At 45.8% G+C, this 72,089-nt stretch overlaps 1 protein-coding gene across 7 annotated transcripts; it reads left to right on the top strand.

Moving 5' to 3' along the window:
- The first annotated feature begins 19,575 nt into the window (after positions 1-19,575).
- On the top strand, positions 19,576-54,044 carry GATA3 (GATA binding protein 3). Of its 7 annotated transcripts, none has more exons than XM_039519544.1 (6): positions 19,576-19,683; positions 29,945-30,435; positions 33,010-33,549; positions 37,722-37,867; positions 45,334-45,459; positions 51,435-54,044. In XM_039519544.1, the coding sequence occupies exons 2-6, from the start codon at positions 30,195-30,197 to the stop codon at positions 51,717-51,719; spliced, it is 1,338 nt and encodes a 445-aa protein (XP_039375478.1). In that variant the 5' UTR covers positions 19,576-19,683; positions 29,945-30,194; the 3' UTR covers positions 51,720-54,044. The 7 variants fall into 7 exon arrangements, with proteins under 7 accessions (XP_039375478.1, XP_039375481.1, XP_039375479.1 ...); XM_039519547.1 differs by lacking the exon at positions 19,576-19,683 and adding an exon at positions 29,371-29,457 and having other exon boundaries at positions 33,013-33,549; positions 37,725-37,867; XM_039519545.1 differs by lacking the exon at positions 19,576-19,683 and adding an exon at positions 29,371-29,457 and having other exon boundaries at positions 33,013-33,549.
- Positions 54,045-72,089: the final 18,045 nt, after the last annotated feature.

Below are 72,089 nucleotides of genomic sequence, written 5' to 3'. Positions count from 1 at the left end.
TAAGAACAGGTTAGACAGACACCTGTCGGGGTGGTCTAGGTTTACTGGGTCCTGCCTCAGCATATGCGGCTGGACTAAATGACCTCTCAAGGTCCCTCCCAGCTCCTACATTTCTATGATTTGATGTTAAAAAGCACTTAATTGAAATGTTAGCGAACAAGGTTTTTTTAAAAAGCAACACTTAGTCTTGACAAGGCCAAGTGGAGGTAATGGGAGGAGGGAGCCTTTGTTGAATGACAATAGCAGCCAAGAAGCCAAGACGAGACTCTGGAACCTGCTTAGACCTTTCAGAAATGGAGTGAGATCCTCTGCTGAGCTTTTAGAGGTTGGACCAGAATGGGTATAGGCACACAGCAGCTCCTAAGCTGATCCCCTCCAATAGGCCTTAGAGGAGTGGGGAGGGACGGTAGGTGGCCAAATAAGCAGCAGTACCGGTGGTTCAGGGACTGCTCGCAGAACCCAGTGAATGACCTGAAAAGATTCTAGGCCTCGCTGGATTAAAGTATCATCAAGCCAAATAGTTCCAGGGCATGAAACTTACAAGTTTCATGACTTACCCCATCTTTTCCTGATTTTATTTTGAAAGTAAACTCCCGGGGAGGGGGGAAATCAAGCACTCAGAAGTCAGGAAATGCAGAATTGAAAGGTCAACCTTAACACTTTTCCCTCATGTGCTTTAGCATATGAAATCTTTATCATTATTGTGTGTTGTCAGCGCAAGAGAGAATAGGATTTTTATTTTCTATCCCTTAAAATACAGTAGGGCACATACAGTCCTCGAGCGTGGTTGGGTTTTTAAAAAGTCTCCATGAGATCTATAAAACAAGCCAAAATTTGAAGGGGGTAGAGGGGAAAAGACCATTTCAGTGGTTTTCAAGTTTTGAGTTTAAATTTGAATGGCCCAGAGTCTGGATTAGTATGTGATCTCCTCTCTTAATCTCTCTAGTATGAGAGAAGCCAGAGATTGAAATAAGCTTAAATTTAAGGCCCTGATTATGGTATGGGGACTATAGTGGCATAGCTATGACCCTGTAGTTATCCCGGCATAAACCCATAGTGTAGACACAATGTACAGTGACCGAAAGAGTTTTTCCATCACTGTAGGAACTCCTCCCCCACCTCCCCACGTGGTCAGTGGAAACATTCTGCCATCCACCTCGCTGTGTCTACATTGGAGATTAGTTCAGCTAGTTATGGCACTCAAGGGCATGGATTTTTCACATCCTGAGGGCCATAGTTATGTTGACCAAAATTTGAAGTGTACAGCAGACCCAGAGATAGTGTCCAGATAGCCAAGAGATTTAAGGCATCAATACAAGGGGAAGGTTCATTCTTAGTCCTACAACTGCACTTCCTGACTTCTAAGTGGAGTTGGTCAGAAGATGAGGGCATTCTTCCACAATTATGTTCTGACCAACTGATCAGAAAACATTCAATTTCTTTCTTTTTTTTTGTTTACATTGCAGACACCTGTGTTTAGAAATTTCCCTGCTTCTTTAACTCCAAATTTTCCAAACAACTTCACTTTGAAGAACTTGTTTTCTCAACACCGGTGGTTGCACGAATACTATTTTACTTTTGCATGGAAGCGTGCGTGTGTGTGTAAAAAAAAAATATACACACAGACTCAGGATGTAAAATACTCTGATATAACACCTTTCATCCAGGTGGATCCCAGTGTGAGATCTTTATCGTTATTACACACTGAATGAGCTTTGCCCAACTGGCTTGAGGGGTTGGCAGAGTGCTTTATGTTTAATGCCTTGGCTATATATGAAGAGGAATGCTTCAATAATGAGGTGAGAGCTGACAGGGTGCATCTTTCCTTCAGCATCTCCTTGGGGAGAGGGGAGCAGTGATAACCCCTGTGCTTAAAGCAAACAATTCAGAACCCAGGGGTTTGGGTGTCTTTGCTGTCATTTTCTGCTCTTTTCTCTCCCACTGAGAGACCTGGCTCTTCACTCCTCTGTAAAAAGAAAAAAAATAGACTAACTGGTGTAAAAACCCTAGAGGACCCAGTTTGTCTTAGGGTGAGGCCTCTTTTACATGAAATGTGGAAATCTTAACTTTAGCCACTGCCAGTAATTCAGCAGCTGGAACATAAAGTCAGCTCAGGCCGCCAGTTCTCTTGCAAACAGAGCAAAGGAACACTTTGGATGCAGCCACTTTTTTTTTTTGCCACCTGAAAAGGGAAAAAACAAAGAGTCCCATAGTCAAAGTGGGTTTCCTTCTAGCAGAGTCTGTTGGGGGCTGGGCCAAACACTGACACGGCCGACCCTATGGTACTTAAGTAGGAGCAGAACCGAAATCTAATGTCCCGCTCCAGCTTTCTCATGATCCAACCCCGGGTACCCAAATAGGAGGGGCTGCTTTGACTTACGGGGGGGCTGGCAATCTAAGGACTTACTTAAACCAAGAAACTGACAAAATGAAATTACTAATCCCCTCCAACCTTGGTGCTGGAAAAGAAAGGTGATGAAGGCACATTTTAACCCATGCTATTTGCCACTAGTTATTGACCCCTTTTTTAGCGCATAAACCTCCTGTCATTCTCTGCCTGGGAATTTGCTAGCCCCTGGCTTGCTAGGGCCTTTAATATCCCTCCTGGTGGCAGTTGGGGTGGAGGGTAAGTCTGAGTGCCCTGGATGGAGTCAACTGTCCCCTTCCACTCATTCAACAGATCAAAAATAAACACACAAAAGAAATGCAAGTGACTGATTGGTTGGAAAAGATCCCAGTGTCATGTGTCATAATTACAACCCCCTGCAACAACTGAAAGGAGTTTTGTTGCTTCATAGCCTGACTCTGGAAGCTGGCTGTGTTTGCAACCCTGGGGGCTCGGGACAGGTCTTTTCTGGGCCTGCCTCCCCCTGCTGGTGGCTTGTAATCAGCTCTTCCCCCCCTCCCCCCTCTGTTTAGTTCCAATCAAGTCAGAGAAGAGCTGCTCGTTTACCCTGCAGAAAGGAGATGGTGGAAGTGTTTGAAGGTAAAACAGAGACATTCAGAAAAACCTGCAACTCCCCAGCCTTGCACTGGAAATGAGTCAGGGAACAGTTTGACCCTTTAAATAATAACACTCAGTTGGTAACAGGTCCCATACAACAGACCTGGCAATTAGCAAATTGTGGTTTGAGAAATAATAAGCACCCTAGCTAAAGAAAGTCAGAGAAGGGAGTTTCAGCTATTCATTGACTCAGCTTTCTCCCTTTAGGGGGAAACATTAATGTTTAGACTTGTCTGCCTGCAAGGAGGTAAACGATCTTCCTTGCTTCTGTGTGTTTGGGGAGACACTTTCTCTAGTTTAAAGCTTTACATTACTTCTCCTGGTGTATTAGTGGAGAGTCATTTATAAAAGGCAGTAAAATATTCGTGACAGGTTTCTCCCCCCTCCCCCACAAACACACACCAGTAACCACTGGATTATTAAAATCTTAGGCTGTAAATGGATAAATATGCCACGTGTATAGTATATTTGAAATGCAGTGTGTATACTACATAAAATGTGTCTGTATGTAAAATCTTTATAAGATCAGTATGGGTGTAGAAACTTTGGCTTATTATATATATTATAAAATCACTAGCCTTCAATCTAAAGAATCAAAAACTCTCGGCCCCCCAATCCCATGCACTAAAAGGTCAGGTCTCTGGCTGGACACTGTTATTTATTATTTGTATTGCAGTAGTGCCCAATCAGGATCTGGGGTATTATTTATCGCATTTAGTGCTTGCCATCAGTCATGAAAACTTAACAAAGACGCTATTGGGTTTATCTATAGGCAGCTAAACAAACGTATCTTGCTCTTCTGTTATCTTCTTGTTAACAAAACACTATCAGGATGTTCTAAACATCAGCATTTACTGCACAAGAGCCGTTTATCTAGGATGATATATAGAGAACCCATCAATTAGTGCAAAGGGTTTGTAGATACCTGCCATTTATTCTCTCCAAACCCACAGTCGCTTCCCTGGCTTATTTCACGAATGATATCACTGCATTTTATGGGCCTCGGCTACTTGTGTTTGGAGCGAGAAGATCCTGTTTTAATCATCATAAAGAATGTCAGGAATGACGAATACGTGTTAATAAAACCCAAACTGAGAAAATGTTCCCAGTTTTGAACTAGTAGCTCAGGTAAGCGTGTCCTGGGGTGTGGGCTTGTTCTGAGTACTGGGACAGAGTAACACATGAGTGTTATGAGGTGAGGACCAAACTGGCCCATGACGACACTTACTAAGGAGTAGACCCCCCAACACACCTGGAAATCTCAAGTCATCAGCATGCACCAATGATACAGCAGAGTTGACACCCGCAGTGAAATGCCAGCCCCAGTGAGGTCAATGGGAATTTTGCTAATGACCTTCATTGGGCCTGGATTTTGCCCTCTCTTCCCCGTCTCCCCTCTGGTGGGCCCTATAACTACTAGATACCTGCTGCCTTGGATTTCTCCCCAAGCACAGTCACCTCCCCTAGATTCAGAAGGGGCAATTTTCATTCCTTGTTCTCCCCACCCGCCTGCTCATGCTCTCTTTATTCCCAGCTCTCAGTGTCTCCAGGGCTCCCTGGCTCTCGGCTATCCAGTGACTGCTCCACCATCAAGAAACTTTCTCTTTCTAATGACTCAAGATCTTAGCAGGAATGTCCCCCGCTTCCCCCTTTGGAGCCTAGGTCTCTGCACGCAGGGGCGGCTCCAGGCCCCAGCATGCCAAGCGCGTGCTTGGGGCGGCATGCCGCGGGGGGCGCTCTGCCTGTCGCCGGGAGGGCGGCAGGCGGCTCCGGTGGACCTCCCGCAGACATGCCTGCGGAGGGTCCGCAGGTCCCGCGGCTTCGGTGGAGCATCCGCAGGCACGCCTGCAGGAGGTCCACCGGAGCCGCAGGACCGGCGACCGGCAGAACGCCCCCGGCAGCGTGCCGCCCTGCTTGGGGAGGCGAAATGGCTAGAGCCGCCCCTGTCTGCACGCCTGACAATCAAGCCCGAGGGGGAGGGAGTCAGGCCCAAATTTTTGTTTTCAAGCCCTGAGACATTGCTGTGGGGCTACAGCTAGACTCCCCAGTGAACGGCTGCATTTTTCCTGCTGTTCTGTGCAGAGGCATCATTTGCAGACAATTTTTACTAGCCAGCGAAGCAGCACAATTTCCCCAGGGTCGCCCCCACAGTTTAAAATAACAGGCTTTCCCCCACCTTCCACGGTGGGTGCACGTTGCCAGCAGCGATTCTCACTTTCACTAGTGTCACCTCGGCCCGAGAAGGGCTGAGATGCCAACTCTTTAGCAGCGGCATCTGGAATCCTGGGAAGCTGCTTTTTCAGACAACTGGATCGATCGCAGAGCAGGCCCCATCTGATCCCAAGTGGTAAAGTGGGATGCAAGGTCCCACCTATAAAATGGATCAACCCACTCCCCCTCTCCAGCAGAAAGTGGGGGAATCCTAAATTAGCCTTAGTGGGATGGAAATTCTTCAGGTACGTGGCAAATCTTAAGGTTTAACCCAAACTTCTGGTTGTCTCGGGGGATTTCTTTACCCCAGGGGGCGATTTAGATCGTGCAAAACAGACTCTCCTTTGCAAATAAATATGTTGCCTGTTTTAAACCTGTTTCACCTCACTCTTGAAGTGACGTTCCTCTGACAGGCCCGGGTTCAGGAAAGTACTTTAAGCCCTTACATAATGTGAAGTCAATGGGACATAAGCACATGCTTAAAGTTAAGCGCTTTGTTTTAGTGCTTTGCTGAGTCAGGACCTACGGTGGCAGCAGAAAAAGCAGACGTTGCTGTTATTAAGCTGTCGATTTTCTGGATTAAAAATTCCAAAGCAAACTAAAAGCAAGAAGAGGAGAAAGAAATGGGGTTGTGTTTCATGGTTGGCATGGAAGGAAAATGCATTATGAGTCATCATTTTTCTTTTATTGTTTCATTCTATTTACAAACCAAACCAGTTGGACGCCGACAACCCCTGATGATCGTGATCCTCAAGTCATCTGGGTTTAGGATTTGGATTCGCTGTAGGTGCTGGGGAAGCTAGAAACTGCTTTCCAAACCATATGGGTGTCTTCCTGGTAGCTGCTCCCAATAGAATGTGATGTTACAGGCCAGATTTGACTCTCCCGGGAGACAATGGGAAAAAACAATGACTTCAATGGGAACAGGGTCCTCCTCTCTGATGACGTGCGGGCCTGGGAGCAGCAAGTTATAATACGTGAGTGGCTTCCACACCCACATGCTTCAGGATCCGTGTCTAAGATACCTAGTGATATATGAAGAGTCGGGGAGGTGGCTACAACCAGATGCACTCACTTGTAGGAATGTACCCGTATACCTTTGCCTTTCTGATCATGATAAACAGACAAATTAACTCATCCCGCCGGCCCCTCAAGCCACCATTAATTGGCTGCTTTCTCATAGGAAGCTCAGCAGAGACTGGGAGGAGAAGGTAGTGACCGTTCACAGCGGCCCAGGGAAGAAAGCACAGAGGTGTTTGTATGAGACGTTGACGCACAGGTCCATGAGAGCGTCATCACTGCTGGCGAGTGGGCAGGACAAGACGAGTGGGGCCACACTGTGCAGGGCTTTGAAGATGAGGACCAAAGTCTCGGTCTGGATGCGGTGAAACCTTGTGACCTTGGGGGAGTTTTGTCTTCCTCTGCAGCATGGGGTGTGGGCCACTTGCTGGGTCAGCTGGGTATATCTCCCGTAACCAATTTCTTTGTCGTTGAGGGGGCCTCAGACACTGGTGCACCTCGGTCCTGCCTAGTCACTGCCTGCGGCACACCGGAGCTTGGGCTCTTGTGCGCTGTAGTGCTTTGGTCTCGTTTTGTTGGCTGGGGTATAGGGGAGTTGAGGGAGAATTGGTGGCCTGTGCTTGACAGGAAGTCAGATTAGATGATCTGGTCATTCCTTCTGGCCTGTGAAACCCGGGCAGCTAGCGGAGGGATTTGAATAGGGGAGTGTTGTGCTCAGAGTGATGGGCCAGACAGATGGCCTTAGCAGCTGTGTATGAAGCTGAGTGGGAGGGAGGCCAGAGAGGTGCAGGAATCAGAATGAGAAAGGAGAAGGTCCTGGACTGGTATTGTGGCCATCTGGACAGAAAGAAGAGGAGTTATCACAGGAATTCCGCGGGGAGTGCAAATGGGGTGATTGTTCTTCCTGTTCAGTGCGTGATGTGTGTTGTGCACATCCTCACACTTACATCCCGCCTTTGAACTGGGGCCCATTTCAAGGCAACTATTGAAATGACCATGTTGTCTTCCTAAGCCACGAAAAGTTTTAGTGGATTATTTCAAGGATGGCGCTACATAGAAAACTACTGAAGCCATAAAGAGCCCTTTGTTCTGGTGGAAAAAGGTCATGAGATTGATAAAATCTTTGTAGGTCTAATTTTATAATAATCTTAAAACAGAGCCAGAGAGAGATGGTATATACCTGCCATCTGAGGCCTTACGGTCACTGATACGTAAAGCTGATGGCTAGTGATTATAGAAATCAGCCTGACATTTTTAGATGTTGGTCTCTTGATAAACCTTGATGAATATCCAATGAGATAAAGGAGACAGAGGTGAAGACGTCACATCAGGTGCATGGGGATGCAGAAGTATGTCCAGAAAGCCAATACGAGCAGGCAGAGAACTTTCACCAACTTGTTCGAACAAAGCCATCAATTTTGTGAACTACAGAAAAATCTGCCTGAATGATACGCTATGGACTACATTACATCTTGCTCCTTCTATTTGCTGAATTTGAGATTAGGGTCAAGACTCTCTTGGAAGAAAGACATAAAAACAATGACATTATATGTGTACATGAAAGCACCACTTCCACATTTCCAAACTAGGGTTTTCAACAGCGTCCCTTCCTGTTGGCAGCATGGGCAAGTGGCTAAGGCAGCTAGCTTGAGACTCAGAAGATCTAGGGTCTTTTCCTGGCCCTACCACTTTGGTAACTCTCCATCCCTCTGTTTCCCCATCTGGGAAACAGGACTAATAATTTTAACTTGCTTTTATTAAGTGCTTTGAGATCTATGGTGCGAAAGAGCTGTATAAGAGCTAAGGAACATCTTTCTAAGTTGAACTGAAAAGCTGCAAAGAACTAGCAAGCAATAGAAGAGAATAGCTTGACAGCATATGTAAAATGGAAATACCTGAATGCCTTGCTGGACAAAAGTGAAGTGCATCAGCTCCCAGTGGGCCTCTCTCAGGTACTATATTAACATACTGTTCTATTATAAGCAGGGGACACTTTACCACTGTTATGCAATTAGTAAGACTGAGAGAAGAAGCCTCCCCAGTTATTTATATCCAGCTCCAGTGAGCGCAGGTATGGAGCCAAGGTGGAATTTGTATTTAATTAAAAGACAAACAGGTTGCAGGAAAGATGATTGTAGAAAGAGCGATAGGTAGATAGAGTGAGCTCTTTCTATGATATATACACGATGTATAGAGAGGAAGATAGTTAACAAACAGCTCGAGAGGTTTGAATCTCCATGTGGCTTTTATATTAAACATTCACATCCAGCTCTCCCAGGTGTGTGTGTTTTCTCCAACAGCTATAAAAGTTGCTATTTGAGAGGAGAACAAAAGACAAATAGAAATCGTTGATGCAAAACCTACCCATCTAAACATGATCTTTCTGGAGCAGGAACTCTAAGCTCCTGATTTGTATGATATTCCAGCGTGGATACAATAATATCTGCTCCAGTTATTATTAGCTATATTACAATGATTTACCCCTCCCCGCCCACAAAATGTACACGTGCCGATGAGTTTCCCTGTTGGGGGGAGGGAAAAAAAGAATAAAAGTTTAATAAACGTGTGCTGGGTTGTGGATGACTTTGTGGCGACCTTTGTTGCAAATGGCCTATGCATGCGGAATAATGGTCTCCTTGCAGAGAGGGAAATGGCTTAGTGCTATCATCGTTGCCTCGGTAACCATCAGAGTCTCCATCTAGCAGAGAGAAATGAGTTATGAAAAGGCTTGAGTGAAGAAGGGATTAACACATGATCCCAGGGACAGCATGTCAATCAAAAGCAGCGGAGAAATTACACTGCTCTATTTGAGAATTTCTCCGGAAACACGGCCTTAGTGGAGATATAGAGAGAGACACACACACGCGAAAATATAGCTACGTAATATATACGTAGGTATAGATTGAAACACGGAAATGTGCATACACACCTATATGTTCACACACATATATACACACGTACACATCAGTTTATTAATTCACACACACCATATATACATACCTCACACCTAACTCTCAGCCCATACATACAAATGCACACACTTCTGCTCGCCTCTGTATATGCATAGGTATATAAAAGGACAAATACACATACACACACTAGAGAGAAACATTGTACTCATGATCAGAATACTATGGTGCAAATGAAAACAATCCAAAATGATTCAGTGTGTTTATTCCTTAAATCTCCTAACTGACCCACACACTCCTTCTCCTCTCTATTCCCTTTCTGCTGCACCTAATGTGCAAATGGCCCTGATTGTGCTTTATCTGGGGAGTCGTCAAGTGTCCAGTGCAGCACAAACACGTGAATTACCTTTTGTAAGTACAGTAGCAGCTATGAAATGAAGGCATTTATGTGTAGCACCCATAGGAGGGCAATATAGGGAGTTGGTCCCCTATAGCAACTTATTGGGCCATTTCAACGGCATGACATCTCTTGGATAACCTTGGTGATTTTTGACAGATCTTGGCTCACTTTTCCTATCCTAGTTCATGGAACACAAAAGTTTGGGGTGTGGCCATTAAAAACATTTTAACAACATTTGAATTGAGATATCGGAAAGCGATCCAGAAATTACAAGGCTCTCTGTGTCCATTCACTTTCTTAGGGTGAGTCCTTTCTAAGGTTTACATTGCCAGGGATCCATGTGGATTTTTCTCCTAACATTGGAAGAAGAAGGTGAGTGGTATAAGGTATTTCTTTGGAAGGAGGAGTGGAGAATCTGAGTGGAGAAGTTTGAATGCTGCTCCTTGACCAGCTCAATAATAGGAAACTTTCTCTTAAAGGAAATTCATTTAAAAAATCCAGTGATCCTTGTGATAAAAATCAAACCCAGCCGGGCCTCTACGTATGGGGAGAGGTTGGCTCAAGCCTGCTTTGAGTTTGGGAGATTAGACACTCGCCATGTGGGGGAACAGAAAGTTCACGTCTTCAAAGTACAGTTCATGGCCTACGCTCAATCCCTATCCACACATCCCACTGCACAACGCACACTCTATACTCACGCCCTATACACACACAGCTCACAGGCTCCATGCATCCCAGCCTACTCACAACCCCCACTGACCCCCGTGCACACCCCAGATATAGACACATGCACCCCAGCAGTTTCCACCTGTTCGCACACACAAATACATCCTCCATCACTGGAACCCGCGCACACCCATCCACACCTCTCTCTCACACACCCATACTGACCATAGCCACCCCTCTCTCCCATGTCTTGCCCCTACACAGAGCCCTCTCTCGCACACACACACTCCCAACCAAACACGCTTGTACAATATACCTGGGCATCGCTCCTGATCCTTCTTCCCCACCTGAAAGCCTCCCTCACACAACACACCCTCCCTACACACTCACACACTATAGAGCTGTACATACCCCTCTGCCACTGACATACATTACACTTATACAAACACACCTGTCCCACAAACACACTCCCTTCACATGCTCACACATCCTCGGTTAATAAACAGACCTCTTTTGTACACACTGTACATACTCCTATATAGCACGCACATCCCAGCTAACTCACAAACTCCTGTATAACACACATATACCTTTATAACACTTGCACAATAACACACACAGCTATGTAACACACACTCCTGTATAGTGCAGCCACCTATATGATGTGCACAGCCTTTATAGCACAATACCCCACACCTATATAACACACATGTACCTGCATAGCACATACTACACATAGACATACCCCTATATACCTGTATACATATACACACACCTATATACCACACTACTACACACTACACACATCCCTATATAACACACCACATGTACACACCCACCCCCTATATAACACACACACCACACATATGCACAGCTATATAACACACATGAACCTGTATAACACACTACACATATACACATACCTATATACCACACACACACACACACTACACACATCCCTATATAACACACCACACATACACAAGTATATGGGGATAGCTGTGTTAGTTCATATCCATAAAAGCAACAAGGAGTCCGGTGGCACCATAAATACTAACAGATTTATTTGGGCATAAGCTTTTGTGGGTAAAAACCCCACTTCTTCAGATGCATGGAGTGAAAATTACAGATACAGGCATAAATATACTGACACATGAAGAGAAGGGAGTTACCTCACAAGTGCAGAACCAGGGCTGACAAGGCCAATTCAGTCAGGGTGGATGTGGTCCACTCCCAATAATTGATGAGGAGGTGTCAATACCAAGAGAGGGAAAATTGCTTTTGTAGTGAGCCAGAAACTCCCAGTCCCTATCCAAGCCCAAGTTAATGGTGTAAAGTTTGTAAATGAATTGTAGCTCTGCACACACGCCCTATATAACACACATGCCACACATATGCACACCTATATAACACACATGCATCTGAATGACACACCCACAACACACCCCTATATAACACACACACACCACATATGCACACCTGTATAACACACATGCATCTGAATAACACACCCACGATACACACCCTATATAACACACACACCATACATATATACATCTATGTGCCACATCACACAAACCACTACACCCCCCCATAAGACCCCCACGCCTATGCACACCTATAGAGCGCCCACCCACCACATGTGCGTACACCTCTATAACACACGGCACACACTCTACACAATCGACACACATCCCTACCTAACATGCGCACACAAATGCCACCCCCCTACCTCTCTCTCTCTCTCACACACACAGTCCTAGCCCTGGGTGCAGGGGCCATGGTGGGAGCTTTCCCATCTCCCACCCGCTTTCAAACAGTTCAGAGGCCCAGGGAGCTTTGCCTGAGCCAGGCCTGGGCTACGCCGCCCCTTGTCTGTCCCTTTCCTGGGGTCTCCCCTTCTTTCTCTCCCTCCTTTTCTTTCTCCCCGTTTAGTTCCTCTCCATTCAGCCCTTTGCCCCCCCGCCTGGGTCCCACCCAAGTTTCTAGCCACCAGCCCAGCGCCCGGTTAACCAAATCGCATTGACCCCGCTGCCATTCGATCCCTGCCTCCTTGACTCTCATTTAGGAGCGCGCAGCGGTAAAGCGGCCACGGGACAAGCCCAGCCTGAAACCGGAGCCCGGGGAAAGGGGGAGCGAGATCGGGAGAACCTGATAGCTGGAAACTCGGTCTCTCCAAAGGCTCGCCGGACCTCTTAGCCCGGATCAGGCGGCCGCGGAGCGCCAGCTCGTCGCCAGGCAGGGTGTAAACGTTAAATGGTCGCTATTTGTTCCCGGGCTCGGCCTGAAAACCGAGTCCCCGCTCCCCCGGCCCCTGCCAGCGGCCCACAGGCCCTCATTCATTAGCGGTTTAATAAGCCTTCCAGCTAATCACCTCCCCGGCCCGAGGACCCCCTGGCTCCCGCCCCACTGAGCACGCAGCTCTCCAGGTGCCTTCCCCAGGCTTCTGCCTGGCCCTAGTCTGGGCCGCTCGCAGGGCTGGGGGGGGGGGGGGAGCGTGACCAGATGTCCCGATTTTATAGGGACAGTCCCGACTTTGGGGGCTTTTTCTTATCTAGCCTCCTATTACCCCCCAACCTGTGTCCCGATTTTTTACACTTGCTGTCTGGTCACTGGGGGGGGGGAGGGTGCACTGCGCCCCCCCCCCTTTGTCGGGGCGATTGGGGGCGCAATCGCGATCTGCCCTCAGGAGGCAGCTTGATCGGGGTGTGCCCCCCCCGGTGAAATCACCTGCTCCCAAACTTTCAGCCCCAGCAGCCAGATCCAGTGGGGGGGGGGGATCACCCAAATAAGGGGCGAACTAGATCTGTTCTCTGTTCCCCTCCCTCCCCCAAATCCGCTGGTGGGACCGGGCGACGCCTCCACTCCCAGGCTCTCCCAGGGCTGCCTTGGCTGGGGAAGGGAACCCGAGGAGCGAGACTAGATTTTTAGCCATCGCCAGCTGCCATTTGTTATCTGATGCACAAATGCGGATCTTTTTTTTTTAACCTGAGCAAGCCCAATATTATTTGAAACGGATCGGACCCGACGTTTATCTCCTTTGCTCTGCAACTCTAGATTCCGGCTTCTCAAGCAACCGTTTGAAACTGCGATTAGTTAAAAGCTGCGTGTCCGTCCCCCCGCGCCCCAGTTCGTCTTCAGTCCCCCCCCCCCTTTGTGAGACTTTCATGCGCTGCAGATCAGATATAAAATACTCTATCGGGATACTGTAATATTAAAGATCAAAATTGGCATCGATGGAAGAGCAAATGCAGAGAAAACAAAGGGGAAGGCTGGAAGATGTTCATCAGCTAATTACAACTGCAAATATTATGCAAATTATTCTTGGCACCGCGGCGAGGAAAGCGAGTTTAAGTGCGGAGATAATGCTGGGAAATGGAACGTTCATCTGGCTATGGGACCTGGTCCAACCCTGTTTCATCTAGGGCAGAACCGGTGTGTGGATACATAGATCTATATTCCTATCCAATCAGCTGCACATTGGGTGCTGGGAAATGATTGATCTCATTGATACTTCAAATCCCTTGACAAACGTTGCACGAAATGCCCTGTACAGAAATAGGAGGGAAACAGAGATTCCCGTTTGAAGGTAGCTAGGAAAACACCACCAGGTAGAAAACTATGATCAGATGTTTAGCAGATGAACCGGTGTAGGGAGCCCCCTGTCCATCTAAAGGCATCAAAGCCATATGGCCATTTCCCTTAAATAGAGGGATGGGAAGGGGGAGTGAGTTATCATTCGACCCCATTTGAGAAGCGTTTCCCTGGAAAAAGGACCATATTCCACCTGGTTAATGTTTAGACACTGAATGGGCCGGAGCAACTCAGACCTCGCAGCAGAAGGCTGAGCACCGAAGTAGTTGTATATTAGCTTTAGCATTTAGAAAACACAACTCCCACGGGGTATATAAAAAAGATGATAAAAGTAGATACAGATAAACACCCACCTCATATTAAATGGGCTATGAACGAGGGTGGATTTTAGCCACCATTTTCTCTGATCCGATCCAACCAATTAAGATCAAATTATCATCTAACGTCAAGTCTAGCAGAGCAACGTTATCTAGGCGCCCCATTGAGAGTAGTTGGGATGGTTCCTTCGCTAGAACAAAGCCAAATTAAACCGAGATGCATTTTTCTTACGAGTTTTTATTGCAATGTGATTCCCAGCCCCTGGCACTAGAAGGTGAGTTGCGGCAGCCTGCAGGAAATCAGATCTGCATCCCATCCTATCACTATGGAGGGTAAGAGGCAGACATTTGAATGGTTATTTCTTGAAAGGATTAAAACGAACACATCCAGCTGCAACAAAATATCATCAGATCCTGCCCTCTTCTGAAACACCCCCCCCCCCCACTCCCACCCACAGAGAAATAATTTCAGGTGAACAACACCCCCCCTTAATTTCTGCAATGAGAAACAAACACAATTCAACGTTCATTTGCACACAAAGCAACCAGAGGTGTTTCTCCACTTTATGATAAAAGAAAGGGGGGAAAAGGCATTTTTTTAACAAGCAAGGCGATTGATAACAGAAATGTCTAATCGATTTTTTTCTTATGTGTGTGTTTGTTTGGAAAGAGGGGCGGAGAGAGAATTGAATGTTATTGGCGGCTCCCTCTTTTTTTAAAAAAAGATGCAAATTACGTTTTATCTTAACTTGGCTCCGTGCTTTATTCAATGTCTATGATTAATTATCTCCTTTTTTCATAAAAAATAAATCATGTAAAATTAGGATCTCGCTGCTTATGAGAAAATAAGCAAGCCCTACTTTGAGGTCGATTTTGTTAATTTCAGCCTGAAATTGACACACTAATTAAAGCGCCGCGTACACCCTTCTCCTTCTTCTTCTTTATCAGATCTACCTTATATTTTCCCAATTAAAAACTGTTAAAAAAGGCAGTTGCACTGCCCCCAGGATAAAAAAGCCCCCTTTTCACAACATTGCCCATCGCTTTCTGCCATCAGATTCATTGTGATGTATTAGATGCAATAAATTATCCCATGTAACAAAACATTGGGAGCTGAAAGGCTGATAATCTGGAAAGCAGAGATAAGGATTCATTATTCCGAATCATTATGAATCCAACGGTGCCTCTGACTTCTTTCTTAATCAGCTCCTCTGATCCTGGATATGTGAGCAGCACAGATAAGGAAAGAGTCATTTATAATTCTGCACCTCGTCTAATATTTTAAAATAAAGTCAGAGGCAAAAACCGCTATAAAACACAAGCAAGGGGCGAGCTCCGAATGAAAAATCACTTCTGTGTTGTTACAGCCGCAGTAAGATTTAATTAAAATTCTCCACTTCCACGTGCTTTATATATTTTCTATTTTTTTTTTCTTCATCGCGTCTATAATGGATAGGAATTTGCAATCGGGGTTATTTGTTGGGCTCTAGCTCTGACTTTACTCCCAAAGCCCTTGATTCGGCAATGAACTTTGAATTTTCAGTTCCAAAGCTTTGCCCTCTCCACCGCCCTCCCCACCTTTCACACGATGTCGTTAGGCCGATCGTATGAATGTATAACGCTAAAGCGGATGGAAATCGTTTTAAAGGGAATACGCAGAGCACAGAATCAAAGCCGAAGCGTCTGGCTTGGCAACGTCAGATAAAGCTGTTCAGTTTGGAAAATAAAGATCCTAATTATGTTTTTTTTAATATCAGATGAGGATATTTCTTTCAGTGGGGGTGTTATTGATTTTTGGGGGGCGGGCGAGGCAGATCCATTTTAAAAAAGAGAAGAAGAAGGAACTTGAATTATAGAGAATAAAACATTCCTGCGCATTGCTAATCACCCCATTCCTTAGGGCGGAGTGGCTATAAGTAACCACGCCATGCAGATTATATTTATGGAGAAACCGACTGCAAATCTTTGTTTTGCTGGGTCCTAGATAGATTCTGTTTATTTAGGTCCTTGATTCCGATGGCTACAACTATAAAACGGGTGTATCTACACCTGTATCCCAGGCGTGTCTTTGTGTGGTTTTCTCACACACGCTGCAAGTTCCGAACGCTGGCTTATTTTGAAAATACAATTCCTATTTTAAAAAACCCTTCGCTAGCTGACTATTGCGCTCATGTATTTTGGGACGGAAACTGCAGACATCGAGGGCTGCGATATTTGTGATAAACCCTGCGTGCCATTTAAAACCTCATTAGTGATGTTTAACCTTTGATTCGCCGGCCCTCCTCTCTGGAAATGAACTTCAGAGAGAGAGAGAGAGAGAGAGTGTGTGTGTGGCTACCAGTCCCTGCTGCAGAAAACAGCTTGATACAGGCTGAATATTGAAACAAAAGAGAAGGTGTCTGGATTGTCTTTCGCAATTTCGCAGGCTGCTCACTTGCCCATGGGAAGTCCGATTCAGATAGATCCAATGAAGCTCAATAGTCCCCCCTTCCCTTAATATCTGCAGTCATGTTCATTGTGCCTACCTATTTCCAAGCAAGCAACTTAGTTTGGGACGAGCTTCTGTACACACCAGCTTTAATTGTTGAACTTACAACCATTTAACCAACCACAATAGAACCCAAATAGACCGCAGCAAATAATTCTATCGGTTAATAATGGAGGAAACGATCCATTAATTCAGTTTATTCCCACTTCGCTCTTTATTATTATTCAAGAATTTAGCCTGGGCTCTTCCTATCGGCTTAATACGCGCTTTTTAAAACTCGCGCGCCTTGTGGTTTTGAACACGACGTTGAATAGCGAGCCCGTATATTTCTGTGTTCCTTCTACCTGCTCTCCATCCGTTTCTACGGGATCCGAATTAACCAGGCCAGCGGTATCGCTTGCCTGTTTTTATTTGTATTTCATTGAGAAGCGACTCCCCTCTCCCGTCCTAATGATCTTTAATTTATCGCCTTAATTGAATGTGTTCGCCAAGGATGGAATTGGGGGAGCGATCAGGTTACTCTTCTCCTGACAAAGAGTCACTTTAGAAAGGGAGACAGCAAATTGCCAGCGTCAGCAGAAAGAAAGAACCCAGAGCTCGGAGTGGATTTTTTTTAAAATGATCAATTTACTCCCTGATTTACTTCAGCTGGGGTCAGACCAAACCAAACCCGCTTCTCTCACGCCCCGCTGCTAGCGATCAGGCCGGACACCCTTGCTCGGCTGAGGAGCCAGCGGCAGAGCAGGAAAGGGGCATTTTCTGTCCGGTGACATAAGACCACAGCCAGAGCCCGTTGAAATCAACGATCAGACTATACAGGGGACCACAGCTCCCTCGCAGGCACCGGATCGTTTGGTGGAGTGTAGCAACAAGCGATTACCTCGAAACTCCAGTGGAGGTTCGCCCCCCCCCCAGCCTTCTATTCTCTGATACTAAAAGTGAAATATGAATCATGGCCAAAAAAAAATACAATGTAGCTGCCCTGGGCTTCTTTTTTAGGGGCAACATTCCCAAGTGATCCCTTATGAACCGTCAGATCCTTCCACCAACAAAAGAGAAGCATCTCGCGCGGGGGGTCGCTCTCTTCTGTACAAATACTCGGACGGGAGAATAACCTTCCCTTCCGCCCTGAGCCGCTGCCTGGCCAGATCAGTTGCAGCAAGGAGCAGAAATCGGCGGCTTGGTTTTACTTTTGTTTATTCCCCCTCTCTACCCCCCGCGAGGTTTGGACGGTAGCGACATAAAACGTGCCCCGGGAAAATGGCCCGGTGCTCTCCGTTCTCAATCCGATTTAGACCCTCACTTCAGTCTCGATTTAAAACTACGCTCCAGCTACGTGATCTGCAGCGTTACAGCTGGATCGCCCGGGCAGAGCCTTTCTGTCGCCAAAGCTGTGCACCCACTCCCAAGGTGTAAACGATTCTCCTCCCCTCCCCAGTTCGGCGAAATAGAAACGATTCTAAGCACGATCTTTCGGGAAGCGCCTGATTGAAGCAGACACGTGATGGTTCCTGACTGTCCGAAGGTTTAGGGTTAACGTTCCTAGCTCCCAGTACTACCCGAACTAGGAGGGCATGGAAGTGGACTAGTGCAGTGGGTTATTGCTGGGTTTTAACCTGGCCAACAGCTGCAGCAGTGAAGGAGGATTTCACAGCCCGGCTGCCCCTCTGCATTAGCTGCTTACCGCTCTCTGGGCACGGAGAGCCCACGGTTACGTTTGAAATGCAGCCACCAGCTTAGAAGCGGGGTGTTTTCCTAGGCATGATTCATGCAAAAGGTGCTTTCCCCGCGTCCCCCTTTCAGAGCTGAATTAAGATCAAGAGACTTTTTTTTTTTGGTCTTGTACTAACTAACTGGCACAAGAACAGAGGTCTATTTAACCACACACACACACACACACACACACACACACACACACACACACAAAATTTAAAAATCACCAGCGACGGCATTTGACTGTATCATTCTGGGGAAGGAAAATCTAGGTGATTCGTGCATCTTTTAATGTTTACACAGTTCAATTTCCTGGGTGCAGGGCCCGACTCTAAAACTGTCTGCTGTGGACGGGGGTTGGATCTGGCCCTGTTGAGTTTTAGGAAGTTCACCGTCGGATTTTGACAATGGCTAATGTATCTCACCTCCCGGGAGAAAGTCTGTTCCCCCCTTTGAACAGTTTTCATGGGAAGGTGCCGGTGGCATTAAAAACCCGCCATCAGTTTGGGAGTTTTCTCTGCAGGGTGGTGTGTTTGTGACTTTACGTGAAAGTGTGTGTTTTCTCTTCGGGTCTTTGTGTATGGGTGGGAGTTGTCTCCACAGAGCTCCATGTGTGTGTGTGTTTTCTCTGCAGATCTCCATGTATGAGCGTGTTAGAGGATTTGTGTTTTCTCTCTAGTTCTGTATGACAGGAGAGTTTTCTCTCCAGATCGGTGCGTGTTTATTTTCTCTCCAGGTGTTTGACTCGTGCTCACAAGTGCCTCACAAAAAAAAACAAAAACAAACAACCAAAAAACACACACACCCCAACACCACCAACAATAAGAATCAACGCGATGAGTGTGGCCACTTTTCCTGGGAAGCTTTTGATCTAAATGGAACAAACCCCGGTGGTATTTATACGGCTGTACCCTTAAAAAAACAAACAAACAAAAAACAAAACAAAACAAAACAACAACATCAAAACCCACAATCTTAACGGGCGCTATAGGCGACAATTGTGCCTGGCACAGGTTACATCCCGTTCCAATCGATTTCCAGCCCCGATACCTGCCTCTTCCCCATCCCATGTGATTCGCAGGCTGGGTGTGTGGTGGCTGGCCCATCATATTTCTCTCACTCTTTCTCTGCCCTTTTCCAACCCGGAAGAGCTCTGATCTCTAGACAGACAGGAGGAGGAGAGGAGGAGGTCAGAGATTTGGGTGGGTGTTCAGAGGATGTGGATCACCCACGTTTTACTTCTCGCTGGGAGCTCGAGAGATGCCAGCAGCAGCAGCAGCAGCCGGAGCAGTCGAGTCTGCCTGTCATTGCTGCCTTTAGATCTTCAGCAGATCAGGAAAAAATAAAAAGCAGCTGCCCAGGTCAGTGAATATTGAGATTCTCCCCACCCCCCTCACTCGTTCCCTTCTCCACGTGGAGAGAATTAGAAGGGATCTCGGCTCACAGGGGCAGCGGGCGCTGGCTGAAATGTAACACGACCCCACTCTTATTTGCCTTCAGTCGCTGGAGCGAGTTGGATTTTTCTCAGTGACCTTGGGGGAAGACACAACTTGCCCGAGAGCGTGTTACCTCTCAAAGCTGGGGGGGGGGGAAGCATTGGAAGAGGTTGACAACAACTGCTTTGCCTGTAGGTGCTAGCGCATATAGCCGGGGACAGGGGCTGCTTTCACAGATGGCATCGCACATGGGTATGTGTAGACGGAGGGCATGAGAGAAGTGTATCCGCGTGTGTTTACTGCGGTGTGGATTATAGATGCGTGGGTCATGACATTAGACAGGTATGTGCGAGTAATGACATGTGATAGACTGCAATTGATTAATGAGAGAAGAGGTGTATACACACTCTCCCCTAAATATAGATTATTTTGGTATATCTAATCTCTCTCGCACACACACTTGCATATATTAGGTAGCCATAATAAGTACACCTACGGATACGTGTACCAGGAACATATATAGCCCATCTCTATCACACACATCTGCATGTGCGTATACATAAAATCCTGCGCTGTTTTCTACCAGACTGCATCAGATCACACCTCCACACACATATAGTCGCTCCGCAATCTCCTTGGCTGTGTTCGGAGCGTGATCTATTTAGATCCTGCTCTCTATGTAATCTGGTTTCTAAAGAACGGTAGAGGGTCTGGCTGGACTTGTGGGGTGTTTGAAGACAGGTTTCTTGAAGGGACTGGTACCTGTATAATGGTGAATGATGATTTCACTACATCCTAAGGCGTCTCTGGATCCCTCCTCCCTCCCTCCCCAAACTAGCCACCCGCTAGCTCATGTAGGGTATTTAAACTAGTAATTGGGTGCCTTGGAAATGTATTTGAGTGTTAAGAAATGAGCATTAGCTGTAATGGAGCTCATTCAAAAATGTCAGCTCCTCTTACCTTCATTTGTCCATAAATAGGAGCGGGAGCATTAGGTGATGGATTTTACTGTAACCGGATAATTAATACTCATTGGATATACTTGTTTTCTTCATTATTTATGGACGGCAGTTGTAAAGCTAGATAGAGCGGGTCTTTTGTGAAAGGCTCGTGTCATTTGGTGTGGTGTGTGTGTATTTCAAGTTGTAGACCTGCATTTGTGTGTGTCCGAGAGAATGTGAAGTTTGAGTATTTCGAGGTTTATTCCTTTGTGTGTGTTGTTAATTAGGCTTTGTGTTACTGTGTTTCACTGCGTTACTTAGGATATTAAGTTTGTTTCCAACCGTGTGTTGTGCGAGCCTGGGCATTGTTAATGTATGTTTCCCTCTCTGTGTTGTATGAGTTTGTGGTTAGTGTGTGTTGTCATCTGTGTAGTGTGTGAGTTTGTGTGTCTTTCGGTTCCCATGGGGCTTTCGGTTCCCAGGCCGTGTTAGCGTGTAGTTCCATAGGTGGATTGTGTTAAGGTGTGTCAGCTTTGTGTTGTGTTAGCGGGTTCGTTCTGCAGCCTGGGTGTTCGTGTTTCAGTCTTTGTGTTAAGTTGCGGGGCCCGTAGGTAGGGGGACAGAATCGATCCAATTAAACTCAAATGTCCTCAAGATCCCCTAAAAGGCCCGAAGAGACCTTAGGAGAGTCGCTGTTTAGACACCAGCCGATCACTTCGCAGCAATGACCGGCCTCGAGAACTACGGATTTATCTAGCAAACGCCCGCTTCCGTCCGGGAGATTTTAGAGAGGAAAAGCCCCATGTGAGAGCGTTTACCTAGGGCAGATAATGTGTCTTCAGTCTGACAATCCCTTTCAGATCCAGCGTCCCACCGAACAAGGAAAGCGATGGAACAGCACAGGACAAAACAGCTGGTGTAAATGTCTCGGTTTTTTTCAGATTCCCCTGAATCGAGATCGGGGACATAAAACGATCCATCTGCAGCGAGGTTACATTTAGCAAAGGGCAAATTAAACCAGATTTCAGCTTCTGTTTTCACGAAAAAAAAAAAAAAAGGACCCCTTCGCTGTGTGTGTATGTCCGCATGCATCGATGTGTGTATATCTGGAGAAGTGTATGATGTGTGTGTGCCTCCTGCGGTGTCTGCAGTTTTGTGACTGTCACACCAAAAATACACATCCATGTCACCGAATATATATGCAGAGAGGGACATAGGGATTTATTTTAGGGAATGCAGAATTTAGCTTAGGGGATACATACAGCTCTCGATTCCCTTCCAGTAGCAAGAATGAGACATTCCTTCAAGGAAGGTCACTTCCATTTTTATTCAAAACGCTCTGCTCAGTAAAGGAAAAAAGCGAAATGTTTCCCACCTCACCAGGAAATTGTGCTGCTAATTCATTCGTGGGTCCTCCTGCCCTGGCGTCTTACCTCCGTGTCTTTTCATTGTGTTTTGCTTTGTTGTGGGCCCCTGGTCTTTAAACCTGGTTATAGTTTAATTCGTAGCCATTTTGTGGGACTCCCAGGGTAAATAACGTGTCGTTTGGAATTAAAAACCCGCCGGGTTCCGAGCTGCCCTCAAGATTCCTTTAAATTCACCTTTGAATCTACAGATCCAAATTGTCCTAAACGATGAATGATGGAGAGGCGATAAATCCACCCTTACGCACGTAGACTTCATTGGGGGTGGAGGGGACAGGGAATATTTGTCTGCTTAAAAAGAAGCGAGGAATTCCTGACTAGGATGAGCATTCACTCCCCTTTCAAGGCGAATGTAGCCCACAAAAGCACCCGAGCAAGGGTCGGTAGGTTTAATGCAGGACTCGTTTGTAAATTAACTTCTTCAACTCTCGGCATTAAGATCAATCGGATGAGCTGGGGCAGGGGGGGGGGGAGGCAGGGGTCGGATAGATTTGTTTTTCTAAGTGATGATTCGAAGAGAGAATTTTATTTTTATTTTATTTGCTGTAAGACTGTCTCGGACATTTCCTCAGTGGCAGGGAATTATCTTGCTGTACCTTCGGATTTCTTTTCTCTCTCCAGCCATCTTTCCAAAAGATGGACTGATTCGTGTTAAATCTCGAAGCAGCGACGTTTGAAAGATGGGGGGGGGGGCGGTCTATTATATAATATTATTTTGTGTGTGTGTGTGATGCTGAAGAAAAAACGGAAGTGGAACTTACCAGGTCGGAACCTGAAAGTGACCTGCCTGGACAGCAAGCCCTGCTCTAGGTGGGTGTCATCACCCGTCCTAGAGCGGAGCCGGGGGTACCACTGATCCTGACGGGAAAAGCTCTTCTTTCCCCGGGCTCCTCTCTCTGTGTCTCTGCGGTGCACTTTGGGAATGTGCAAGGGGCAGCGAGGGCGCCTCTGGGACTCGCGGAGCCGGTTTTGATCCTTTCTCAGACTTTGTGTCCCGGGGCAGTAGCCCTTCTTCTCAGCTTCAAAGCGGGAGGGGGGGGGGTTCCCCCCGCAGGAAAAGGCCCAACCCCTCCCCCAATTTTCATTCTCGGAATTTGTTTTCTTACGGCAGAAGAGGGATTTCCCCCTCTCTTCACCCACCCACCCAGCAACAATTCATCTTTTTTTTTTTGGTGGGGCGGGCTGTGGGGTTAGGATCAGATAGGGGGAGGGGAAAGATCATTGGAAACGGTGTAATCAGTAGCTGATCTTTTCTCTCTTTCTGTCTGGTGTGTGCGTCTGTGTTTCCTCCCGGTTCGCAAAAAGAGAGATGAAATTATTCGAGAAACCATGTGGCTCCTTTCAGAGCCCAGGGCGCGAGGCAGCAGCTCCGTGTCCATTTAGGGCAGGGTTGCTTTACAAATAAAATAAAATAAAATAAAAATCGTAACCGAGCAGCGCTTCCTGCTTGTGGTTCCTTTTCACAGATAAAGGGGGTGGGGGAGAACAGATCATTTCTGGCTGATTCATTGCGGGAGGGGGGAGCTCTCCCCTTTCTCGTTCTTTGTTTGAACAGAACAGTTCAGCAAATCCAGCCTCATCCCCAGCCCTCTCGTTCTCACACGCCGGGCGTTAGGGGGTTGATTTGTTTCGCTTTAAGAGGTTGTGTCTTCCGCTGTCTTCATCCTAGGGGGTAACAACGCAGAATTGACATTAGGCTGCTTTCTACTTCCTCACCCCCGGCGGAGGCTGGAAGATGGGGCCCCCCCACTCTCCCCTTCCCCGCCCCCCACCCGCCTGGACAGAGCCCAAGTTGTTTTACACGGGAAAAAGTCTTCGGAGCTCTGCCCTGGGCCGTGTCCTTTGCATAACCCTCCGATTTGTAGCCCCAGGCTGTTTAGACAGCTTTACCTGTACTCCTCTCGTTCCCTGTAAAAATCCCAACCCGGCGCACGTAATTTAATCCGCTTTCAGTCAATTGTAGTCTAAAGGGGCGGGGGAGGGGCTGCTTCTTCCTTTCCCTGTCCCAAGGAGACGTAGAAATTCGGACCAGGTGCTGGTAATAATGATGGGCACCGACCTAACCCACGCCACTGAGGCTTCGAGAGGGAGAGAGACTTTTCGGGGAAGTGGTTTCCCAGCTGTTAACGGCTGGATCCCACTCTCCCAAGCTGTTCACACGGGTACGGGGACTTGTCTGGCTTTGTTCCGCGAACTCCATTCCGGTTACAGCGGCCCAGCAACCTGCAGAGACACGGGTGGCTTTGGGGCGGGCATCCCCGGTTGGGTGGGGAGCACTGGGGTACTACAGAAACCTTCTCGAGGGGAGGGGAGGGGTCGTGATCGCGCGGGGGACCTTTTGGTTTGCCTGTTTTGTGTGTGAGGGACCTATTCCAGCCAGGGAGCCTTCCCCCCCCAAATACTGCCTCTCCCCCCCCAAACCCCCGCTCCAGTTCCTGCCTGCCCCAAGCACCTGTGATTTCTGGCTCCTTTCTCGCTCTCTCAGCTGGAAAAGACATATACAGCCCGCCCTGCATGATTTCAGTGCCACGTCCCTCACCTTCAAATCGAATTAAACGCCCCCCCCCCCACGCAACCCCTATTGTTTTTTTGCTAATTGCTCCAACAATGGGCCCCTGTCAGAGCCGAGCTGTCAATTAAGGCCCCCGCTGGGGTGGGAGGAATTATGTCAACTGCACCGTACTCAGCTGGACAAGGATGGGGAAGGGACACTCCAGGCCGAGTCTAACGTGTTTGTAGCCAGTGCTGTCCGGACGGGTGTGTGTGTGTGTGTGGGGGGGGGCGATTAAGGGTTGCAAAGGGAACCCTAACTGTCCTACCTCCCCAGTAATGTTAATATTCAGGGAGCCACCATCGGTGAATAGATCGTCGTGTCATTTTCATTGCTGTTATTTTGTTATTTATGCTGTTCTTAAAACTCTATGCCCGGACTGAGTTCGGAGTATTTAGGACTAATGAAGAAACACGTCACGATTATTTTTCCTCAGAATAACGACTAATACACGTGTCATCGGAGGTGCTTGCTTTCAACCCCCCAGCCCCAAATCCCCAGCGTTCTTTCGATCACCTTTTGTTTTCACCCCCCCCCCCGCCCGCCCTTTGTCTCAAGAGCTGCCCAGAGAATTCGAAGTTAAAGAGAAGACAGAGACATTTTGAAGTGAAAGTGACAGATTTGTAACAGAAGGGTTGGGGGATGCAGGTGGAATTAGTCCAGGGCCCTTTACAAAGCGGAGTTCAGTCCTTGAGTTATAGATTTGTTAGGCCATTCTGGTCTATGCCCTAATTGTAAGACGGTTCCATAAAGTGCGTATTTCCAGTTCTACCCTCGCGCCGGATCTGATCCATATTTGCCCTACTACACATCTTTATGTTTTTGCAGTAAATTGAAACATTTCTGCTCCAAATCACTTATGTAAACAAGTTTAATGATCGCCCAAGGCTCCCAGAAACACAAGTTTTCTTTGCTGGGATTAGCAACTTTACGACTTCTGCATGGATATTCCTTCTTACTGTCTCGCCGCACGCCTGCAAGTTTATGTGGGCTTCGCTATAACTCTTTCTAAATACAGTTTTATCTCACCTAACCTGTCACGGCATCTTAACATCTGCGCTTTGATGATCATCCTATAACCACAAGGAACGAACCATTTTCATTCTCATCTTCATTCACTTTTTTTGGGGGGAGGGGCGGGGGGCGCTAAACTTCCAAGGCAATCTGCTCTAGAAATCTCGTGTTTCCCTCGAGGGCTTTCGGTCTGTATAAGGGGTCTTCATAAAATTTTCCTTGTCTCATCATAAGACGCACTGACACATTGTTCAGACAGAGAAGGGAGAAGGGGTTGCCTTTAAAATGACCCTCTGCCCGCCTCCCCCTCGCCCCCAAAAGAGAATTTCCCTTGAAATTGATGGAGTCCGGCAGGATTCCCCCTGCTGTGATCGCTTTAAGCAATAAATAACGACAGTAAATAAAAAAGTAGAATCCCTCTTACCTATAGGAGACAGCTGTGTGTCTGGGGAGAGAGACCACGCTTTTTGCAGCATCCACTCTCCGATGGTGAAATTGCCTAATGCAGAGAACAGGCTAAGAAAGGGAACCCGAGAGGCCAGCAAATGTTACCGGGGGGGGGGGTTTGCCCATGTTCCCCCCTCCATCCCAGTCCAGAGCGAGGTGGAGGGGGAGAGGAAAGAAGCGGGGATGGAGAGAGAGAGATCAGCAGGAAACGGGAATCGTGTGGACACACTGGCACCGTTACTCTGCATAAGGATGGAAGAGTTGGTCCAAACCTCATGCGTCTCAGATTAATTAATGCCCGGGGCTCCTTGAGCGCCTGATTCGTGTCGTGTGTGTGTTTATGTGTGTGTGGGTGTGTAAGCCCCCCTCCAGCCCCGAGAACCGCCTCTCTCTCTCTCTCTCTCTGCAGCCCCTCGCCTGCCTGCCTCTTGCCCCGCTAATGGGCTCCCTGGCACGCAGCATGGCTTCCATCGGCAGCATGGCTCTGAGCTCGGCCCCTGACGTCAATGCCCAGTGGCGTCGGCGAGGCTGGCCAGCGAAGGGCAATGCAGAGCGCATCAAAAGAGCAACCTCCCATTTCCCAATTACACCCTGTCAATCCAGGAGTCAAAGGGAGGCGCGGGGAGAAGCTGGGAGGCAGACACTGAATACCCCCCCTCGCAGCCCCGGCTCCATTACACAGAGCGTCCCCTTCGACTCAGCCCGGGTGCCTACCTGACTGTAGCGAGGGAACGCTCAGCCCCCCCTGTAGGCAACAAACAAGCCGTGCCAGAGCGCCCAAAAATCACTAGCGCGGTGCTCGGAGCTGTACACTCAGCAGATCCGAATGAGAGCCCGGGAGATTAGCTATTGAGTGATTAGCTCATCTCGTTTTATTGCATTAGTTAAAAGCCCTTGGACTTGTTTCTAGCCGTGACCGCCCACCTCTCTTTTAAATGTCTGGCATCCCCACAGTTCATCTTCAAACCTGCGTGGATAAACCGATATTTATCCGTTTACTCCGGCGAGCACAACAGTTCTGCGGTATGTTTTCTGTCTCTACCCCTCAGAACTGCCCAACTCAGAAAAGTAACTGAATGTAGGTAGCAATTTATCGCTACGAAGAGATTGAAGAGTTGGTCCAAATTAGACAAATTAGAATATTGCATTTTTGTAAAAAAAACAGTTCAACTGGCTTACATGCAAATATGCGCATAATAAATTCCCATTACTATTTTATCATTAAATCTCTCTCTCTGTCGGCTGTGCGCGGAGCAATTTCCAGTTTGCATATTAAACATAAGCCTGACTAATTAAAGCTTTGGAGGGCTGACGTGTGCGGAACGTTTTTATGCCTCGTTTGGTGCTGCTGCGGACCAGATCAGGGTGTCGGCCCGATGAAATGAAGCCGGGACAATGCGCGAGGCTGCATGAAGAGACTCCACGTTGAAAAGCACGCCGTTTGCTAGCTAGCCCGTAGCGCTGGGGAGTGGACTGCGCGGGTCGCCTTTTGCATGAATGAAAGGCTCATTAAAGCGCTGGGGCTTGCACTCACACCAAGCGGCTACACTACAGGATCAATCTGCTGCCCATGTATGGATCCCTCCCTGCATATACCGTTGCCTAGTAAAAAGAACAGGAGTACTTGTGGCACCTTAGAGACTAACAAATTTATTTCAGCATGAGCTTTCCTGAGCTACAGCCCACTTCTTCGGATGCAACTAATATCTAGATGTTGCCTAGTAGTTTATTGCGCTCTCGCCTTTGAAGTCCCCCCCCATCCCTGCACACTTCCATTACATTATTTATTTGCTTGACACGTTGCTATTTTGCAACCTCCTCAGGGGAAGCCGCGGGACTTGCTGCAGATTTGAAAAAGCCAGAGCCTGCGCCTGCCTGGGAGCCACTAGGGGATGCAATGGCTCAATAGACCGAAGGGCCAGAGCCTTTGCGAAAGCTCCCAGCCAATCAGGGAAGGCTTTCACAAGCGCCCACTTCCTGCTCCTTGCTGATTGGTGCACCCCCCCTTGGCAGGAGCCAGTCCCTGCCCGGCTCGCCCCGAGCCCTCTCTCACCCCCGGAGCTGGCGCGGGGCGCTCCATTTGCACGCCCGGGCCGCATGGGTGGTAATGGGGCATGAATGTTTTAATTATTACTGGTGCCGGCTGTGGAAATGAAAGTGGTCAGATGAGCGCGGACAAAAACAGGAACTTTCTCCCTCTCGCTCGTGGAGCTTGAGCCCCAGAGAGGAGATCGCAGCAAGCATGTGCCGCTGCCACTTTGTAGCTTGGTTTCGCAACCAGAAAACAAACCAACAGAACAAAAGCAAAACTCCCCCCAACAACACCCCCCTCTCAAGCCTCCTTCACTATTTTAATGGTACGTTAAACTACGCTCCGCTTGAGCTTTGTTTCCTGGATCTCTTTTTCTTCTTAACTGAATGGAATCGGGTGTAATAAAGGAACAACTCCGAAAGAATGGGGATTTCTGAAATAATGTTTCTCCGTGTTGTTCCAGCACGTTGACACACTGGAGGAACAAACACCCTCTCACACACATTCTAAAGTACAACTGTCGCCAGATTAGTCCTACTTAGCATTAACTAATTGACCTGGAAGGGGTAATGCTTTAAAATGATACATTAGTAGCTCGGCAAAGAACGTAGAGTTCCACATGGATCCTTCACCTGCTCTCTGAAACTCTTCCGAGAGTGGCCTGAAGTCACCATAGAAAATCATTTCTTGATGACCGGGTTGTGTCTTCAGATTCTGTGTATCTCCTGAACAAAGTAAGTACTGTAAGTAAGAGTAGGGATGGTGCATAGGAATGAAAGAAAATAATAATAATTAATAACATCATATAATAAGACACACGTATTGGATACGCCCTTAATAACATTTCTGTTTCACGTGCATTAGAATATTCTCCCCCTTAAAAAGTCGTGTTAACTCTTTCTCGGTATTTCCAGCCTAAGAGGGGGATGCTTTCAAAGACTTTCCGGTCACGGGGGTGAAGGGATATTGGGGGGGGGGGGGTAAAGTAGACAGGAGTAAAGCTGGGTTGCAGTTTCCTTGTGTTTCGTGCCCTGTCCCCTCCTTATCCCATGACAGGCTCCTCCCACTCAGTGCTGATGACAGTAGAACCTCCTTAAGTTGCGTCTCGCCACAGCTGTCTGTGAGCATTGAGCCGGCTGGCGCCATCCTGCTCCTTTCAGAAAGAATGCCTTCCCTGTAAAAAAAAAAAAAAAAAAGGGGGGGGGGGACAGAGAGAGAGAGAGAGCACAATCTGATCTGATCAAGCAGTTTCAGCTTCATCTCTCCTGGGTCACATACTCCTCCACCAAGGTTTGTGCTGAATTTCTTTAACAACTTTTTCTTTCTTTCTTTCTTTCTTTCTTTCTTTCTTTCTTTCTTTCTTTCTTTCTTTCGATTGCACAATAATGAATAAGCCCTGAAAATGCTTCAGGCTCTCCGCGGCCGCAATTTGCACCGCTTCTGAACTGGCGCATCGCTGGTGAAACTGACCAAACATTTAAAAAAAAAAAGGAAAAGCGCCGCAGCAGCAGCAAGCCCGCAGCAACGCCTGCGTCTGTAACTCTGGTCTATTTCATTCCCCTGCTGCACAGAGAGAGAGATCGAAAGAGAAAGGGAGTGTGTGTGTCCTGGTAGAATAGGTGGGTCTATGCTTAGGACAATAGGTGGGCTTTCAAAGATCTCGCCGTTTATGGAGGGGCTTGTTTTCGCTTGCCTAAAAGTCAGGTGATAAAGCAGAGAAGTACTCAAACACGTTTCTCTCTCTCTCGCTCGTCCCCTTTCCTCTCTTTCACTGCAGGTGATCAAAGAAGAGAAACAGCTGCAAAGAGCGGAAGATACTGTTGGGATCTCGCTTCTTAGATTTTTGTTTGTTTTCCCTACTATTTTTTCATCTTTTTGGAATCGATTATTATTATTATCGTTTTATTTATTTATTTTTTTAAAAAAACCCACGACAACATCTCTCTGTATATAAACTCACCGCCAACCTTCCCGTTGAAAGTCTGCCCAGCTTTGGGGAGGAGGAAGAGAGGCAGCCCCGCACCGAGATGGAGGTGACTACCGACCAGCCGCGGTGGGTGAGCCACCATCACCCCGCGGTGCTGAATGGGCAGCATCCGGACTCACACCACCCAGGGCTCGGCCATTCCTACATGGATCCAACTCAGTACCCGCTGGCCGAGGAGGTGGATGTACTTTTTAACATCGACGGACAAGGGAATCACGTCCCTTCCTATTATAGCAACTCGGTCCGAGCCACGGTGCAGAGGTACCCGCCGGCCCATCACGGTGAGTTCTCCCCTGCCTTGCCCTCGGGTGGGGACCCCCGCTCGCTGCGCTCAGGTTGACAGTGGGCAGGCTTTCGCGCCGGAAACAGGGCTGCGTTTGTGTGTCTCATCTTAGAAACTGCTTATTTAAAGCATTATAAGCAGCAGGGGCAGGCAGCCAGTGGCTGCTAGCAACTAACAAGGGCGCCTTGAGTTAATCCCAGGAGCACTGTCATCTGCAAAATGTCCTCATGTTGCGTAAAACGCAGGCATGGCCTTTTTGGTGTGGGCCTATTACTAGCTATATATTGCAGATAAATCCTGCCAGAAGCAGCGAGATCGTATTTATTTCTCCCACCAACCAATACAATAAAAATCCCAACCTCGTTGTTATAAGTGGCAAAACTATGCCGCTGCTGAATTTGCGAGTTGGCTTGTCCCAATTAAGTGCTAAAGAGAAAGGAGTCGGTGCAAGTCTCCCCCGCCCCACTCTCAACAGTTAAACGCCATTTGGATTTGTTTGTTAAGTTGATTTTGCCTTTACATTAGAATTCTTTGTAGCATTATCAGTTAATATTAGGGGAGAGGGTGGAAAGAGATGGAAGAGTGACACATGTGTGTGTTCACGCCTGGGATGTTAAATTCACCCTGGATGGGAAAATAATACATTTGCTATTTAAGCCTGGCTTTCTAACCTTGTGCCGCATTATAGTGTGTTATATATTACCGTACATATACTTATACATCTCGTGTTCGGTTAGGATACATCCCATACATGTAATCATGTATGTAGCCGTATATAATGGGAATTTAATGGGAATTTACTATCTAAATCATAATTCAAACACATAGCCTCGCACGCAGCTATACCGGGGAGACACATGTACTGTTTTTACGGGGCCTAAATACATTTCAGGATGAATCGTCTCCTTTCCCCTGTTTAAAAAGAATAATTCAGGCGGTTCAGCCTGTAGCGCTGGAGTTTTCTTTAGGATTAAAAAGCAGGGCATAACCTCGTGAGCCTGGGAGCGATCCCAGTTGTGGCGCACTCTGCAGAAGCCCTAGGTCTGAAATGAATTAGAAAAAAAACCACCCTAAAATAAAACAAAATTGACTGGAAAGGGATGATCGGAATGGAAAAGGCATCGGAGCTAGTCCGGATTCACTGATCTGCGCCCAGGACCTCACCTACTTGTTGAGTGAGCTGCTAAGCGTTACTCGCTGTTCAGTAAATGCATTGTTCTGCTTTTAGAGTCTGTAAAATAATTATTGCTAAGGATCAGCAGCTTTTATCCCCCCCGCCCCAATTTATCAGCAGAAAGTGGAAATGCGGTCTCTCGGATGTAGCCTGAATATTATTTACTACGTTACTTCCTGGATAAGATAATGAATTTTGACCCTTCATGTTCATTTAATCCACCTCCCCTTCCTTTAGCACATTGACTTTAAGTATTGTTCACAAATGGCTAACATGATAAGACACATGCATAGAGATCATATATATAGAGAGAGACTAGATATCATTCTAGCTAGCTATCTGTGTCTCTAAATATTTATCTATTTCGATCTCTGGAGCTTTCTATAGTTAGAATTATCACAATATCTGGCTATAGATTTGAATGCCTCCGTAGAGATCAATATATCGTTAGAACTATCTCAAAAAAGCATAATTTGGCTGCTTTCCTCGGGTTCAGTATGTTTTCCATCATATTTAAAAAAATATAAATTTCATTTTTTTTGCAAGCACATAAAAGGATAAAACGATCATAGTCAACTGCAAAACTTCCGTGCAATATTAGGAAGTGTAGCTGTGTATTTTAAGATAAGGTTTGAACATATCTAATGTAAAGATCTTTTGAGACCAGTGACACGTTGTGTGTGTGATATTGTCCTTATAAAGCTGGCCCAGTCAAACACACACAAGTCCATGTGCGAAAATAGACTAATGGTGAAAAAAAAAAAGGTTATTAACACATCAGTGTCTTCTCCTGGCTCTCTTCTTGTGGACAGAATATCTCCGTGTTTCGTAGTTCACGGTTACTTAAGAGCAGGGAATGAAGAACCCAAGAATAGCTCAAAACTCGCCAGAATGGATTCTCCTTGGAGGGTTTGCAGTTTCATGTGGGATCTTCACTGGAGAGGCCTTGTACGATTGATTGGAGAGGGAAATGTAATAAGGGCTTGACAAATCCATAAGCAATATCCGAAAACTTGAATCCCTTTTGCCCTCCAGCCAACCATACCTGAGCACCGCTCTGGGCCTCGATCCGGCAATAGCTTTTACTATAGCCTCTTACTTTTAGACATAGAGCTCATGCCAAAGGGACTGGGGAGGGGGGTGTATAGTTAAGCCAGTGGGTTCGTTCTTGCAGGATCGCGGCTCTAAGCTCAGTTTTGCTCAGGCCAGCGGGTCCCCGGCTGCTGCACTTTTCTCTCCTGGTTTGACACCCGGGAGCAGAGCGCTGTGTGAGCTGTTTCTTGAGGTTATCACCAGGAGGGCTTAGATGGGGTGACAAAGAGAGCTAGCCTGGGGGTCCTGCATGTGCTGGCCCATCCCAGAAGGAGTGTAACCTGGCCTGCTTCTGTTCTCTCCTAGCAGGGAGCCAGGTGTGTCGCCCACCGCTTCTCCACGGATCTCTCCCTTGGCTGGACGGGAGCAAACCCCTGGGGGGCCACCACAGCGCGTCTCCCTGGAACCTGAGTCCCTTCTCCAAGACCTCGATCCATCACAGCTCTCCGGGACCCCTCTCCGTCTACCCGCCGGCTTCCTCCTCCGCTTTATCCGCCGGTCACTCCAGTCCGCACCTTTTCACCTTCCCTCCGACCCCTCCCAAAGATGTCTCCCCGGATCCCTCCATCTCCACCCCGGGATCCACCGGCTCCAGCCGGCAGGACGAGAAGGAATGCATCAAGTACCAGGTGTCCCTGGCTGACACCATGAAGCTGGAGTCGTCTCACTCCCGCAGCACCATGGCCTCGCTAGGAGCGGCCTCCTCTTCCGCTCACCACCCCATCACCACCTACCCGCCCTACGTCCCAGAATATGGCTCTGGACTCTTCCCCCCCAGCAGCCTCCTAGGGGGCTCGCCTACCGGCTTTGGGTGCAAATCGAGACCAAAAGCGCGCTCCAGTACAGGTAGGGTTCTTGGATTATTAACCCCCGGGAGAGGGAGGGGAAATCTGGAGAGGCCCCTGAACCTTCATGATCAAGACTCAGCTCTGTGTCCAGGCCTACAGACACGCTCCTTCTCTCAAGCGCAGCCCCGGGAGAAGGTGTTTTCAGTCTCCTCCGGGGCATATTATATTGGCCTCCCTACGGGCCAGATCAGCCCCCCCCCCACCACAAGAAACACTGAGCTAGGAGAGGAGGGTGGGAAGCCATGTGCAACAGGACTTTGTAATAAAACAAAGGTGTGTGTGAGGGGGGGGACACATCACAGCTGCCCTAAAGGCTGTAAAAAGTCCCAGCCGAAGTTTGCATCCCGGGATTAATTGGAGGGCAGCGAATCTACCTACCAGTTTGTGGACATGAATCTGGTTGATGTCCCGGCCCTTCCTTGCTTCCAGCAAGGAGGAGAACCAGAAGGAATTGTACCAGTCCCTTTTGCAGCCCCCAATCCACCCCAAGGCTGCTAAAACCAGGGGCTCTGTAACTGGTGGGCTTGAAGTGGCCTGGGACAACAGGGGACTTCAGCTTTACTTTTTTTCTCCCGGGGAGCTGTCACAGAACCCCGACTGCATATATCGGTTCAGTGACTTGCTGGGCAAAGAGGCAAACAGACCAGCTAGGATTTATCCACCCCCCTCTCCCCAAAGAGCCCACTTCCCAGGCTCATCCCCCGCAGCTCAGATGCCAGTTTGTAGCAGCGCTGGGAAAACGTTCTGCAAAAGGGAGTTTTGTTTAGACCGGGCGGCTGGGTGAAATCCCAAAGATTTCACGAGCCGGACTTTGAAAACCAATATATCCCATGCTCTCTCCCTCTGTGTGCAGCAGGGCACGATTAGTCAAAGCTCCCACCCCCCCTTCTGTGCAGGCTGCTGCAGGGCTGCCTGGCAGGAACGCGATCCGTTTTCAGGGTTTTTCCAGGGTGACATTTACTCTGACTGTCTGGGCAGGGACTGTCTCTATTTAGCTGATATGTTCGAGCTAATCCAATTATTTTCAGACTGCTGCACGCGACAGTTGCATTGTTTATCCAACGCCAGGAACTTTAATAGGGTCCGGATGCGGTTAGAGTGACAAAAAACCCCAGACCTGCATGTTCTGTACATGAAAGCAGACTGGGGGTGTGTGAGAGAGAGAAAGAGAGAGATGGAGTGAAACAAAAGAGAGGGAAAGAGAATAGAACAGGAAGGGGAACTTACTGCTGATGTCCAGTGTTAAGGGGAACAAACTGATCCGTGTATCAAGGGGGAAGGAAAGCAAATGGACTCGGAGGGGAACAAAGTCCGGTGCATTCTTGGTTTGATTTTAGACAGCCTATCTGGCGAGCCCCCAGCCCTGAGACCCGGACCGGCAGCTCAGGGAAGAGGGTGCCCAGGAGATGGTAGGGAGGTGGCGTTTGCAGCAGCAGCCGTGCCGCAACCCGCCTGCCCGGTGTGCGCGTCCGGCCAGTCATTTCCAAAGCTTCCCCTCCCCCCCCGGCTCCTTGTTGTTGTTGGCTAGTTTGTTTTTGTTGTCCTGCTGCCACACTCTCTGTTACTTCTAGAAAGGCAGCTGCGGTTTGCAGCACCAAAAGCAGCGCCGGCTTTGTGGTGGGGTTGCCATTTCAACCTCAGCGCGCTGGGCTGGGAAGCCGGGGAGGTGGGTGGGCAAAGGGACTGGAGGTGTCGCAGGTGAAGGAGGGAGAAACGGCTGCTACCTTTGTGGGGTTTTGCTGTTTGCAAATGCGCTACAACAGGCAGGCCAGGCGGCAGCGTTTTGGAAAAACGGTTGAAGGTTGTGGTTAGGGTGCGGATGCCTCTTTTTTTTCTCTCTTCTTCTTCTCTGCACGGATTGTAATGGGCCCCACAGGCCCGGCGTGAATCAAATGAGCCGGCAGCATCTCCTCGCTGCGCCAGCGGCCCCCAGTCCAGCCTGGCTGCTCAGGGAGCCAGCGTCCTTAGAGCAGCGTGGGTGGGGGGGCTTTGCAAGCGGCTGCTGCCATGTTTAAGGTTGTCACGCTGTCACCCGGGTGCCTACACAGAGCGAGCCATTCCCCCCCCCCCCCGGGCTCCCGCAGACCCCGCTTCCCATTGCCCCTGCAGCGGGGCCTCTCCGCAAGCAAACCGCGGAGCGCAACGCTTCCCCCCCCACCGACGGCTGGGCCCGGCCGGGGGCCACGGGTTGTTTGTCCGGAACGTGGCGGCGCGGCCCTAGAACGCGGTGTAGCCGGGCACCAGCGCGAGTGAATGACCCCGGGGCCCGTGCTAGGCGCGATCGGAGCCCCACAGGAGCGCCCTGGCGGCGGGCTTGCCTGAGCTGAGCTCTCGGTGGGGACCTGAGCCCTGCAGCCCTTTCCCCAGGGGCAGGACCCCCTCGGCGCACACACCAAGGGCGGGCTAGCGCCTGCCCCTTTCTGGGTCTGCGGGGAGGATGGCAGGAATCGGGCCCCTGCTTTGCGATTAAGCCGACGCGTTTCGTTCTGAAATCGAAGGCTTTGAAAGCCGTGCGGGGCTCCGGTTCGCGAGCAGCTCTGAGGTTTACAAACCAGCTCGTCTTTTCTTTCAAAGAACGAATGGAAACGAATTGTTTCAGTGCGGGAGGGTGGGTCCTGTACTGTTAGTGGCTAGGTTGGTTCAACAAAGCCCTGAGCACAAAAACCACTCCTGTGACTGTAGCAAAAAAAAACCCCATATATTTCCTGTTCCCAAATGCCTACAAGTAAGCGTTGGGCCATAACTCTTCTGTGTGCAGGGATCAACTTCGATCCTCCTCCTTTTTGCTCCCTGAGCACATGGATTAGTTTGTAGGCGATCATCTTTAACCAAAGGAATAAGCACAATCACCAGGATAGTTTATTATTGAAAGCTCTGGGGATGTGTGGTTAGATTTAAAATTGGTTTGTCTGAACCAAAGCCAGCAGCAAAGCCTAATGTTTGTTGTCGCAATTTCAGCCTGACTTTAGCAAGGTGGGAATAAAGGAGGCGATGGAGACTGCAAGCCAGGGCAATATTAAAGATATTGCTTATTTAGGTTAAACAAATGGCAGTAATACAGGATCAACATTAAAATAGTAGACAGCTGACAACCTCTTTCCCTCCCTGCTTGAGAAAGAAAGGAAATGGGAAGCAGGTTGATAAGAAGGAGAGGAAACAAAATATTTTAGAGCCACAGCACTGGCCCCATATGTGCATTGCGGGGTCCCCTAGGTATCTCTGTTGGAAGACTTAATTAAAAGCCTCATCAACAGAGGAGAGTGACAAAACACCTGTGGGGGTGAGGCACCGAATCTGAGTTTGTTTTCGGTTTGTTTTCCACCAGTCAAGTGAAATACTGTCCCTGTTAATTGAATACGCCAGAAATCGACTGAATCTCTCTCTTCACTGAACCGGTTGCTGATGCTTTTGCTTTGCTGCCTGGCTTAAAAGAAAACACAGACCTCTAGGAACTCCTCATAGGCAGCGCAGGGGCTGGGCTAGGGCTTTCATTCAGGCTTTAAAGCTCGATTGGTGTTGTCAAGCCAAATCGATGCGATTTCGCCGATGCCCTAACTCATTGGAATATACCAAAACCTTCTGGCCTGCCTGCCGAGGCCAGGGATAGAGGGAGTTAGGAATTCTATGGAGCCTTTATTCAAAGGAGCAAGTAGCACTTTGCTGGCAGGACTAGCTTCATTAGTTTCAATGGAACCAGTCCCTAGGTAGGGGCTACTAATGTGAGGAAGGGTTACAGGGTGGGCTTTGATCGACATTAGCGTGTGGGAGAAGCAGTCCCATGTAACTCCCTGCAGCTGGTGCTAGCCAGTCCTGCAGGATCCGGCCCCTCTTTATTTTCCTTGCTAACTGTAATGATCTCCGCGCAGGCTAGTGAACAGTTTCCAGCAGCGCAGACGAAACAAGCCAGGGGCTGATCCTGCCTCCACCGATGGGGAGGGTGGGGAAGGATCGGGCCCCTAAAGCTTTGGGGTTGTGGCTTGTCTGGCCACCAGAACGACAACCCGAGTGAGAAATAACGAACAAAGCGATGGCCGGGGCTTTGCAGAGGGCCTGGGGGAAGGCGATGCGTCGGGGAGAGGGAGCTGAGCTAGATCAGAGGCCTGTCACACTTGTCGCCCCCCCCCACCCCTTTGCTTTCCATAAGTGAACGATGTGCCCTCTTGTTTCCAGAAGGCAGGGAGTGTGTAAACTGTGGCGCTACCTCAACCCCCCTGTGGAGGAGAGATGGCACCGGGCATTATCTGTGTAACGCCTGTGGACTCTATCACAAAATGAACGGGCAGAACCGGCCCCTGATTAAGCCCAAGAGAAGGCTGGTAAGTCCCTTTCCGGAGCTTCGAGCCAGACAGCACTAACTTTCTGTCGTTGTTGTGTTTGATTTCCTCAGCCCAGGATGGCGAGCTTTCTGCAGGGAAAGGGCAGGAGAGCCCACAGACATGTCAGTCTGTACTGAAGAGGGGTTTTAAAGTACGAGCTATAGAGAGACTCTCAGCCCATCCCCCACATTACACTGTGCCTGCCAAGTTACGTACCATTTTTTTTTTTTATATTTGTGCCTTTACAAATCTCTATCTACAGGAATTACTTTAAGGGATGCGGATTTTCTTACATGGGTCTGGGGTGGGGAATAGCGGCTGGAGGAGAAGTGTGGCAGAGCACAAGGTCTGAGAGGCCTCACCTTGAAAGAGTGAGATTTTGAAACCCATTTTTTTTTTAAATTTGAAACCCTCATGGGGGAAATTTGTGCGTTTCTTTCTCCTCCACCCAAGAGGGATTACAGGGACAGCTGGGTTTTAAAGGGACTTATCCTTTCCTTCCCTCCCTTTCTGAACTCAAAAGAGTTTTCAAGTTTATTTGTTGCGGTATTTAGGATGGAGCATGTTATCCACTGTGGTCAACTTCTGCTGATTGGACAACAAATCGCCTTGGTAATTGGCACTGATAGATTCCTAGAATCTAAGGCTGGAAGGGGCCATAGCGATCATCTAGTCCAGCGGTTCCCAAACTTTAACAACCTGTGAATCCCTTTCACTAAAATTTCAAGTCTCGCGAACCCCCTCCTAAAAAATGAATATTTCCAGGGATTTTCTCTTTTACCTGAAAATAAATGATAAAAGCAGCGATCTTGGAAATATAAAATTTGTTTTTATGACATGCTTATTACACGCTATTTATTATTATTTATAATTACAGTATTTTTATTACATTAGGAAAACGGCAACACTCTTCCAGATCTCACTTTCATAGCTTGTATCACTTTGAATAAGCCTGTTATAAGACAAGGCTCCTATGTTTCATCAAGGAGTATCAGATGAAACAGCATGAAGGTATTTAAGAAGCCAACTCAAAGAGTTCCTCCTACATAAGCATTCAGGTCTTGAGCAGTCCAGGCAAACAACGCACGTTACAACAAAGCTTAAACTTGTTCTTCATAATAATTTAAAAAACAATCCTAGCTGCCTATTTAATTTAAAAAACAGCAAAAAAAATCCACTTCCCTTTCCATTTCTTATAAGAAGTCTTGAAATTTAAATCTCCTCAGTGTGATAGATATGCTTGCTTTGATCTGCTTAGCTCTTGGAAGTCCAGGGACTCTGTGCTGCTAGCCCCATGCTGCCCGGGGTTCCTAGGGACAGCTCTGTCCGCCATTAGGGAATTTTTTCCCAAGAATCCTCTGTAAGGTTCACGAACCCCAGTTTGGGAACCACTGATCTAGTCTGACCTCCTGGAAAACACAGGTCAGTGAATGTCCCCAAAAGAAGTCCCAGGGCAAATCTTCTAGAAAAAAACAACCCCTCTTGATTTAAAAATGGTCAGTAATGGAGAATCCACCACAACCCTGCATAAATTAGGCCCCAATCCCACAAAGGATTGCACCCATGCTTCAATTTGGGCCCCATCCTCCATCGCCCTGGCATAGTCATTTGCATCAGTGCAACGTGGGTGTAAAATGCTACCGTTCCGGTCCGGTAGGAGTTTTACACCCACGGGTGTAAACGAGGACGCAGGGTGTAGGGCAGAACCTGTGAGTAATGACACTGAAGTGAATGGTGTGTGTAAAGTTAAGCATGTGCCTCAGCCCCCTCCGAGGGCACCGAAATAAATGCCTCATTCCATTAAATAATGGTTTCAGGTCTTGTAACTGTAATACGCATCATATGTTTAGCATCCCCAGTGATCTGTCTGTGGATTTCCTGGGAAGCCACAAAAAGTCTGGAAGGCCTGGCTAATGATCATGCAAGCAACAAGGCGGGGGGGGGGGGGGAGGTGGGAGTGGGACAAAACTCTGTTCCCTCCCTGGGAAGTGACTGCATGTTTAGAATGAAGGAACATTTAGTCTCATTATTATTATTAAAAATGCTGACAGTATGCTGGCTGCTGTTCAAAACACAGAGGAAAGTGTGATTCCTGCCCCATGGTACTTAACAGCAGAATTAACAGACAGAATAATACAACTCCCCTTAAAGCCCAGATCCTGCAAACACTTAGGCCTCTATCCTGCAAATCATGCTTAACTTTATGCACAGCGAGTAAGCCAGTGGGTTTGTGCAGGGCACGTGCGTAGTTTTGCTCAAGTGACTAGTCCCATTGATTCCAGTGGGATTACTCACATGAGTAGAGTTACGCACGCACCTACGGCCCCAGTCCTGAAAACACTAAGGCCTTGTGTACACTTATCGGGGGTTCAACATTTGGCGATCGATGCATCGGTGGTCAATTTAGTGGGTCTAGTGAAGACCCGCTAAATTGACCGCAGATCGTTCTCCTATCGACTCCTGTACGAGAAGCGCAAAGGGAGTTGACAGGAGAAGGTCTCCAGTCGACATGGCGTAGGGTGGACCCCGCAGTAAATACTCACATAGCTGAAGTTGCGTAACTTAGATTGATCTCCCCTCCATAGTGTAGACAAGGCCTAAGGCGCCTGCTTAACTTTATGCCTGTGACTCGTCCCATTGAAGTGAATAGGACTATTAACATATGCAAATGCTACGTCTTTTTTGGGACCAAGTCCTAAATGACCAGAGGAAAGATAACACTGCAAGGAGAAATGCAGTTGTCTTGGACTGGACATGTAGGTTTGGGGACAGAGGGATAAGTTCCCCGGTATATCCTCCTCTCTCAAACACTGCACAGTACAGGCAATACTGCTCCACTACTTACAATGAACTTTTCCCTTAAAAGAAACTGTTGGTCCTACTTAACGGAGTCTCTTTCCTGCCCTTATTAGAAAAAGGAAAAACTTTCTAGGGAGGGAAGTGCTTGTAGGCTTTTGATTTTGGGAAGCTCCAGCCTCCATGCCCCTCCCCCCTCTCCATTCCCCTGTCTTAAACACACACACATTTTTCTGTCTTTATTATTTTTTTTCTTTCTCTCTTCATGTGTAAAGCTAACTTCCTAGGAAAAAGCTGCCGGATATCTGAGCACTGGAGATAACCCATAAACAACAGCTCTGCTTCCCCAACCCAAACACCGAGGAGTTTGAATGTATTAGAAGGAGAAGGGGCTTGAAAAAAACCCCAAAACAAAACCCCAGGCAGCTGCAAGGTGTGCTCTCAAAGCAAGTGTGATCACACATCAAAGACTGCTCTGAATCATCCCAAAGCTGCACTTACAAAAAAAAATATATATATCCTGTGTTGTGCCCTTAAAATGAAGTCGCCTTCCTCCCCTCCAAAAAAAGTCCCTGCAGTTTGAACATGGTCTGTACTAACTGGTGACATATATAAATGTTAGATTTCTAGATTTTTGCCTTTCCCTTTTCTATATAAACTGAACAAAGTAAGCACTCTGCCTCCATTTGATACCACATTACTTTTTGCCAAATTTCCCCAAGAAGGCAGATGTCAACAGAGCTGTGACTTATATTTGCATTTCATTATGTATTTAAAAAAAAAAGGCGTCTGTGGCTCAACTTGATCTGTTCTAACTATCAAAAGGAGAGTGAGAGAGACAGGCTGGGCGTGTGGTTAAGGCACAGGATCTAGGATGTATTTCTCTCGCTCCCGCAAGCTTCCTGTATGACCTTGGGCTAGTTTCAGAGGGTCTGATCTACAGCCCATTGAAGGCAAAGACAGGACACCCCCACCCAGCTCTGACTAAAATCAATGCAGGCTTCATTTATGAGAGTTGGATCAGACTAATAACCTTTGTGAACCATAGCGCCTAAAACCAGATCTACTTAGTTTCAGAGGGTAGCTGGATTCACTAGTGAATGGAAAAGCGCTTTGAGATCCTCCCCCAGGAGATGCTCTATAAGTACAAAGTATTGTTGTTGTGCATTCTGCCAGGGAGGATTTGTATCTGCAGGACATGACATGGTAATCTCACACTCCAGTTGTACTACGTACAATTAATTTTGGGCTTGCTCATTTTCATTGAAATCAGTGAGAGTTTTCTCATTGACATCAATGGGAGTAGGAGAAGACCCTGAGTTCTGTTATTTTTTAGTATTTATTTTCAGAAAGAGATAATTATGCAAGAATAATGCTTTTTTTGGCCTTTAAATTACATTTATCATGAGGATTTTTGTGTCGTGTGGAATTACTGATTGTGAACATCAGTGGCATAGGGCACAAAACCGCAAAATGTCTCCAAGGGAGACATTTCCTCTTGCATGGGCTGAGTCAAATATCACTGGTTTTACATATCCCCAGGGGCCCAATACTTCAGGCCTGACAAGGGTAAAACTCCCACTGAAAGCCTAGAGCCTGGTGCTGCTCTTGCTCCACTTATGGAATGACCATTGGAGAGAATGGGAAATGAGCCTATGCAGAAACTGAAGCATCAGTCCCCACGTCAGTTTTCGACTCCGATCCTACAAATGCTGACACACACGCTTAATTTGAATTGATTTCAGTGGGATTCTTCATATGCTTGAAGTTAAGCATGTTCCTCAGTATTTGCAGGACTGGGGCTTTAGATTTGCCCAAGAAAGGACTGCAGGATCAGAAATCAACACACGCGCGTGCACACACACTTTTCCCTTTGCCTAGCAAGTATGTGTCTGCAGTTCATATTTTTGTAAATCTGAATATACTCACTTCAGAGCATGCAGACACCTGGCATAATTTTTTAAACAATTTGGAGTGTTAACATTTATTTTCTTTGCAATTTTTGCATTGAAAAATCTGTTATGATGGGCTAAAAAGAATTCCCACATTAAGAAAATAAACCTAGGTCTTGTCTACGCTTACCGGAGGTTTTGACGCATGGCGATTGATGCATCAGCAGTCGATTTAGCGAGTCTAGTGAAGACCCGCTAAATCGACCGCAGATTGCTCTCCCGTCGACTGCTGTACTCCACCTGAATGGGAAGCGCAGGGGGAGTTGATGGGAGAGCGTCTCCAGTTGACATTGCATAGTGTGGACCCCGAGGTAAGTAGATATAAGTATGTCGACCTCAGCTACATTATTCACGTAGCTGAAGTTGCCTAACTTAGACTGGTCTCCCACTGTAGTGTAGACAAGGCCCTAGACTGCAACTGATTGTTTACTTCACATGTTGCCTAACATACTACTACTCTGCATGGGCTCCCCTGTTTAAAAGTTTGCCAGTCAGATCTCTTAATTAATCCTCATTTTCCTTAATGAGATCAGAGCAAAACTACCCTTTCCTTTATCATGATCATTAGCCATATTTGCATCCCACCTTGGCTTCACTCTTTTCTCTTTTTGGTAGCCTGGACTTGGCAGAAAATGTAATGTTTGCATGTTAGTTTTAGCACATTTAGGTCCCAATCCACAGCCCACTAAAGCCAATTGGAAACTTTTTGGTGCTTGGGATGAGGTCCTCAGAGCTTGATTCTTTAGTCTGTGGGAGTTTCCATTGAGCAAAGTCTAGGTTCAGGATCTCAAGACTCCTTGAAGTCAATGTGACCAGGATTTCATCCACAGTGTTTTTCCAGTTATAGCCCATCACATGCAGACTAACAGTTAAAACCAAATTAAATAGCTTGAACTACAGACAAATTGCTGCATATCTTCCCTACTTTGTATACACAACTAGGACCTGATCCGTGCATTCCTGACATACCCTAAGCTCCCATTGGCTCAGATCGTGGCAGCCCCTTTGTATTTGAGCATGGCAAGTGTTCTAAGCAGGTTATTGTGTGTGTATGTATTTACTTTATGTTTCACGCTTCTTTTGTCTAAATAATGAAAATCCCAACCAGCCAATAAACAAAGGACATGTAATGCCCAATAAAACAGCCCCTCCCCCATCTCTTGACTTCCCACACAACCTTTAATTATTATTTAAGTTGTAACATGACCTACCAAAAGCCAGGAAATTCACAGTTAAAGTGAACACTACCCCTAATGTCCACGTTTGAGTTTAAGATTTGTTGTATAATAGTGTCCAGAAATTTAGTGGTTTTTAAATGTTGTACGTGCTGTGATAGACAGCTGGAGTGGGTAGTGGGGTAAATGGCTAGATTAGTGGCACAAAGAAGAGAATTAAAACTCAGTTTCTCAAGGTGCTGAGTGGTGCCGAGCTCCAGCAAAGCACTTAAGCACATGCTTAACTTTCAGTTCATGAGTAGTCCCTTTGAAGCCAATGAATAAGTGTGGAATCAGAGCCCAGTAACCATTTAATGTTTGAGAGGGGCAGAAAGGACTTTGGCTTTAAAGATCTTATTTGAAAGCCTAAGGCCTGGTCTACACTACGAGAATAGTGTAGCTGAAGTCGACATATCTTAGGTCGACTTACCTCGCGTCCTCAGAGCGCAGGGTCAACTGCCACCACTCCCCCGTTGACTTCGCTTCCGCCTCTCGCCACGGTGGAGTACAGGAGTCGAAAGTCGATGGCAGACTGATCGGGGATCAATTTATCACGTCTACACTAGATGCGATGAATTGATCCCCGATAGATCGATCACTACCCGCCGATTCAGTGGGTAGTGTAGCCATACCCTAACACATGACAAAGTGTAAGGAGCTCAGTTTATCCGTCGCAGATGGATGGAGTGGAGTAAAATGGTAAAAGTTAATTATAACATATTATAACAGTTGTTAATTATAACATATGTATAAAAGAGGGAGTACATTCCCAAATGTCCTTCTAAATTCTTATTTTACAAGTAATGAAAATGGTTCTTTTTTTCCTTTTCTTATATGGCTTCTATAAAATGATGAAGTCTTATTTCAGATCTATAAATACTCAAATGAACTGAAATGTTTGGCTTAAAATTACGTGATTGATAAATCAGCTGCTGCCACCTTAGCTGAAATATGAGTTACAAGATGGAGCCTGTGCAGTAATTCTGTGCGCTTCAATGTGAGTGAAGTCTACAGGACAGAGCCTTATTTGGGGCCTGATCCTGCATTCTTTGCACATCCAAAACGCCCAGTGACATCTGCGTTTTGAATGTGCTTTAGGGTCTGATCCAGTACCCAATGAGGTCAACGCGAGGCTTTCCGTTGACTTCAGTGGTTGTTAGTTTGGGCCCTAAATGCAGAATCAGACCCACGGGCGCCTGAAAGTTTTAAAATGGAAAAGCCTGATGGCATTTAAGTAATGTTTTCCCCTCTGAAACGTGATCTGCCAGAGCTGCTGTTTTGGATGATTTCTTCTGGAGGTTTGGCACTCACCGTAGGCCCCCAGTGCCGTTCCTATATAATTTGGGATGAACGCACCTTGGGGATTTTAAGAATTACTATTTGTTCTCACGAGTCATTTAGCAACGTGCAGTAGTTTTGTCCAGTTTCTGTTTGCTGGCTCAGTGGTTTTGCTGATTGAATCTTTTTAATACGGGGGCTTTTTTTTTCTCCCACTCTACCTCAGTCTGCAGCAAGACGGGCGGGCACATCCTGTGCAAACTGTCAGACCACCACCACCACGCTGTGGAGGAGAAATGCCAATGGTGATCCTGTCTGTAACGCCTGCGGGCTCTATTACAAGCTGCACAATGTAAGTGTAACTGTAACTCTCGTAAGGAAGCTTCTGTTTCAGGCACGTACATTAAAAATTCTCCCGAACTTAAAGGGCCCCCATCCTGAGAGGTTCTGAACACCCGCTTATCCCTTTGGGACCTGCCAGGATCAGACCATTAGCCAGGATGAGGAAACGCTCCCCGTCCCCTCCTTAATGATTTTGATTAAAATAGAATTGATGTAACAGGACCTGGTTTGAAGCCTTATTAGACAGGCCCACAGGTCAGTAACGATATACCTTTACCGTGCGCAAGCCAAGAAAGGAGGAGTTTCTCAACAGAGAGTGATATTATCTACTTTGTGTTGGACTCCGCACACTGGAAAAGACAACATGCCATGTTGCAAACTGATACGCTTTGGATGCTGAGTCCGGTTCCTTGAGAAAATATGAACTCAGGACAAAAATAACACACCAGACATTATTTCTTAGGCCCCTCCTTGCTTCCTTCTCCCCCACCCCCCCACTCAGAAAGGTAGCTATAATTGCCGGGATGGTACACTCAATTCCTAAAATGAAGAGGATTTGATTTAGTTAGTGGGATTTAAGAGTCTGCTAAACCTGTGCTGTGAATTTTAAAGCGCTGCTTGTGGAAGGGAAGGGGAAATGAATGAAATGTCTGGTAGATTTAATCTAATAGCTTCATGCAAAGCCAGCTCACCTAAACCAGGGATGCGTGCCCTAAGGAAAGCGCTAAAGGGATCTGGAAAGAATTATACCAATTATTATTATTATTATTTTATTTTATTTGATTAATTAATAATAGACTTTTAAGAGTCACACTGTTACATTCATTACATACATGGAATACTACTACTACTAATAATAATTAATGTAAGAAAGAAGGCAAAGATTTACAATTGCTTTGCTTTGATGTCACATTTTTTTGGAGTGGTTGTTTGCTTTATGTTTCATTTAGAAATACTGAGCTGAGTGTAGCTGGGCCATCATTTCCATTTAATATTCAAGCTGTTTTGTCTCTAGGGATGAGAGAACCAGTTTGGGTAAAATAAAAAATGACCAAAATCTTTGCCCAAGCCTAGCCATGCCTCCCTTATTGAGCACGGGACAAAGTTTGGTCACTCTCCCCATTCGTTTTCATTTTCACGTATCTCCACCCTCCTTCGGTCTCAAGGAGTGAATGAAGGGCACCACCCTCTTCCATTGCCTCCAATGGCAGCTGGCTCCAGGAATCTGTAGTGAAAACACTGAACTGTCCCATGGTATTTCCAGTCCAAGAGGGATCAGAAAGTAGCAGGGATCTCAGGAGAGAATTTGTTCTTGTAAAGTTTCCAGTTCAGTCACGTGTATCCGAACACTCGGGTTCCTATCCAAACCTGTCTGGCTTTTGCTGGTTCACTCACCTCTTCATTTTTTTATGACTATGCATCCTGTGTGTCATGGACCTGATCCAGGCACCCCCACCCCCCCCAGATCCAAATTTTGGGGAAGTTCAGATTCAGCTGTGAAATTTGTGACATGGGGCACATCACTCATGCTGAGCAGATTAGAACCACTTTCACATTCTTTAAAAACATCTTCAGCTGGTGACAACAACCCAGGTGGTGGCTATAGTACATGGGCCAGATTCTGATACTCTTTACTCAAGTATCAAGTCGAGTGGCATCTTGCTCTCAGTGGATCTGTTGGCTTAAATGGGACTGCTGGTGGAGTAAGATACTGATCAGCAAGAGTTTCAAAACTGGCCGTTAATGAATAAGATCCTCTTTCCTCGTGGATGATGTCCAGTTGCAGCTCTGTCTTTAGCCCTGATGGGAAAGGGAAGGTAGCAACTCCCAGCACTTCTTTTCACTCGAAAATACCACCCCCCCTCCCAGATCTAAAGATCTTTGACTGCAAGGTTTTATTTATTAACACCTTTCTCCTGCCCAGACAATGTAAGAGCCTCTGACTGCAAAGGCCCTAGCGTGTTATGGAGGTTAGGGAGATAAGCGAATACCAGCAAAGAAACCAAAGCAGAGGGAACATAGGTGGGAGAAGGCAGGCTGTGAAAGCAGATACCTGGGAGTGTGGTGAGGAAGAGGGCAGGAAGGCAGCATCCCGTGTGGTGACTGATTTCCATGATGTGCTGTAAAGCATTGGGAGTTTTGCTGAGTTGCCTTCAAGCGGAGGCCACCTCCTTTGCTGTCTTTCTGGGAGGCAGGATCAATAAGATTGTGTTAACTGTCTTGTGAATAGCACCAGACTAATCCTTCAGTCAATGCTTTGCTACAGAGGGGGCCAGTTATGGCAGGTGGGCAGGCTTCCTCTAGAGGCAAATATATTTATAAGAAAGTGTAGAGATCCTCAGGTGCTGCAAAGGGACATCACTGAAGTTGATGGAGGAACACCAGTTTGCACAGGCCGAGGATCTGGCCATGTGCGTTTTTAAACCAGCACTAGTTTCCAGTGAGCGGTGAGACAGAAGTCTGTACGTCTCTGGGTCTCATCAGATAAGTCCATTCTTAACCAGTGCTATGAGTGTCTAGTAAGCTGTGGTGATCAATATGAATTTAAGGCCCCCCTGTCCCTCCAAAGAAGCATTCAACATCTTTTAGTGTGGGCACTGTGAGGAATAGTCACTGAATATAATGGATCAAATATATGGAATACGTTTTTCACTGTTCTTGCATTTTTCGTGTTTTTATTCATGGGTTTCATTCAGACCTTTAAACTGTTGTCTGTTTAGAGCCCACTCCTGCAAATGATCTGTAGGGAAAACTCTCAATGAGACCAATTCCATGGCTGGCATGATAGCAGGGCTGGGTCCTGGCTAATACAGCAAGGGAATAATATTGACGCTATTCCCTGACCCTCCTGGTTATGCTAATTTATTTTTAGTGTTCCACTAGACTCCTGCCGGTAAAGCAAACCCAATTGCCTGGAGGATGTTAGTAATAATAGTCTTGGGACTCATTCCTGTTTCTGTTGAAGTCACTGGCAAATGTCCTATTGACTTTAGTAGGACCCATTAACAATCATATTGATAATTATTAATATTGCACATTTATAGGGTGCCTTCTGGGATCCTCAAGTGCTTTCTCAGATACAGGGACTCCTAGAGATTAACTGAACATTATAATGACTAAATCTGCTGCAGCCACAGAGCACCATTGAAGTCAATGGCAAAAATCCCACCGTCTTCAGTCTGAGCAAGATCAGACCTATAATATATAAGACTATCCAGAGGCGACGCGGGGGGTGGGGGTGGGGTTTGAGGTGGGGGGAGGGGAGCATGCAGAGTCACAGCACCCGCCCACCCGCCCAGATTTGGTGCTTGGCTTGTACTGAGCATGCTCACATGGACTGAGCATGCTCAGTAACAGTGCTGAAGCTGTCTGCCCTCACTTTGCCCCCCCACTATGGGCAGGCATGGGTCATCTCTGACTATTCTATCTGTCTGATGTATTGAATCTGGGGCTTTCGGGGCCGATCTTGCCGCATTGAACTTACATGCAATATTCCCTAGAAGTAGGATTAGGCCTGATTGACTTCAAAGGGAGTGGAGGATGCTCAGCACCCTGCAGGAGGCCCTCTGCATCTCACAGGATCGGGCTCACAGAGCTCAAGCGTGCACCCTTTTAAATGTGTGAGCTGCCACTGACTTCAAAAGGTGCAAGTGCTGACCCTTATTTCGCAATAGGTGAAAGCTACAGGCCAGCAGAACAGTGTGTCCCAAGGACAGAATTAAAGCAGAGAACATATTTCCTTGCAGGACTGCCCATAATTAATGGGATCCATCTGAAATGAATGATTTTCATATACATGTGTTTGGCCCATTTCTATTATTATGCTACTCGAAATAATCTCTTATTTAGCATGTGTTTCACTTTTACTGCAGAGGTAATTTTGTTGAAAAGGGAGCCGTGTCCTAACCTTTGGACCTCATGTTTATGTGCAGTGGAAACAGAGAAAGATCCGTGGGTTCAGTTCCTAGGGGTGACCTTTTAATTATACTGCAACTACATTTTAAAGTCAGTGGAAAACCAAAATCTCTTTCTATCCTGCCACTGGGATCACAGCAAAATTCAGCCTCGGGTCTTTCCTGCTGGATCACCAAGGGCACCTGTGTATAGCACTTGCACATGGCGCATATTGCATGTGATCTTGCCGCGAGGAACTCACGAGCGCTCACTCTGCTGGGAGAAATGGGGACCACATGTTCTGGTGTCCCCCACCCGGTGTTGGTGGAAAGTGCAGAACTGACCACCTTGACGGCAGTGGTCTGTATATCTACCGAACACGTACGGTGTGGTCAGGAATGGTGCCCACTGTCCCCAATACTCTTCAAACCTGAGTGTCCTTAGAAGGAAATGGGTAGCTCACATTCTGTGCTCGTTCAGTCCCAGGCCTCTCTGTTGTCAATTGGCAGCCTCATTAGCAATCTAATGGGAATGCTTCTCCGCTAGGAACTGGGGGTGACACCACTGACTCATTTGAAATAGGCCATCAAACAGACTCGGATGATAGCAACTTTTGATTACTACTGGCCTGGACTGGATTTGAGCCAGCATTCTGCAGGTGAAAAGCTTCATCTCTCAGAGGTTCCAGTCCTCTGAGTTACAAATTGAGAAGCAGGCTGGTCTTGTCATTAAAGGTGCTAGACTGGGACCCATGTAAGCATGGTCCTTTTCCTGGCTTTTCCATAGGCTTCCTGTCTGATCTGGGCCTCAGATCCTCCGCTATAGAATGGAGATAATACTAGCCCTACCTGAGTGGACTATTGCATACATTAGTTAATAACTCATGTGCTATGGTGGAGAGCACCATGCGATAGCCTGCAAACAAGAAGGTACATTTTCCTATAGTCGTAAATAATGGTCACAATGGTGCAGGAATTATGTTTTTACACCTTTATTTGTCATCAGTTACTAGAGGTGAGAGAATAATTTGCGATGGATAATTTATCAGATATATTTAGCCTCTTTTCCCGCTGGCATGATATTCACCAGCTGATTGTGATTCCCTCAAATATTCCATTAATAGTAATATTCAAAGTGATCTGGTTAATATTTTGGGGGTTTTGTTGAACTCTCTGGATGGAGCATAGTTTGCTGTGGGTGAAATTCATCCCTGTGCAGAGAAGTCAGGAAAAGGCCTTTGCATCACTTAAGTCCCAGCTAAGCCCTTAAACCGTAAGTGGGACTTATGTGGGACATGTGTCTGATACTGGCCTCTGAATAGAGATGAATTTCAGCCTGTGAGAATTAGATATTCTGCATTTCCTTCTTGCGCTTAGTTGTGGTTGGTTCGATAAGTCACATGGTATTGTTTCTCTTCCCTGATTGGATGTGTGAATTTCACTTCTGGTGCAAATGTTCATGCATGAGAATTTAATGTTTGGGTTTTCTGCAAATATTTGTGTGTGTGAATTTTAAATTTGCTTCCTGCCAATGAAACTCAGATCAAGGAAATGTCTGCAGAAAAGGAACACACAAAAAGGAGTAAGCATGTCGAAAGCAAATTTATTAAAAAAAAATACCAATAATACTTTTTGCTCATGTTTTGCAGTATTTTCCCAGTCCTATGATGGTGACAAGAGTATTTTAGGTCCTTTGTAGACACGATTGAGATTTAATTATTTCACTGGATATTAGCTTTAATGATTTTAAATTTGCCTTAACAAGAGGCCTTGAGGGTTGAGATAGTGCCTTTAAGGACTATATGAGCTGATACTCCCTAGCTTGTTTTGCAGATGCACTCCAGTTACCTAGTGTCCTGGAACATGGTAACCTAAACCTTTTGGTCACTGGAAGTTACATACATTAATCTTGGCAACCATGAAACCCTACCAGCTTTTTTTTGCACATGCCCCCAAAAGACTCGTTCGGATCTGGAATTTGGTTGGCCGTTTCCAAGGTCTTAATGATGTGTCGGTGATGAGTTCCATGGTGATCGGGGGAGGAGGGACAGCAGCAAAAAAAACAATAAAAAAATAATTGATTTTTGTTTAGATTAACAGACCCCTGACTATGAAGAAAGAAGGAATTCAGACCAGAAACCGAAAAATGTCTAGCAAATCCAAAAAGTGCAAAAAGGTCCATGACAGCCTGGAAGATTTCCCCAAGAGCAGCTCCTTTAACCCCGCCGCCCTCTCCAGACACATGTCCTCCATCAGCCACATTTCACCTTTTAGTCACTCTAGCCACATGCTGACAACGCCGACACCGATGCACCCGCCATCCAGCCTCTCTTTCGGACCTCATCATCCTTCCAGCATGGTCACTGCCATGGGTTAGAGACAGAGTCCCCCTGCTGAATGCTTACAGTCTCAAAATGAGATTTACTTTATATACTTGCATTTTTGCAGGCGTGTTGTTATCCATTTGAAGCCCAAAACAAATGGATAAAAATTAAAAAAAAAATGTTATTTGAAGGCATAAAAGAAAAAAAAAAGGAAAAAAAAAAAGTGATGTTTGCCACTTTTTAAAGGAACTCACTATGGTGTCTGTATTCTCAACCTCTGAATCTGGACTCCATCTGTGAATAAGCCATTCAGACTCATCTTCCCTATTTAACAGGGTCTCTAGTGCTGTGAAAAAAAAAAGCTGAACATTGCATATAACTTATATTGTAAGGAATACTGTACATTTGAGGAAGACTTTATTGCATCTGGGTAAGCTGTAAAGACAGGCATGAAGGACTCAGAGGAAAATTTTTCTAAAGGCGCATGGGGAGGAGAATAAAAATGCCGACTGAGAAGAACCAGGTCTAATGAACGAATGGACAAACTGCCAGTCGTGTCCTCTCTCTCTCTCTCTCTCTCTGGCTGGCTCAAGTTGTTTGATGCATTAACTAACTAACTAACTAAAAGCTGTAGGCAGATCATTCATTCAAGGCACCAGGCCTTCTACATAGGAAGTAATAATGGTTTTGGGGCAATCAGTGTTAACATATGGATATTGCCAGCGAGGGTTTTCAGATAGCCATTCTTCAGGCCTATACGCATTGTGAACAAGTTCCTGTAATTGTTGTTTGTATGTATAATTCAAAGCACCAAATTAAGAAAGATGTAGATTTATTTCATCCTATAATACAGACTGAATGGTTGTATAAATTTATTTACTGCTAGTGTTAAGACCTGTTTTTATTTTATTTTTTTTGGTTTTGTTTTGTTTTCATATTTTTTCCCTCTTTTTTTTTTTGGAGAATAAACTAGATTAAATTCTGTTGACTTACAGGCGTTTTGTGCTTGGCGGTGTGTGGAAGGGGATTCTTTTCGTTTTTGTTTTGATGATATTTATTAAATAGCTTTCCTGGGTATGGGCGACGTGTATCTTTTTCAGCTCCTTTCGACGGCCAGTGCAATGTTTGCGGTGGTTTAAAAATAAAATAAAATAAATGAAGTGCATGTTAGAGTGACCCACTGTTCAGTGTCTGTTACAGATCCCCTCATTTGCAAAGCATATGACTCTGCTGCAGCTCCCAGCTAGGCGAATCATTCCTTTCACTTATGCTTTAGAAGCTTATGTGGCCGAGATGGCAGGTTCAAGCCCCTGTGCTAACCACGATAACAAATGTACGATGAGGAATTTAGTGGGGAGGTTTTCAAAGGTACCGCTAGCAGAGAGGTACCTAACTCTGCTTTAGGCCTTTAAAAAAAGGCCGCGGGACCTTTGGAAAAAATCCTGTATGGTAATAAGCTTTCCTCATGTTCTGTGCTAGTGATTGCTGCCCTAAAGCACCTCCTTATGCAATGAGACATTTTGTACAGTCTAAAGTCCAGATCCTAGAGTGAGCTCTGCGTGGACAGAGCCTGCATTCCTGCTGAGCCTCAGAGAAGTAGATGGAGCTTATTGCAGAAGCAGGAATCTTAACAGTATACAAAGGATGATGATGAAATCTATATTGCCAATCCCTAGCCATCAAAAATCATGAGCCAGGTCCCCAAAATTCAGGAGATGAACTTGAAAATATTGAGATTTAAAATAAATAAATACATTTGGGGGTCTTTTAACTTGCTTTCTGGTGTTTGAGTCTTTAGAGTTCATGTTTTTCCAGTGTTTCTCCACAAAGATGGGGGCTGGAAGCTTTAAAAATAAAGTTGAAATTTTACATAATCACATGACTCCAGGAGGTGGGGCTTTAAGAAAAGCACCGCACATCCTGAAACTTGTGATACAATGGCAAGGGTTGGCAACACTGTCAGGCTTGTAGACCTCATAGCTGTCATTAAACAAAAATAATATTCAACTCTCAACGAAGATGACTTGCAAATTGATTATTATACCCCGACGGTGGCAACAGCTGAATTCCTTTTACCTACAAAGTAGAAGCCCTATCTCGCAGCCACTTACATGACTAATGCTTACTCATTCAAGTCGTCCCATTGGGCCAAACTGTGCTGTCGGTGATACTGGGCTGAACTCAGAGTAAGATTTACACCAACGTACATGAGATGAGCATTAAACCCATTGGGCTTGCTTCAGCTTTGCTCTGAATTGTGTGTAACCATTTACTCCAATGCAAAGTGGCTATAAAATACCATTCTGATCTGGGAACATGTCATACACGTGTTGCACTGGGTACCTGACTATACCCAGGGCAACAGGGGCAGGTTCATTGACTTCAGTGGGCTTACTCACAAGAGTAGGAATTTCTCATGTGAGCAAAGGGTTGCAGGATTGGGCCCACGGTTCCTGTGAGTAACGTTCAAGATGACAATAGAGTGGGCCAAAGAAGACTTTGATTTGTTGTTTTGTCTTTGTTTAGCTTCTTCCTCCCACCTGCTTCCAAATAACTATAGCCGAAATAAGTCTACATCACAACTGAGGAATGACCGGGGTGTATATGGCACACACAGTAATGATTTTGTAACACTGGCTGGTTCCCTTTTATGCTGTTGATAAAGATGTGTAAACATAAAAATCAAAACAAAGCTATGTTAATCACCTGCTTTCTCAATGAATATTTAAACCATAAAGACTAAATGTTGAAATAAAATGGAGTGGAGGATTACTGTGGTGCAAACAGAGATCTCATTGGCTCCTGATTAATCATCTGCTAACGATAAAGCTAGTCTCAATTAGTCTGACTAATCAAAGGAAGTCATCATCTTTGGCAATATTAATATTGAGATTTTTTTTGCCTTTTTAAAAATTCATAACACTTCAACCTTTCCCTCCTTTGACTCATCAACGGATTGGAGGTAAAGACTAAGGTACAGATTCTGATCTGACCGACACCATTCTAAATGAGATCAGAACATGGATTTAAGACTCTTTCACTAACGCCTACTCAGTTGGTGTCTTTCCATTGTCTTTAATGGAAGCTGGATCAGGCCTAACCACCAAAAGTCTTTCACGAGGAACAGGGAGAAAAATTCTGCTTATGACTTGCATCCTGGACCACTTTACTGACATTATCTATCGATCTAATGGAACTGTAATAAAACGTTGGATGCAATTCTTTCTTGAACATATTGTCATTTGAGGTCTGATCTCACAAGCACTCTTTGCTTGGAACTCAAACTGAAGTCAAGGCTTGAAAAGTCGGATGCTTTAGTATTACACGTACCATGTTAAAAACATTGGGTATGGATATAGATAGTGGGTAAAATCCTGATCTCATTGAAGTCAATGGGAGTTTTGCCATTGACTCCACCGGGGCCAAAATCTCACCCATTATATTTATTCTGCATAGTGATGAAACGTTCTGTTCTCTAGAATACATATTCTAGAGTTTATCCATCTTAGGTTTTCTTTTCTATTACACAGGTAAGAAGGCAATACCAAAGCTAGTCTGATACATGAAAACAGGCCGAGAGCTGTCAACCGATCTATTGCTACAATATTTCTAAGTAAAACTGATCCCTTCTGAATTTTGACTCTGCCTTGCTTCATTTTTGAAATAACACAGCAGCTCTACCAGGTACATGAGAAATCATTTGTGTGTGTCGGAGAGTAAAGATCCTTTTTCTCCAGTTTACTATTCTATTTGTAAAAACATGTTGCATACGACTCATCATGGAAGGTATTATGGAGGCTTAAATCCCTCAGTCCTTACTCAGGCAAGACTCAGGAGCTTTGCATGAATAATGACTTCTGGGTTTGATGCTACATTAATTGTTTTGTTTTACTTAGGGCCTGGCCCAAAGCCCAGTGGTGGCTTTGAGTAATGGTAAAGGGTGATAGTATCATCTCCGACAGTACGTGCTTTATTGACCCGCTTCTACTCGTATTCAAATCAGAGGCAAAACTCTTGTTGCCTTTAGTAGTGTTGGATTAGTCCGTACGTGTGTGTGTGTATGTGTGATCAAGCTATGATAAAAGAACAATTTTAAAGCTGCAAAGCCAAGTTGGGAAATGCCAGAATTAAGGTTGCAACCTTAATTTGCTCCACTTTTGTGTATGCTTGTGATACAGTCTCTAATTACATGAGAAGACACTATTTTTTCTCACAAGACCCCATCTGCATTCAGTGCACAGGAGAGACCTGTTCTGGGGATAAATCAGAGAACAAACCTGTTGTCTGTGGACGCCTACCTTATTTGTTGCTGATGCTGGAAGGTGTGCGCTATTTGTAAATCTGGGGACAAACAGGTCTAGAGCTGCCCAAAACTAAAGGCCTGACCCCTCAGCTAAGGGGAGGAACTGCTAGACCCAGGCTATCACTGATTTCTGGGGACAATACATGAAAAAACAGGATCGGGAGTGAGGTCAAAGGTTAAAAATGAGGAAGTCAGAGGGGGACACTGAGCAGAGAATCCTGGACAGTGCCCATGTCTCCTCAAAGGCATCCAGAGAGTCTGTAGGACTCTGCCCGGAGACGTGAGTGGATAAGGGACCGGAAATAGGCCCCAACACCCCCATCCAGCTTCCTCCTCCTAAAGTGATGGATGGCCATCTTGACCTGAGCCAGGAGGAGGTTGTCGAGGAGGCTCCCAGGACTTTGTAGGGCCATGGATGGGGTCTGAACGGATCAGCAGGAAGAAAAGTGCAGCCAGGACCTCAGTAAAACATTCTGGTTGCACTGAATGAGACGGGGGATTGCAGGGAGAGAAGGAATGGTCTCATGGTTAGGACAGTTGAATGCACCCCTAGAGATTGTATCCCTGCCTCTTGCCACAGAGCTCCTATGTGATACCAGGCAAGTCACTTCAAGGAGACTTTTCACAGGTGGTCACTAATTGTATGTTCCTCAGTTTCTGGATGCTCAACCTGAGACCCTGGGGTCTGATCTGCAGAAGTGCTGAGTGCTCACAACTGCAGCTGAAGTCAATGGGAGCCGTGCTTTGAATATATAAAGTGCTATGTAATGCTGAATACTCTGTAAAATCAGGTCCTAGGCATCTCAGCCGAGGCACCCAAAATTGGTGCATACTTTTGACCTTAAACTCTCTGTGCCCCAGCTCCCCATCTGTAAAATGGGAATAATACCACCCCCTCATCTCGCAGGGAGTTAATGTTTGTGAAGCACTCAGATACTACAGTGATGAGTGCCATGGAAACACCCAGGAAGAACTGAATAATTCTATCTTCAGAGTGGGGTTTAAAAAGCATGCAGTAAATAAAGGATGGGGCCCTACACTGACCAATGAGGATTAGCAGGAGTGTTGTAAACAAGACACAAGAAGTAATTCTTCCGCTCTTCTCCGTGCTGATTAGGCCTCAACTGGAGTATTGTGTCCAGGTCTGGATGCCAAATTTCAGGAAGAATTTGGACAAATTGGAGAAAGTCCAGAGAAGAGCAACAAAAATGATTAAAGGTCTAGAAAACATGACCTATGAGGGAAGGTTGAAATAATTGGGTTTGTTTAGTCTGGAAAAGAGCAGACTGAGAGGGGACATGATAACAGTTTTCAAGTATGTAAAAGATTGTTACAAGGAGGAGAAGGAAAAATTGTTTTTCTTAACCTCTGAGGACAGGACAAGAAGCAATGGGCTTATATTGCAGCGAGGGTGGTTTAGGTTGGACATTAGGAAAAACTTCCTAACTGTCAGGGTGGTTAAGCACTGGAGTAAATTGCCTAGGGAGGTTGTGAATCTCCATCAGTGGAAATTTTTAAGAGCAGGTTAGACAAACACCTGTCAGGGATGGTCTAGATAATTAGTCCTGCCATGAGAGCAGGGAACTGGACTAGATGACCTCTTGAGGTCCCTTCCAGTTCTATGATTCTATGATACAACAACATATTGAATAACTTCTCATTATACTGAGCACCTTCCATCCTGTGCACTGAATGAGGCGGGGAAAAAATGGTGTATGATCATGTAATTGAATACTGTATATTAATGCACAAAGGGGCTGAATTATGGTTCCACAGGCAACTTTAATTCTCGTATTTCCTATCTGTTGAGGGCTTGACTTTTAACCTTAATAATGTTATTTTTAAGCATTTTTTTTGTCTTTAATATATATGGAGAGTGCATCCACCATCAGAGAAGGAAGTATTATGTGTGTAAATACACACACGCACACAGAAAGAGTAATGGAGGTTCTATACGTGCTCTCTGTGTGTATTAAAACTAGCTGGACACACAAACACACACACAACATATCTATACACGAATAGCCCACATAATTCCATTGCAACTCCATTGAAGTGAATAGGGCTTCCCGGACACATTTTGGTCCACTCTATATTATATGCCTATGCTGTGCGTTTTAAGTTTAAATTTTGGGGGCTTTGTGCATAGCCTTCAGGATAGCAACTAGACACCGTCGAACTGCTTTCTATAAAATAAGAATCTCTCACAGGCTCTGGCCTAATGCTTGAGTCAAATATTTTCTGAGGTGAAAAAACATCTGGTCAACTGTTATTTATCCCATTATTTCACATTTTCACTCTGCCTGTTGTTCTTCTGGGTTGCAGCTGATTCCAGAGGTGCTAAAATACTGCATGAATGCCTGTTTTCCAGGCCAACTGGAAGAAGGAAGCAAGAGAAATCTTGTTCTCAGGAGACTTATAGGCCAATTTTGATGTTAGTTCGGATAAGTAGCTGAACTTTTAGCTTATTTAAGACAAATCCCAGAACCTTTTCAGTTCACCCATCCCTAATGTTTACCATTAATCTTATAATTGAACTACTTGCTTAACGGTTCCTACATTAGAAGTGTTGCCATCTTCTCACACTAGTTGGACCCATAACTTGTTCTTTCGCTAAGCGCCAAATTGTGAGCAGGTAGAACTCACAATAGCTCCATTGACTTCCTAGATCACCGAAGCCAATGGACTGATGCCAATTTACACCAGTTGAGGCTCAGACCCTTCATTTCAAATTCTGCTTTCAGTTACATCTTGCTACAACTTCAGTCAATCAAGTGAGGGCTAAGTTTAAGAGCTAAGCATTGCTTACAAATAGTTAAGATGCCATGAGAAACAAATATTAACGGCTCTAAATGCTGTGGTATGTCAGATATTTTTAGTTCCTCCTTGAAAATGTTTTTTCCTTAGTATAAGGACTGACCACTACCATCTGGCCCCAAACCAGCAACACCCCATTTTAAGGAGCAAAGGTGTCAGTATCTTTCAAAAGTGCAAACACATTGCTAAATAAGTTAATCCCTTCCTGCACGCAGAAACTATCAAGAATGAATTTACATCCGGAGAAGTCACTCTCGGGTAGATTTATAGATTTCTTGATAAATTATAAAATATATTTAGCTACTCTGAGGAAACAATAGTGATTAGGCATGGGTTTGAACCACTGAATTTTGGGTAAACTGGGACATGAATCCAGATCTGAACTTCACAGTTTGGGCCCATCTATAATATGACCAAAGAGAAATTGCACATTCAATCACTGCTGGACTTTGGTGGTTGGGATCCTTATCTGAACTCTACAGCTTGGAGTTATTGCTAATAAAAACAATACTTAGTAATTTTGTCTGAAGAGCTCAAAGCAGTTCGCAACATGAACTAAGCTTCACAACACCATATATATCATGTGATGGATCTTTTCACCCACCATTAGGATGGAATGCAGCATCTGTAGAGTAATAGCTTTGTATAACAGTTTGGGACAAGAAGTGAAGGGGTTGATTCAGGTAGACAGGATCATAACTGGGAATTTGTTCATGACTCTATGTTTGTGGTTTTCAACCTTTTCTTCATTTGTGGATCCTTAAAAAGATTCAAATGGAGGTTCGGATCCCTTTGGAAATCTTAAACATGGTCCACAGATCCCCAAGTTGAAACCCACTGTTCTGTAATTACAACCTTTCACAGACCCTTTGGACATAGTCTGAGGATCCCCAGAGGTCCACGGACCACAGGTTGAAAACCACTGCTCTAGGTGGAAACAAAAATGAGGAGAGAAGGTTTTACAAATTATGGATTTTTGAAATGTGCCATGGGATCTTTCATGAACAGAGGTAGCTAGGATGTCTTTCTGTATGGAAAATCCTGTAGAACTTAATAGAAAATGGTATCCTCTCTGTAAGATTCTTATACCATCTATATAGATTCTTTCATTGGGATATAATGGGGATATAATTCTCTATAGTATCAAGCGGAGTGCCCCAAGGGTTGGTCCTGTGGCCGGTTTTGTTCAATATCTTCATTAATGATCTGGAGGATGGCGTGGACAGCACCCTCAGCAAGTTTGCAGACGACACTAAACTGGTAAGATACATTAAACTGGGAAGATAAGAGTGGTAGATAGGCTGGAGGGTAGGGATAGGATACAGAGGTACCTAGACAAATTAGAGTATTGGGCCTAAAGAAATCAGATGAGGTTCGACAAGGACAAGTGCAGAATCCTGCACTTAGGACAGAAGAATCCCATGCACTGCTACAGACTAGGGACAGAGTGGCTAGGCAGCAGTTCTGCAGAAAAGGACCTAGGGGTTACACTGGACGAGAAGCTGGACATGAGTCGACAGTGTGCCCTTGTTGCCAAGGCTAACGGCATTTTGGGCTGTATAAGTAGGGGCATTGCCAGCAGATCGATGGATGTGATAATTCCCCTCTATTCGACATTGGTGAGGCCTCATCTGGAGTACTGTTTCCAGTTTTGGGCCCCACACTACAAGAAAAATGTGGAAAAATTGGAAAGAGTCCAGTGGAGGGCAACAAAAATGATTAACATATGACTTATGAGGAGAGGCTGATGGGTCTCTGAATCCCCCTGTCATGCTTTAGATCCAAACTTTGCATCTCAAGCCTATGTCTCATTGTTCTTGAAATACATTGCTTTGTCTTGTTATATGTTTCCTTTCCAGAGCTAATACGCTGATTCCTTTGCCTCTCTTCTGATTTCTGGTTGTTAGTCACATATATGTTCTGCCCCTCACCCCCCCACCCCACACCCTATAGAGAGTTCTTCTGCAGGAGGAATGGTACATTAGGAACCTGAACCAATGTCCCATTAAAGTAAATGGAAAGAGTCCATTGGATCACAACCTGGCTGCATTGAATTTAGAATTGAATTTACTGCTGAGTTTGACCAACTCTGTGTCTGAACATGGATTCAGAATATGGGCACATTTGCTTATCTAAGTATTATATCGGAAACTACCATTAGAAGCTGCCAATAAAAGTTACACCAATGGATCAAAAACAATACACATTCCTAGGGCAATGGTACTGGTCATGGAATCCTAGGGCTGGATTTTGCCATCAGAAACATGAACCCAACTCCCACTGAGATCGTACTGGTCCTCAGGGTGGAATTAGACCCACAGCAATGGCACAGACCCATGAGCTAATTTATTCCCCTTCCCCCATGACAGCCTAATGCAGAATTTTTTCCTACAGTGCGATGACAGTGTTTTGTCCAGCCCTGTTTTAAATAGCCCCAAAATGGGGCTTCCACCACCTATCTCTGGAGCCTATTCCCCAGTTGAATGTGTCTCACTGTTAAGTCTTTTGCTGTGATATCCAGCCTACATTCTCCCTTGCTCAAATGCTGACTTGCTGACACTGCTCTTTGTATTCAGCACAACAGTGGCAGCTTCTATCAGTGCGTTCAGCAGCAGGAATGGGCTGTTTTCAGACAAGCTGCATCGATTCAACCTGAGTCTGCTTATGCCGATTCTCCTGAAGCAGCTGCTTCTAAACAATTCACTGCCTCCTCAGCCTCTGTTGATAGGGCCAGATCCAAAGCCCATTGAAGCTGGTGCAAAGACTCCCATTCAATTCAAAGGGCTTTAGATCTGACCTTAAGCGAGGGACAGACTTTGAATTTCATGTGCTGACAGCCCTTCTCGGTCCTCAGAGGAATGGATGACTTGTCATAGATGATCAATAAATGTCACCACTTGCTCTACAGCACTAGACTTTTCTAAAAAGAATCTCATAGAAGGAGACTGAAACATGGAACATGATCTTGTCCTGACTTCTTCAGTGCTCAGGGATTTGGTGCTGGTAGTGAATTGTTTCCCTGAAGTGCTGATACGATGCATGTTCTGCAACAAATAAAGAGGTGAAAAGAGAGGGTGCCTGCCTGATCCTCCTCTCATACCGTTGCTGTGCCAATGTAATCACTCTGACTTCAGTGGAGTTACTCCTGAGTTGGACTGGTATGAGATTAGAATCTGGACTAAATCTTTTATGTTATGGATAGTCAAAATAGGCTTAATTCTGCCCACTGTTACTGTTTTCAACAGAGTGACACGTGCCAGACTGAGGTTGGAAATGAGTCCAAAGAGCCAAGTTCTGTCCTGATTTACACCCACCAAAGTCTGCTTCTGCCTCATCCCAGGGTGAGACACTTACGTTTCTGAAAAACCATGTTCTTGAAGGGTCATATGGTTCCTGGTTCCAGGATTGGACTCCTGAATCATCTCAAGACCATATGTAAATCCATGGTAGAGATGATGATGATGACGCCCATAATGCCAAGGGCACTTTGCTACATTACCCATCTCCATTAGTTTTCTAAATGTGTGCACCTTGCTGGCTGGCTCATTTGCTACCACCTCCTCCCCCATCATGGACAGGCCTCTATCCCTATGCAAAACTAAACACCCAGCTGATTGGATGCCCATTGCATATAGATCCCATCCGAACATTGCATTCCACCAGACGGTCTGAGTGATGCGAGAATCACCTGTATGTGGAATATGTGTGGTCCCAATGTAAGCTTTTACTCCTTCATTCTAAGTTGTACAGGTTGAGTCTATATTATCTAACCCTAAAGCTGATGTTAATGAATATGATGTTGAAGGCAGAGGTTAGGGACTCATTTCAGCAGAGGTGAGTCTTTTCTTTATGCCCCCTTTTACCAAAGGGTCGAGTGACAGTCCTGTTACTTTCCCCAAAGTTTAGGAGCAGCTGGGAGATGAGAGGTGGAAAACTTTTTAAGAAGGCCTTAACCTGGTATCCACGTGTGACTCTCAGTGTGTCTGGCATGGATAAATTCTACCACCTGGGCTGGAAACTGCTCACACACCAGGCTGCGGCAGTGCAATGTTGCACATAGGCAGGCCACAGTTTGAAAACTGGGCCTGATAAGACGGCCACTTCTCAAGTGCCAGGTCTCCTTCCTATCCTCAGTCCATGTCCAGGTCATAGGCCTGACTGAGCTCCAATTGAAGCCAATGGAAAGACTCCCATTGGTCACAGGGCAAGTTGGTTCAGGCCCCTAGTCTATAGATGATTTTGTCGGCCATCTACCCCATTGCCAGGTTTAGCTTACGCAGTAGATCTGTAGGTAAGTCTGAACATCTCAGGGAGCTCCTCTTTCTCTGGGATGAAGTACAGCTGGCAGAGGGGGAGGGAGGAGTCGCTCGACTGTTGCTCTCTTAAAGTGCTATTCCTTACAATTCAATTGCAGCAGACTCCCAGAGTCCTGACTCTTCAGGTCTCAACTTCTCCATCTTTACTGACACCTACTAGTATTTCAAGCCATTGTGCCATGCTTCTTGGTTAGCCCTTTCCCTTTATGATCCACAAATTTACATGATTAAACTTGCGTTGGATGTGGTTTCAAAAACCATTCTGGAATCAGCAGCAATTGTTGGCTCAAATTATTTTAATATTGATCTAGTCTAATATCGATGTGGTTAATTAAAGGGCCCTCAGATGCTATGATGATGATAAAGCCTTAGAAATGTCAATAAACAACTACATTATTTGCCTCTTAATCTGACATTGTACCACACGAAGGAGCAAGTGACTGGAAGTCAGGACCCCTGGGTTCTGGTCTCTCTGCCACTGATTCACTGTGCAATTGCAGTCGTTTAGGCTCAGATTTTCAGAAATGGCCTCTGCTTCTGGGCATCTTCCTTTTTTGGTTGCCCAGTTTGGTCCTAGACACCTGATTTGGGTATGGCTGAAAATAGAATTAGGGCCTTCATTTCAGGCACCCAGGTTTTTAAAAAAATTTGGGCTTAATCTTTTTGCCCCTTAATTTCCCCATTTGAAAAACGAGGCTAATAAGATGATGCATCTTTGCAAAGGCCTACAGAGGAAAAACATTCTAGATGTGTCAAATATTAAATATTATGATTATTAACAATAGCATGTCAGGGTGGCAAGTTATAATGCGTTGGAAGCTTCAAAACTACAAGCACAGGAATATAATAATTGCCACAATAGTACAGACCAATGGTCCACCTACTCTGGTGTCTGACCTGTGCCAGTGGAAAATAGCTATTTCAGAGTCTGCTTAAATACCTCTTAATGCACCTAGCCACTATTGCAATACTGCACTGTGGTGGGGGAAAAATACGCCTCTTGAATCCAGCTGGGAACTCAGTTTATGGGAAGGTGGTTTCTGAAGACAAAGGATTGACAGCCCTTCTAAATCATGTAAACATGGTGCTTGCCTATAAATACAGCTCCAGCAAACACAATGAGTCACTTCATTTGCTGATATTGTGAAGATGGAAATGAAGAATGTGAAAGATAATATGGGGCATGATAGATGGTGTTGCGATTAAAAGCGCAGGGTTGGGCGTCAACCAATGTGAGTTTTATTCTGGGCATGAAAATGGGTTTCTTCTGTGCTGAAAGCAAGAGGGGAAGATTTTCAGAATCGCTCAGCTTTGGCCTAACTCTGCTTGCCTGGAAATCAGTAGTAAAGCTCTCCTTCGGTAGGCCAACACTGAGCGCCTTCGAAAATCCCATCCTTAAACGCTCTGGGCCTCAGTTTACTTCGGTAGTTAAAGAGGGATGATGATAGCGGTGTCAAGAGGTTAAATTAATATATAGCTGTAAAGGGAGAGGCCCTGGGAACATGCCCAGTAGCAAGAAAGCTCTATTTTTTCTTGTGAATTTAACAGTGACACTTTGACCGCCACCCAGGAAGGAGACTTCACATTCATGATCAATCAGTGATGAACAGTAATAATAACACAGTGTAAAACAGCATGCACACCCCAAGTAAAGAACTGGTCTTGGCTGGTTACATAAATCTAAAGGGCTCCAGCTACACAGTTATCAATTAAGCTGTCAAGTAATAATTACACCACTTCCCACTAGATTTCTGGCATATAGAACTACTAGGCTATCTTGCCAAAATAGCCTTAGCAGGGAGTTAAACTGGTGGTCAACTTGCTAGGGCTAATAGAAGATTTACCCAATGGGTATTCTATTCTATTCTATTCTATTCTATTCTATTCTATTCTATTCTAGTTATTACATCTCACCCAGCCGTATGGAAGCTGAGTTGTATTCTCTGGAGCCATGGGGAGTACTTATGATCAGGATATATTTAGTTTGAAAAGATTTATGATCATCAGTAACCTTTGCAGCTATGCAAAATGAAGACCATGCTACCAGATACTCAAACCTCATGCTTCAGGGTTTTGGCTACCTGTTGGTGCTAGGAAGCAATACTAATAGTAAATCAATATTAGATGTCTTTCTAAGAGAGATGCTCTAATTAAACTACAAGCTATTGGGTTCAATGGAGGAATCACTGGCTAAAAAATTATGCTCTGATGCAGGAGGTCAGACCAGATGATCACAATGGCTCTTTTTGGCATTAAGATCTATGAATGTTGCACATTTGCAAATTATGTGTTTTTGTTTGTTGGTTCTGAGGTTTGTTTGGGGTGGCTGTAATAATGATATGTTAGCTTATTTGGAAGCATCAGGTACTGGTGAGACTTGGAAACAGGATGCTCAACTAGATGGATCTAAGGTTTGATCTATCATGACAAGTATGTCTTTGGTTCCTATGTGATCTAGGTATGGAGCTGTGTTTTAGTGTAAAACCCTTATTCCAGTACTACATTTGCAGCTAATCCACTTAAAAGACTAGTATCAGCAAGCTGTTATGAGGCTTACCTCATTAATGTTTGTAAAGCCATCTGAGATCCTTGGCTTAAAGGTACTGGATGAATTGAATTAATTAATTAATAAATAAATAACAACACTACTACTACTAATTCTAATAGTGCTACTGATTCACAGATTCCAAGGGCAGAAGTAGGGCCCTACCAAATTCACATTCCATTTTGGTCAATTTTACGGCTATAGGATTTTAAAAATGGTAAATTTCCTGATTTCAGCTATGTAAATCTGAAATTTCATGGTGCTGTAATTCTAGAGGCCCTGACCCAAAAAAAGAGTTGAGTGGGGCAGGGGTCGCAAGGTTACTGTAGAGGGAATTGCAGTACTGCTACTGTTACTTCTGCGCAGCTGCTGATCAGAGAGCAGCAGGTGCTGGCTAGGAGCCCAGCTCTGAAGGCAGAGCTGCCACCAGCAGCAGCACAGAAGTAGGGATGGCATGGTACGGTATTGCCACCTTTCATTCTGTGCTGCTGTCTGCAGAGCTGGGCCATCAGTCAGCAGCCTCCACTCTCCAGCTGCCCAGCTCTGAAGGCAGCAGTAGGGTGGCAATACTGTGACCCCCTAAAATAACTTTGCGACCTCCCTGCAGCTTCCTTTTGGGTTAGGACCCCCAATTTGAGAAACACTGATCTCCCCCTGTGAAATCTGTATAGTATGGGGTAAAAGCACACAAAAGACCAGATTTCACGGGGGGAGACCAGATTTCACGGTCCGTGATTTTGGTAGGGCCCTAGCCAGAAGGGACCATTGTGATCATCTGTCCTCCTGTATAACACCAATCATAGCACTTCCCCAAAATAATTCTTAGGGCAGATCTTTTAGAAAATACATTGGCTGTGATGGAGAATCCATCACGACACTTGGCAAGTTATTCCAATGATAATAGAGGCTGTGTGGTCTCGCGGGTAGGGCAGGTATTGGAAGGTCAGGAGACCTGATTTCTAATCCTGTCTGGACCAGTGAGGTCCAGCTATTCACTTCACTTTGGCTGCCTTGTCTACTGAGACTGTGAATTCTCCATGATTGAGGGTGTCTCTTAGTATGTGTTTGTGCTGCGACTAGCACAATGTGAACCTGATCTTTTTGGGGATCCTCTAATTATTAATAATAATCTTCACCATTCATTAACTCCTTTAAAATTGAACAATGATTTCCACACAAAGACCATGGAAAAGACTCACTCCTCCCTTCCCCCCACAAAAATCATTTCACCCCTGGAGCAGGCCTCCCAAAACCTGCTGAAGGTTGAAAGTGCCCACTCCTTCCACATCTGAGACTGGTTCTTCCGAAGCACTCCGTGTGACCTTTCTTTCAAACGTGGACGGGCAGATATTGGATGACTCTGCGAGAGCTGTTGAAAGACAGGGGTGATAAATAGTGTTGGAACTGCATTTCTCCTCGCCTTCAGGCAGAATTTGAGACTCTCAGGTACATCACCCTGGAGAGTGATTCGCCGGGCCTACCACGGGCACACGTACACAGGCTTCCTCCTAGGCAGAAAGCTGACATTTCCAGCTCACTGACCTCGGGACTGTAAGTGTTTAAAAAGTTCCAGCACACACAGAGAAAAAAACCACAATTCGACTTTACTTCCCTGTATCTAACACCCGAGACAGATAGTGCAACATGCCTGTAAAATAAGTGCGGGTTTAAAAATAGAGGGCAGGCGGAAAAATCAGTGACTCCACTCAGTCAAATTCTGGCTGTGTGGAACCAGCCATAATACCCAATCCCCCCACTATTTGTGGGCACTAGTACACTCCAGCAGGAGTATCGGCATACAAATATTTCTGTCTGAGATCAACCCTACATTCCTTGGGCGTTCTCTTCCTGCTCAGGGTATGAGGAAGGCCTGGGTGATGTAACTGTACCAGTAATCCCTCCTAGTGGAGTTTATAGCGGCAAAAGAGTGCTTTTGTGGGTACAGTTTATGCTGGTTCCAGTGAACAAAGCAAACTCTCCCGGCAAAAGGAATGTTTTGTTGATGTAACTGCATGTAGATTAGAGCTCTTGTTGGCATAGCTACATTGGTTAGCAGTTTGATTTTTTTTTCATACTCCTCACTGACATAACTATGCAGGCCAAATTTTTTGTGTAGACCAGGCCTTATATACATGGGAAGCTGAGCATAGGCAGGAGCTTAGCTATGATGCTAAGATAAATAATCAGATCGGACATAAATATAAAATACATAGATCAATTGATAGATATATAGATGCACTGATAAGTTGGTCAGGGTGGCTGCCTATGTATACATGCAGAAATATTGGCCATGCTCCATTATGCCCCTCCCATATGAAATATACAGTAACATTTTACTAAAATAGCCCAAAAGTCTATGACAATAATACATACCCTTTTTCATCTATAGAGTTCAATACACTTTATGAAGGAGGTCAGTATCAATATGTCCATTTTACAGATGGGGCAGACTGAGGTACAGGGAAGTAATGTGATTTGCCCAAGGTCATCCAGCAAACCAATGGCAGAGCTGGGAATAAAACCCAGGTCTTGCATGCCCCTGTCCAGTGCTCTATTCACTGTTGTAACATGCTGTGCTTTGGACCACGCTTGTGAATTTCTGTACTGCTTTGTTTGGCACGTGGTGTGCAAGGGACGTGATGGTGGCCCTGTGAGGAGGTCTCTCTGTGATTGAGAGAAGGTGGTGTCCAGGCATGCAGCATCGTCTGTGGCTGGCCTGGCTTTTATTGGTATGTGGACATTGGCAGCAACGGGTAGAATTTGGACCCCAAAGCTCCAAAAGGAAGCTTAAAATAAAATGTTACACATAGACACCAAGTTCAGTGATAGCCCACCTGGCATAACATCCAAATAACCCCTGTGAGGTGTGGGGGCTGGGAGTCTTAGATAACTGGCCAAAGGCTATAAAGTCTCTTACCTAGTGGTTCCCAAACTTCTTCATGCCATGACCCCCGCTTTGGGCTCACCTCTGTTAACATGACACTCCTGGTACCTCGGATGCAGGTTGGCACTGCGCAAATGAACACTCCACCTTAACAGTCTGCTTTGAAAACTGTGGGTGGGTAGCTAGGCCCAGATTAACCAATATGCACTCAGTGCACTTGCCGAGGCCCCCCCCTCCCCATCTCACAGGGGGTCCCCCAATCATCAGACCAAAAGAAAGGGATGGGCCACTGGTGTCCCAGAGTCTACATCCGGCCTGCCAGATCATTTTATCTGGAGTTTGTGACCTGCTGCTGGCCACTGAAGGCGTGCAGCCGAGGCTGAGAGTGTGCTGTTCCTCCACTAGCAGACGGCGCTGCCTAGCTCTCTGAGACCTGCTTGGGAACCAGTCCTGAGGGCCCTGATTTAAATCCAGCCCATGGTGACAAACAGCCAGTACTGCTTCTCATCTAGTTGTTGTTTGGAGGCCTATGTGAAATGGGCATTGATGGTCTCTCTCTCTCTGGAGGACTCATCATAAAAAAATCTCTCTGCCGCAGATATGTTGCAAAGCTATAGCAGCTTTCATCTGGAAGTCGCAAAGCACATTCATGAACGAAGGTGTTAATATTAGTTAAGCATGACAACATCACTTGGAGGTAGGTAGGTGTTATCCTCAAATGGGCAAATTTAGGCAGAAGGAGATTATGGCCCAGGTTCTCAAAGGTATTTAGGTGCCTGACACCTACTGAAGTCAAAGGAAGCTAGGAGCCTAAATACCTTTGAGGGTTTGGGCCTAAGGCCTGGTCTACACTTGAGGTGGGAGGGATCGATCTAAGATACGCAACTTCAGCTACAAGAATAACGTAGCTGAAGTCGACGTATCTTAGATTGAATTAAAATTACTTACTTTGCGTCCTTGTGGCGCGCCGTGGCTCCCCCATTGACTTTGCTCCCGCCTCTTGCTGAGCTGGAGTTCAGCAGTGAACAGGCGAGCGATTGGGGATCAATTTATCACGTCTACACTACACGTGATAAATCGATCCCTGATAGCTGGATCGCTACCTGCTGGTCCGGCGGGTAGCGTAGATGTACCCTGAGTGTTTTGCACAGGGTTGTACAGTAGCAGAGGTGGGGATAAAACCCAGAACTCCTAGTCAGCACTGCTTCCTGGACACTAATTTCTGACAAGCTCAGAAAAAGGTCAAAGATCGAATGGGCATGGACTTGATGCTATCTCACCCCTACAGGACTGAAATGCCTTGATGAAACAGTATGGGGAAATTTGCACTGATGCTGTCTTCGCTGTGTAGAATCATAGAATCGTAGGACTGGAAGGAACCTCCCGAGGTCATCTAGTCCAGTCCCCTGCACTCAAGGCAGAACTAAGTATTATCTAGACTGCCCCTGGTGATTGTCTAACCTGCTCTTAAACTCCCGCAAATGATGGAGATTCTACAACCTCCTTAGGCAATTTGTTCCAGTGCTTAGGAAGTTTTTCCTAATGTCCAACTTAAACCTCCCTTGCTGCAATTTCAAGCCTATTGCTTCTTGTCCTATCCTCAGAGGTTAAGAAAAACAGTTTTTCTTCTTCTTTGTAACAACCTTTTATGTACTTGAAAACTGTTATTATGTCCCCTCAGTCTTCTCCAGACTAAACAAACCCAGTTTTTTCAATCTTTCATAGAATATCAGGGTTGGAAGGGACCTCAGGAGGTCATCTAGCCCAATGCCCTGCTCAATGTAGGACCAATCCCCAGACAGATTTTTGCCCCAGATCCCTAAATGGCCCCCTCCAGAATTGAGCTCCCAACCCTGGATTTAGGAGGTCGATGCTCAAACCACTGAGATAGCTCTCCTCCCCTTTTCCTGTGTATCATGTTTTCTAGACCTTTAATAATTTTTGTTGCTCTCCTCCAGATGTTCTCCAATTTTTCCACATTTTTTCCTGAAATGTGGCACCCAGAACTGAACACAATACTCCATTTAAGGCCTAATCAGCACGGAGTAGAGCGGAAGAATTACTTCTCGTGTCTTGCTTACAACATTCCTGCTAATACATACCTGAATAATGTTTGCTTGGTTTTTTTGGCAACAGAGTTACACTGTTGACTCGCATTTAGCTTGTGATCCACTATGACCCCCCAGATCCCTTTCCGCAGTACTCCTTTTAGGCAGTCATTTCCCATTTTGTATGTGTGCAACTCACTGTGAAGTACTTTGCATTTGTCTTTATTGAATTTCATCCTAGCTGGCTCCAGTCTCCAAGATTGTCAGGCTGGGCTATTTCATAAGGGGTCTGCATCCGCAAACACAAAAGATCACTGCCAAGAAGGAAGAATGATCCTGGATATGCAACAAGCACCAAACCAAAGTTTTGCTTCCCCCCTCCCTTCCTTGAACCAAAACTACTTTGAGGTTTTGTAAAGTATATTAACATTTTCATTTTCACTCCTCCCACACAAGCATTTCCTGCTTCCAGCTAGGACAGCAAGCAGGAAGTGCAGAAATACCACAAGGACAGCCTGGCCTAGTAAGGTTTCCCACACACTTTTGCAGACTCCAGAATATTTGGTGCTGGAGATAAGGTCTTGAGAAGTGTCTGAACTAGAGAGGGGGCTTGACCCATAGCCCTTGATCCGAACACCCCTGAACTTTCAGGGCATTAGAAATCTGAACCCAGGTCTGGATCCAAATTTTGCAAATGACTCTTATCTCCATAAGAAGCCAAAATAAAACCTTTGCTCCTAACCCACCCAAAATGAAATCTGGAGCCACATCTGCTGCTGAATTTTGAAGCTGGAGCCCTCTCTAACTTGAATGTTCAGGTACGTCTTTGAACCTAAGTGAGCTGGCAAACATTCTGCTCTCATTGAAATTAGTGAGAGTTTTACCACTGACTTTAATTAAAGCAGGATCATACCCACAGACTGGGACTGGAGCAGGAGGAGAAAGAGAATAAAGCAGTATGTTTAACAAGAGCGGGACAGCCACCGATTTGCGCTGCTTCTCCTCCGAAGCTCTATGCTTCCTATAAAGCTGTCTTTGTTCAAAATGATGTTGGCATATGGTGTTGGCTTTACAAAAAGGCACTTTGACTCGGATTTAGTGCCACACAGAAGCAGGGTATAGTTGCTTTAAATAAAAATCAAGGGTAGACAAACCTCCCAAGAGTTTCAAGGTTTAAACAAATTACATGAAGTATTTCCCAGGTTAAGTTGGCATGGGTGGTCTTGGATCCTGAAGAGTGACCATGAGTTAGCTGTGTTCACACCATCTTGGGTATTGTAAGAAGCTTTTTTATGAAGCTGTTTGCCAAAACTGAAGTTCTAAATTGAAATGTGTCGACAGAAGGCATCTTACTGCTTATTTATTTTTTGAATACATCTTGAGTCATGGTATGATATGACTGTGGTAAGTCATAATTCACTCACCTTCCTTCCTCTGTGGATACTTGCATTGATTCCCAGCCAGACCTTCCAGATGTAGTTCTAGGGACTGATCCTGAGGGCTCTCAGCT

This window comes from Mauremys reevesii, linkage group 1 (assembly GCF_016161935.1).
Source record: "Mauremys reevesii isolate NIE-2019 linkage group 1, ASM1616193v1, whole genome shotgun sequence".
Taxonomy (NCBI): domain Eukaryota; kingdom Metazoa; phylum Chordata; order Testudines; family Geoemydidae; genus Mauremys; species Mauremys reevesii.
The sequence above is the reverse complement of the archived record's forward strand: the minus strand, read 5'-3'. Positions and strand labels throughout refer to the sequence as shown.

Excerpts from the sequence above, each read along its gene's own strand:
- GATA3 (XM_039519544.1), top strand. The coding sequence starts at position 30,195 with ATGGAGGTGACTACCGACCAGCCGCGGTGGGTGAGCCACCATCACCCC. Across the intron at positions 37,868-45,333 it reads TTAAGCCCAAGAGAAGGCTG|TCTGCAGCAAGACGGGCGGG; the intron begins GTAAGTCCCTTT and ends ACTCTACCTCAG. Across the intron at positions 45,460-51,434 it reads TCTATTACAAGCTGCACAAT|ATTAACAGACCCCTGACTAT; the intron begins GTAAGTGTAACT and ends ATTTTTGTTTAG.